We start from the raw sequence: 72089 nt of genomic DNA on the forward strand, positions 1-72089 counted from the left end.
AAATGCCTACCTTCAAGCAGCTTACTAGGTGAAATCCTCCAGAAGGCTGATTGTGTTTTCATCAGGCAAGTTCGGAGGAGGAACGTACAGCATAACCTTGCCATCTTGGAGAGTCAAGGTCATCCCAGAAAACTTAGTGCTACCAGACAAGAGCCTCTAGAAGTGATACAGGCTCATTCAGCTAGGTCAATTTTTACATCTTTAAATTTGGGCATTTGTCTATAAAGACCTCTGCAAAGCAGCAGGCTGGTTGGCATGGTGCACTTGCCTGCAGTGCTACAGGGAAGATCCAGGGGCTTGTAAATCAAAGGACTTCAATGAAATGATGGTCTAGGCTTTCATGTCCATTGTAGTAAAGTTTGATTATACCTCACCTTGTTTAGCTCGCTATTTATTATACGTATGCTGCCATGTTGGCGTCAGGAAAATGGAAAATTGTATCAAATACTTCCAGTAATTTTCCTTTCCTGACGCCAATACATGGCAGCATACAAACCCTCCCTCTGATCTCTGTGCTTTATACGGAGAATGGGGGAGGTTGCTCTCAGTCAGACTTTTTTATAGATTTAAACAGGTCTTGTGGGTGGATATAGGGACGGAGCTTTTTCATATGTATGCTGCCGTGTATTAATGTCAGGAAAGGAAAATTACGGTAAATATTTGATACAATTTTCAATTTTCAATGCTTTTTGATGCAGAAAAAAAGCACTGCACTGCATGTGGTGTAAACTGGCTCTTAGTAAACAGTAGAGGGAAACTTTTTAAAATGGACAACAGTTACTTCGTTCACAAAATTAACACACTAGGATAAGGATTCTTACTTTTAAAAAAGTGGCAGTTGTTGAAGTGAGATATCAGTCATTAAATAAAATGAAGATCCTTATCATTGTGTTAAAGCTTTGTGAGTTGAACCTCATAGTTACATAGTTAGGTTTAAAAAAGACACAAGTCCGTATAGTTCAACCAAAAAAAAAAAAAACAACCATAGAAGACCTCAAGAGTCAAAAAACGATAATCCCTGCTTGGGGTCTGAAGTGAATATTAAAGGGAGCTCAGAGCTAAAAATAAAAATGTAGGGTTACCCCTTAATGTTTATACCAGACCCTAATCCAGGCAGGAGAGATCCTTGGTAAGGTGCCATGTCCCCATGTTGGAGAGCCTCTTCCCTGCATCTCTAGCCCAGTTGGTGGTGGAGTCTCTGGAACTTATGCCCCGTACACACGTGCAGATTATCTGAAGACTTTTGTCTGCAGACTTACCAAAACCATATAATATGAGGTCAAACCTAAACACTTTCAATTTGTATGCAATCCGGCAGGCCCTTGCACTACATAGAAAAGGTAAGTCTGCAGACAAAAGTCTTCAGATAATCTGCAGGTGTGTATGGGGCATAAGAATCTTGAACACCTCCGATAACATAAAGAGGTATTCACTACATATTCACCTTTTCCCCTATGTGAATGAGTAAGGTGTATATAGTGTGTACATGTATGTACATAGTACCCCTTGATCACAAACAATGCCAATATATATAATACATACACATTTGACAAGTCCTTTAGTAACAAAAAAATCCTTCATCAATCACATTGTCCAGTGATGTAAATCCATTTTCAATCACAATGAACGCTGACCCACCTAAATAAAAAAAAAAAACCTGTACAGTCCCGATTTACTACTGGTCATAACTGACAGATTCCAGGGTAGCTTGATTGTGACCAATGGGGCAGGGATGCTGGCTGATATCAGCCAGCATCCCCACCCCTTTTGATTACATTCAGATGCTGACTGGGAGTCTCCAGGCTGGCAAATTCAATGGATTTCTTAGCAAACAGATTTTCTGACCATTATTATTTAAACTTGTTGTTTTAATTTTATTTTGCATGTTAATTTTTTTTTTTGTGCTCTATTAAACACTGTTTAAAATAAGTACATTTAAAATATGCGCATTTACATTTTTATTAGTAATTTTAAGCAGGACAAATTGTAGAATAGAATTTATACTTTTTTTTTTTTTTTTTACAGATACACAATTTTTTTTTTCAAATTAACACTCCTCATATGGCCTTAAATGCTAGTACCTCTCAGTACAGCATTCAGCCACAAAATTAACACTACTAAATGTACCCTATCACATTGTAAATCTTCAGTTTTTGAGTTTAGCTTCTCTTCAAAATAACGTAAAGATAAACTGTAACTTATCAATGTAATACTATTATTTCATATTAATTATTGTCAGTCATTGTATACATTTCAACCTTTTTTCCCCTTGACTGTGAAACGTGAAATATGTTTGATATATTTTCCTTTTTTAACATTTTGAAACATTTTTCCCACTATCTTAACCATTATTCTCCCTTTTATGGTTTATGGTATTCTATTACTCCTCTTCATTTATCATCCCAGATGTTTCTGAAAATGTACTCTTGTATAATTTATTGACACAGAATACCATACTGCTCAGAGAAGTCTTTTTATTTTTCTAACATTTTTTGCTTTTACAAGCCTGCGTTTAAAGCTGAACTCCAGGCAGTTTTATACACAGATGAAATACATATTGTATATAAGAGCTGTTTTACATTATGTCCAAAAAAGCTCTGCCGCACAACACAGTACTCTCGGGTATGGCAGAAGCTGATATTTTTCTCTGATGCAGTTAAGTATCACTTACAGTTCTGGTCACTCCTTAAACCTGTGAATGGACAGGGAAAAAATAAGAAACACCCAAATCTGTCTGTCACTCTGCTCTCTCCTCCTAATAGAATATTCCTTCTTAACACATGAACCCTGTGGTTGGTTCCTTGTGCTGCTTCTCTCTCAGTCTGAACTCTGCTGTACAACAGTGCACTGCAAGAAGCTTATACCGAGTCAAATGAAGGTACTTGTAGATGTAAACACCAACTGAACTACATGTAGTTTGCTTCTCCACCTTTTGGCTAAGATTAAGTGTAGTATCTGTTCTTATCAGTGATCCAGTGGGGGCACTGTGCTATCATCTGACTTGACAAAGGTTGGGTGGTGGCTATGCCAACCTGCTGGAGTGATGGGGGCTTGGAAGATTAGTACTGGCTGGAACAGGGTTCCCACAGGCAGTTGGCGCACAGGAGTAATTCCCATTACCTCCTGATTTGAGTGGTCTACCTTGTCTGGCCATGGGCTGGGAATGCAGACAGTCCGCGGTGTCTGTGCCCTCTGGGAGTGGTTGCCCCAGAGGTGCTCTTAGTAACACTTGGATGTGAGACCCCAATGTGTGAACCAGCACATGGTCACAGCTCCAAACACTTTTTATGCACTGCGCCTTTTAGGGCTGAGCCTTTTTGCTAAAGTCTGGGGCAATTTTTGTTACCAGGCCTCAGGGCCCGGCCAGTACATCGACATGCACGCCCACTTATTTATTTATTTTCTCTCCCATGTTTTGTCACTTTCACTTATATGTGTGTTTTCTTCTCACTAAGATGGAGGGTGTGAGTCCTTAGGCTTGTCCTGAAGTCTAGGGGAGGATGTGTGGCCCTCATGCTCCTTCCTCCTTCGTTCGAGGGGGAGGGGGAGGGCTCTCCATGGGACAGTGCCTTGACCAAGTATTCAGGTTTGACTGGCCCAGAAGAATGGGGTCTGCCAGGCCTTCTGGCTAGGTGGACTATTGCAAACCCTTGGTCCCTGTCAGGAGCCTTGTGCCCCAGGGGATCAGGGTAGAGGTCCTACCCTTCGGGGGGTGGACAAAGCACACTCCTGTGTGTTTTCACATGCACCTTTTTTGTGTTTGCTTACGGGTTTATTGGTTTTAGGTTTTTGCACCACTGTGGATTTGAAAAAAACATGTTGTTTGCGAAAGTGCAGTGTACCATAAACATCTGACATTTTTAATTAAAATACTTGTTTTGCCATTTTTATTCTTAGTTAAAACTCAGTCCTGTTTATCTCATGCAGTGCCTTTACAGCCATTTCCTGTCTACATAAAATTACTGCAGTGACATATAATGTGTGATGAAATGGCCATTTGTAGCCTCCATTGGTGTGGTGTGACAGGGTGAAAACATAGTACAGCTGTGTGCCTGGATGTGCCCAAACAAGGACATTCATGCAGAGGTGGCTCCAGGCATTTTTTGGAGGTGCTGTACTGGTGCTGGGAGTGTATTTGAGGGTGCTAATGTGGCACCCTGTGCGCTGCACACTTGCGGACCTACCCAAAAAAGGCATAGTGACTATAATGGGTGCTTCACTGTGAATGGCTTGTAGTCTGATCCCTTTCTCCTATTATTTAGACAAAACAGGGCCTGCAGATACACTGAAAATAGTTTGGGAGCAAATTAAATTGGCTTATTCAATAAACAGTGCATTCTATGAGGTGCAAAATGCAATGCTTCTAAACGTTTTTCAAGGAACACTTCCAAACAGTCTGTTTAAATGTTAGGTAAATCAGCCCAGTAATGGAGTATTGTGTACCTTATGAGATTGGTGGTCATTTTGGATGGCCTGGGTATAATAGGCTTGAGGGCACCTTTGGGCACCCTAAGTGAAGCAGTAATCCGGCTTGCATAGCACCCTGCAGCTTACACTGGGTGTAGCCGAGTTGCCGGGAACAGTGAATGGGGTAAAGGGGTATGGTTCAATAAATCAAAAACCTTTGTGATCTCATAAAATATGCTTTGATTGCTGTGCTACAAGAGTCTCACAGATATGCATAAACATCAGCACAATCATTTTTAAAAATGAAATGCTTTCAATACATATGATTTTATGTAAATTTAAAACAAATTTATTTAAAATAAGCAAACAGCTAACTCTTTTTGTCTGAGCCTACCATAACACCTTCCTGCCTTGCCTATAGTACAATGATGGCTGGGTGGGAGCACAGTTGTTCTGGGAGGACGTCATATGACTTCATGCTGCGCAGTGACATGAGTCACCGGCACGATCTGTCACACAGCTGATGACTGATCACTGTGCCAGCCCACTGCTAGTTCTATGTGATCGCTGTGACCAATCACAGCAGATCACATTACAATTGTAAACAATGGATGGCTTTGTTTCATGCCTCCCATTGTATACAATTGTGTTGCTAGCTGTGATTGGTCACAATGATCACATAGTACAGACAGGGCCAATCACAGCCCATCTGTACAATGTGATTAGCTTTGACCAATCACAACTAATCACAACAAAAGACATTGAATGAACCAGTTTCATTCAGTAAAAATGGTTTCTTATACCTATGACAGTCTTTGGTATAAGCAATCATAATGTTTTAAAAAAAAAAAAAAAATCCTGATCACTTCCCCAGAGTAGTATTGATCTGGTACAAAAATCGTAAAAAAAAAAGAGAAAAAATGTTTCTTTTTTACATACTGTCACTGTTGTATGATAATGCTATACTGCAGTGGTGACAGTATATTAAAAAAAAAAGTTTTTTTTTTCTTTAATTTCTTCATTTTCCAAAAAAATTGTGACAAAAAGATCACAACTTCAACTAAATTGCCATGCCTCTTATTAAATACCTTGGACTGTCTACTTTCCAAAGATGGATCATTTGGGGTTTTTTGTACTGTTGGCAATTTTGGGCCTCAAGAAATTAGATGGAGTGTCAGTAAATCAGGATTAATCAATTTTCAGCTATACTGTATATACAATAGTTTGTGGACTCTCCTACAGACTAAAAATTAAACACAGATTTGGGTTATTTTTACCAAAGAAATGTAGCAGAATACACTTTGACCTAAATTTATGAAGAAGGATTATTTATTTGCAAAATTTTACAACCGAAATGAAGACGCATTTTCCGTCCTTTTTTTGTTTATTTGGCAAAAAACAAAAAAACCCAGTGGTTTTTAAACACCACCAAAAGGAAAGCTCTATTTGTGTGAAAGAAAATTATAAAAATTCTTATGGTTACAGTTTTATCTGACCATAAAATAGTCAAGGACTGATAAGCAACCACCAACTGTGGAGACAATGACCACTTATGCCAGAATTATCTAATGTTCAATATAGTGTGTATAGTGCAGGATTCTTAAAGTGGTTGTAAACCCACCTTGAGAACTTTTACCTATAGCTAAGCCTTTAATAAGGCTTATCTATAGGTACTGTAAATATCTACCAAACTTGCACCGTTTAGGAGATATTTACATTGAATACAGCTGATGACGTAGTCGGCGCATGCGCTCTGAAGAAACGGCCGCCCTGTGCTGTGACCGGCAGCTCCCGCGCGCATGAGTGGGAGTGACGTCACACGGCTTCAGCCAGTAATACAGCCGGAGTTTGCAGAGTCAGTAGGAAGATGAGCGAAGATGGATGTGGCCGCCAGCGGAGACAACGCAGGCTTCGTTTGCAGGCAAGTGTCACATAATGTGCTAGTATGCGATGCATACTAGCACATTATGCATTTACTTTGCAGGAAAGAAAAAAACTGAAAAAAAAAAAACTAGGAAGAGTTTGCTTCCTCTTTAAGCTGGCCATATAGTTATTTTGCGTTCAGGTGGGCTGAATGGAAAAAAATCCAAGAAAATGAAGTAGATGGAGGAATCTCCCTGTTGGGACATTGGATTCTGACAACAGCACTAGACACTGTCCGAATATGCTGCAGGTCCCCTATATTCTGTTCAAGCAAGGCCCCCCCCCCCCCCCCCCCGACAGTAGCCACCCACAAGGCTGTGTCATTTATTTACAGACTCCCTGGAAAAAGTGTGCATTTATTATTTTTTTTCCAAAAGTTGAACTTATCTTTTAATTCCTAATCATTCCACTATATACTGTACATACAACTATAAAAAATAAACCCAATGGGCTCCATTAACAAAGCCGTATCTTACCACATCCAAAGATCCGGTAAGATACCACACAGCATTTTTCTAAAAGTTTTTTTTGCATTCACTAGAATACAGTAACAGTTTTTTCTTAAGTCATGCTGTATTTCAGTAGTGAAATCCTGTGGTAAATTAACGCCAGTGATAGCCGGCACCCTAACACAGGCTTTAAAAAGCTAGTTGTTAAGGAGCCGGCGGCCGCCGGCATCCTTAACAACCAGTAACTGTCATTGTTGTTAAGGAGCCCACAGCCGCCGTGTCCTTAACAAGTGATGAGTCATCAGTTGTCAGCAGGATTTTCCCACTGACAGTTGAATGTAAAAAAAAAATGCAAGCAATAAAAAATTAGGAAAAAAAAAACAAGGTGGGGTCCCCCCCAATCCATACCAGGCCCTTATCTGAGCATGCGGCTCAGCAAGTCTGGAAAGGGGGAGGACATGCAAGCCCCCCCCAATCCTAAACCATACCAGGCCACATGCCCTCAACATGAAGGAGGTGCTTAAATAAAATAAAAAATGTCCCCTAGTGTAGATCCATCATCATTCACGATGCCCACTGCCACTGCCTTAAAAAGAAAAAAAAACGCTCCGTTCCCAATGAAGGCTCCCACTCACCAGCCGGCTCCGCCATATAACTAAATAACTAAGGGGGGGTGCCACCTGGTGACCTCACAATGGGGCACCACCCCCTTCTGATGTCATCGATCCAGCATGCCCAAGTCGGTGATGTCACAAGGGGGGTGGTGCTACCCAGTGATGCCACTGGGTGACACTGCTCCTTAGTTAAGAACTGTCAGATGGTGGAGCGGGCAGATGGAAGGAGCCTCCGTCAGGAGCAGATCGTTTTGATTTTTCCAGGTCAGGCATCGTGATTGACTATGGATCTAAACAGGGGGAATTTATTTTTGTGTTTTAAATAAAGGTCTTGTCAAAAACTGCCTACTGTCATTTTTTACACTACACTCTACCCCATACTCAATGACATAGGGGAGGGGCAGGATCTAGGAACCCCCTTGGTAAAGGGGGTTTCGATATTCCAATAAGCCCCAGACCCACAGACCCCCCCACAACCACCAGTCAGGGCCTGGTATGGATGGGGGGACCCCACGCTGTTTTGTTTTGTTTTTTTTTTTTCTTCTTAATTTTTCATTACCTGAATTTTTTTTTTTTTACATTCAGCTGTCAACAGGAACAGCTGATGACTCATTGGTTGTTAAGGACATTGGCGGCCGCCTTCTCCTTAACAACCATGTCGTTTACTAGTTGTTAAGGATGCCCGCAGCTGCCGGTTCCTTAAATATCGCATGCCGGGACCACTACTTATTTATTAGATTTTTTTTTTAATTTTTTTTTATTTTGTGTATTGACTTTCACTCCTGTTTTATGAGGTGTTTATCAAGCTTTTTTTTGCTTTATTTGGTAAATACCAGATGGGTTCGCAGAACGCAGTGAGAACTGTGAATTCGGACAGGAATCAGATCGCATGGGTTTTCACACCTATGCAATCTGATTTCAGCACAGGAAAAAAAAGGTTCCTGCAGCATTTTCACTGGAATGCAATGCGAGTTCAGCCTGGGTTCACATTATTGCGAATACAGACATCGCATGTGATTTGCACCGCATTGCATGGCTGATCTCTCATTGCATTTGCATGAAAATGCTGCAGAAAATGTTTTTTCCCCGCACTGGAGTCAGATCGCATGGGTGTTCACACCTGTGCGATCTGATTCCTGTCCAAATTCACAGTTCGCACTGCAATCTGCGAACTGATCTGTGAGTGTCATTACCTTTGTATTGACACCCGCAGCGGTTCACAGAGGGAAGTGTGAACTGCCTGCAAGGGAAATGCAATGCTGGAACCTGCACTGGAATTGCGCGGGTTCCCGAATTGCAATAGTGTGAACCCAGGCTCAGCTGTACAAACTGTATAGCTGAATTCGCATCGCACAGACCTCACATGTGATCTGCACAGCAATGCAGTGTGAATCACATGCAATGCCTGTGTTCGCAATAGTGGGAATCCTGGCTTAATTTGCAAAAATATATGCCAAAAGATGCCAAAGAGACCGCCCAATCCAGCAAAGAAACATCCACATATCACAAAGAGATCGCCAAATCCAGCAAAGAGACAGCCCAATCCAAAGAAACAGCCCAATCCAGCAAAGAGACCTCCCCATATAGTAAAGAGACATCCTCATATAGCAAAGAGTCACCCAAATCCAGTAGTGTGACAGATACTGGGGAGGGCCAGTGTGACAGGTGCTGGGGTGGGCCAGTGTGATAGGTGCTGGGGTGGGCCAATGTGATAGGTGCGGGGGGGCCAGTGTGACAGGTGGGAGGACTTTACCCACACAGAACTTTACCCACACAGTTGGCTGCTTGTGCCAGCATCTCAGGGCTACCCTTAAAGCATAATAGGAAGGAGAGAGCTGAGGCAGGCACATTGCAAGGAATCCTAAGTCAGCAAAAGGGGCCTGTCAGAGCAGGCAATCACGGATTTGTGCGCTTGTTGTCCCGCAGCCAATCAATAGCAGGGGTGGGAGATCTGTGTGGTGGTGGGTGGGGCCAATAATAAACAAAACCTGGTAAGTAAAGGTAGACTGGGAACAGAGCAGAGCACCCATGAACACCCCACTCTGTGTGTGTTTGTGTGTGAGCGAAGCTGAGGCGGGCGACAGTGGTAGTGCGCTGTGCGCCCCTCCTCACCCCAGACTATGGAGAAGGAGGCACTGACGAATCGAGCTCCCAAGGGAAAGCAGGGAAACCAGTGGTCGTGGCTTTGCCCTAGGCAGGAGTGCACCCAAGGCTGCCTAGTTCATCTAGTAGCAGCATATATATTTAGACTGGTAATGGGCAGCCAGTTTCTCTCCTCCCCTCCCCTTTCTCTCCTCCCCTCCCCTCTCTTCCTGCCCAGAAACACTTACAGCTCCTTTCCAATAGATTGGTCTGCCAGAGTGAGCAGTCCTGAGATGCCACCGGTAGCCAGAACTAGAAGCAAAGCATTGGAAAACAGCGACCGGGAAATTCTGTATCCCTCCACAGAAAGAAAATGTCTATTGCCACTAGTGCTGTTTGCCTCAAGTCATTTACAAATATGTGAAGACAGGTGAAATTCTGATACTTGTTGTGAATGCTAGATTCTGATTATGCTTTTATGGGGGTGCTGGAAGAATTTTTGATGGTTCTTCAGCACATCCAAGCACCCACCTAACCAGTGGCAAAGCTAGACATTCGTTCACCTGGGGCTAGGACTCAGTTCGGCAACCCACTGCTTTTGTGCGCTCTTCTTCCTTCCCATCAACGCCCCTCGTAATCCGTGAGCCTGGTGAGGCTTGAAACTATAGAACACTATAGGAATGTAAAAGATGTGGGACACCTTTGGATGACCCGAGGAGAGTAGTAATGAGGCACACGTAGCGCGTCGAGGTAAACAGTAGGTGTGGCTAATTTGCGTTACCAGTGGGAGGGGCTTAAAGGGGGATGGTAAAATAATACACAAGCATTCTTGTACTCATAAAATATGCTTAGATTAATAAAACAAATGTCACTGTAAAAAATATTATCTTGGCCCGCCTTGAAAATGGACTGCAGGCCCTGTGCTGCGCTGCAGGGCCAGTGCAAGGATTTTTTCCTACACTGGTCAGGTAAAAGCATAATTTGCAATCTGCAGTATGCGCCACAAGTTACAGTTGTCCCACCACAAATATTACAGTTGCTCCACTACAAATATTTCAGTGGCTCCATCACAAATATTACAGTTGCACCACTAACAATTGCTTCACCACAAATTTTACACTTGTACCAATAACAATTGCTCCACCACAAGCATGAAAGTTGCTCCACCACAAACACTGCAGTATGCTCCACAAATATACAGTTGCTCCACTGATATTACAGTTGCTCCACCACAAATATTAAAATATGCTCTACAAATATTAGTTACTCCACCACAAATATTAAAGTTGCTCCATTGACATTACAGTTGCTCCACTACAAACTTTACAGTACGCACCACAAATATTACAGTTGTTCCACTAAGAGCTGCTCCACTACAAACATTACAGCATTGTCCATAAATATTACAGTTGCTCCACCGCAAAAATTATAGTTGCTCCACCAAAAAATACTGCAGTATGTTTCACAAAGATTATAGTTACTCCACCACAAATATTACAGTATGTTTCACAGATAAGCACAGGGTATCTCCATATCCTCCAGCACACTTCCGTATTCCCCAGCACATTTATGCACCTCCAGAATAGCCCATACCCCTCAGCATACCTCCAACCCCCCCAAGCACATATTTGTACCCCTAGCATGCCTCTGTGGCCCCTCAGCACATCTTTGTAGCCCCAAAACACATCCTTACCTCCAGAACACCTCTGTACCCCTAAGCACGCCCCCATACTCCTCAGCGCATCTCTGTACCCCCAGCACACGTCTGTACCTCTTTGCACATCTCTGCATCCTCCAGAATGCCTCCAAACCACTTAGTATGCCTTCGTGCCCCCCAGCACATCTCCATACCCCCAGTATATCTCTGTACCCCCCAGGAGACCTCCGTACCACCTTGCAAATCTCTGCACCCCATTTCACACCTTCATAGCCCTCAGCACACTTCCATACCTCTATACCCATCAAAATACTCTGTATCCCCAAGTACACCTCCATACTCCCAGCAAACCTTTCTACCTCCATCACACCTTTGCACCCTCCCACAATCCTCTGAACCCTCCCACACACCTCTACACATCCAGCATGCCTTCATATTCTCTAGTATGCCTTTGATAACCCCAGCAGGCCTCTGCACCCCCAGCACACTTCCGTACCCCTTGTATGCCTTTGCACCCCCCCTCCCCCAGAATCCTCTCTATCCTTAAAGATGTTAGAGTTCATATAAGTGTTTTGTGACTGGGATTAATTCCCTTTTTATTGTTTCAAAATTCTGTATGTACAGTGGGTACGGAAAGTATTCAGACCCCCTTAAATGTTTCACTCTTTGTTATATTGCAGCCATTTGCTAAAATCATTTAGGTTCATTCTTCTTCCTCGTGAATGTACACATAGCACCCCATACTGACAGAAAAACACAGAATTGTTGACATTGTTGCAGATTTATTAAAAAAGAAAAACTGAAATATCACATGGTCCTAAGTATTCAGACCCTTTGCTGTGACACTCATATATTTAACTCAGGTGCTTTCCATTTCTTCTGATCATCCTTGAGATGGTTCTACACCTTCATTTGAGTCCAGCTGTGTTTGATTATACTGATTGGACTTGATTAGGAAAGCCACACACCTGTCTATATAAGACCTTCCAGATCACAATGCATGTCAGAGCAAATGAGAATCATGAGGTCAAAGGAACTGCCTGAAGAGCTCAGAGACAGATTTGTGGCAAGGCACAGATCTGGCCAAGGTTACAAAAAGATTTCTGCTGCACTTAAGGTTCCTAAGAGCACAGTGGCCTCCATAATCCTCAAAGGGAAGACGTTTGGGACGACCAGAACCCTTCCTAGAGCTGGCCGTCCGGCCAAACTGAGCTATCGGGGGAGAAGAGCCTTGGTGAGAGAGGTAAGGAAGAACCCAAAGATCACTGTGGCTGAGCTCCAGAGATGCAGTCAGGAGATGGGAGAAAGTTGTAGAAAGTCAACCATCACTGCAGCCCTCCACCAGTCGGGGCTTTATGGCAGAGTGGCCCGACGGAAGCCTCTCCTCAGTGTAAGACACATGAAAGCCCGCATAGAGTTTGCTAAAAAACACCTGAAGGACTCCAAGATGGTGAGAAATAAGATTCTCTGGTCTGATGAGACCAAAATAGAACTTTTTGGCCTTAATTCTAAGCGGTATGTGTGGAGAAAACCAGGCACTGCTCATCACCTGTCCAATACAGTGCCAGCAGTGAAGCATGGTGGTGGCAGCATCATGCTGTGGGGGTGTTTTTCAGCTGCAGGGACAGGACGACTGGTTGCAATCGAGGGAAAGATGAATGCGGCCAAGTACAGGGATATCCTGGACAAAAACCTTCTCCAGAGTGCTCTGGACCTCAGACTGGGCCGAAGGTTTACCTTCCAACAAGACAATGACCCTAAGCACACAGCTAAAATAACAAAGGAGTGGCTTCACAACCACTCTGTGACTGTTCTTGAATGGCCCAGCCAGAGCCCTGACTTAAACCCATTTGAGCATCTCTGGAGAGACCTAAAAATGGCTGTCCACCAACGTTTACCATCCAACCTGACAGAACTGGAGAGGATCTGCAAGGAGGAATGGCAGAGGATCCCCAAATCCAGGTGTGAAAGACTTGTTGCATCTTTCCCAAAAAGACTCCTGGCTGTATTAGATCAAAAGGGGGCTTCTACTAAATACCGAGCAAAGGGTCTGAATACTTAGGACCATGTGATATTTCAGTTTTTCTTTTTTAATAAATCTGCAACAATGTCAACAATTCTGTGTTTTTCTGTCAGTATGGGGTGCTATGTGTACATTCATGAGGAAGAAGAATGAACCTAAATGATTTTAGCAAATGGCTGCAATATAACAAAGAGTGAAAAATTTAAGGGGGTCTGAATACTTTCCGTACCCACTGTATACTATATATTCTAACCTTTGGTATTACATGCCCAGTTAATGATGACATTTAGACTATTTAATTATTAAAAGTTACAAAAGACATAAAAAAACTAATGCAGAATCTTGCCTTTTTGATAGAATACTACTAGTTATTAGCAGCTGAATGCCCTCTGAGGAAATGCTTGAAATTGTATTCCCCCCTAAAAGAATGGAATTACATGTCCAGTAGGTCTGAGGGTAGTTCTGAAAATAAAATTACTATGACATTCTAAGAGGTCTGTCATTTTAATCATGAACCAAAACACTGTATGGAGATACCATGCAAAAATATTGTGTATCATGAATGTCCATGTTGCTGTCATGAGATAAAAGCTGTGAATGGCATGTGAGTGTGATTTACCTTCCCTAATTAGGAATCAGCAGATAAAGATAAGTCAACCCTATTATTACATTCTTTATTGAAAACACTTAATGATACCACAGGAGATAAGCATGGTTTATAAATGTATAAGTTCCATTAGATTAATCTCTTCTCCAATGACTCCGGATGTAACAGCAGAAGAATGATTAATTATGTAGGCATAGTGATAAATCTCTTTGAATCATTCTGGTAATGCACCTTTAGATTATAAAAATGGTATGTAAAAAGTGCACAATCCAGGGTGTAGGATAAAAGTCATTTAAAAAGATATTTTTACATGGAGTTGCAACAATGATGTGAATATTTTCTGAAACGTGGAAGTGCATATATCATCATGTCCAAAAAACAGCCTTCAGTTCTGTAAATCTTTGAGGCATTAATAAACTCAGGTTTAGTTTTAATCTTTTGACTGAGAAAATGTTTATCTATGACTTTAGGAGTGATACAAAACAAAGTCACCAAGGATTAGTCATAGATAGTAAATGATAGTGAAGTCATTCATATGGTATAATCAAAACCATCTTCTCAAAGGATAGAAGTCTTCTGTCACCTTTTTGTAATAAGAGGTAATACATTATTTTATAGTTTTTATCAAGCAAAATGTCTATTTCCAAGATGACCTTATATAAGAATATTGAACTAAAAGAAGTATGTAAAGTTTGCAGTCCAGATCAATCCTTCACCATTTAATATCCAGCACTCTCCTAGGTATCCAAATATCTCCAAACAATAGATTATTTCCTACTTTCAGTTTTCTTCAGTAAGTGATTATTCACAAATGTCCTAATTTGGGATAAGGTTTGGTGCTAACACAGGTTTGTGAGGAATACTGGGGGTTTGCATTTATTAAACCTAGCAAAATAAAGCAGAAATTTACCCTAGTAATTATAGCACATTGCCTGGCCTTTGAATTGATGTCAACTAGGTTAAAAGGCCCATAAAGGGGGTATTTGGGTAGGCCAATCCTCATTTGCAAAGGGTGGCTTCATAGCATGAAAATGGTAAATTTTAAAATTAATTTTAAAATTAATTTTAAAATGAAAATGGTATTTGCTTGTCTAAGACCGGGATGGCCTTATATGGGAACAAAAATAAAATACAATAATAAATATAATAAAATATTATAATGGGATAAACAATGTCAATGTGGGGGGAATTGGAGGAAGGAGGCTATGGGGTTGATTTACTAAAGCTGGTGCACCCAGAATCTGGTGTAGTTGTGCCTGGTAGCCAATCAGCTTCTAACTTTAGCTTATTTAATTAAACTTTGACAATAAAACCTAGAAGCTGATTGGTTACTATGCACAGCTGCATCTGATTCTGGGTGTATCAGTTTTAGTAAATCTCCCGCTGTATTCTCTAGTCTTTTACCATGTGTGATTCAGTAAGCACTTTTCTCCCCATATAACCCTAAAACCCCTAGAGCCTCTCCTCATGCCATGATCGCACAAAAGAAGGAGGTGGAGGAGGAAGGGGTGGAGGTGATCTTGAAGGAGGGGGAGGAAGAGGTAAAAGCAGAAGGGGAGGAGGAGTAGAGGAAGAAGGAGGTGAAGGAGAGGGAGATGAAGGAAGATGTCACATTTTCAAAGCTTACCACCTAATACCCCACGTGGTACAACCTCTACCTCTCCTTTTAGACTTGCCTGTTATTTTCTTTTTATTTATTTATTTTTTTTCCAGCTGTTTGCCCTTCACCTCTTGGTCTTAGATATAGACTCAAAGGAATAGTCAGCACAGTGGCTTAGTATTGTAGTGCTGGGGTTCTCAATTCAATTTCCAGCCAGGACACTATCTGCAGGACACTTGTGTGAGATAGGAACCTTAAATAGTAAATTCCTTGAAGTAAGAACTGATGTAAATATACAGTTTGTAAAGAGCTGCATAAGAACTTGATAAATGCCTGTAATAAATAAATAAGAGGACTGAAAGGAGTTAAGATAAGTCTCCCACCAAATGTGGTGGCCCCAAAAAATCCAGTTGTGTCCCTCCCCTTGCAGAATCCTTTCCACTCGCCAATATTTTAATGCAGTTTGCATTATCAACTTTTGTGATAGACTTGCAGCAGTTCTTTGTCAGGTATGATTCAGGGGTGCAATTTGCTCTTCATGTCACTGTACCCTGAGCTGCTATAGTCTATGTATCATTATGAGGGTATTTCTCAAAAACTCATGAGATACAAAAGACTACAAGTGCAACATGCTACAAACAGAACACAACCTCCATTCTATTACAGTAGATGTCTGCCTCTCTCATATGTCGCAGTGTTAAAGGAAGATTTAAGGAAGTGAAGAAGACTAAAAATGATCAACATGAGGATGGACTACAGATTGGCCCTGGTAGCATAAGTATGGCATCAAATCACAGGATGAAATAAAGAAGAAAATGGGAATGGTGGAGTAGGAGAAGGAAAAGATGGAGGTGGGGAAGGGTTTGAAGGAGGAGAAGGTGATGGATATGAATGAGGAATAAGAAGGTGGATGAGCAACACTCACTACTTGTTATTCCCACATGGAGCAGCCCTACGGGTCCTTTTAAATCTGTCATTCATTTTTTTCCCTTCATTTTTGATTTGAGGAAAGTCAGGCAGCCTATGGCCATGTCATTCTATGCTTACTTTTTACTGCTACATGTCTTTCCCCTTAAATGCATAAAAAATTATTAAATTCATTTAAAAAATCTAAATTGTGATTTCCTAGGAGGGCGAAGACTACATTGGCAAAGTCCAAGATCTGGAAACATGCCTCTGCTGAGTGCATTAAAATAAATCTTTTTGACAATGCTCATTCAGGATATAAGTGATTTGCAGTATAACTATAAATTTGCTGTATCCTGGTAAAATCCTTAAATTAAATTTATTTTCTTTTTTTTATATATATAGAGATATATATTTTAGATGGAGATTAGGAAGAGATAGAAAACCAAAGACGAGCTATGCATCGCTATTATCTTCCCTACAGCCTTACCCAGAAATAGCCAGGAAGAGTGCTGAAACAATTATACCAACTCTAGTCATAGCCAGTTTTAAAGCCTAGTACACACCTCAAGTTTTTCAAGTGAACAGAAAAAAAACGGACAGCTCAGGTCGGAGAAGCTGTACTCACAATTAGAGATGTATAGAACTGTTCGCCGGCGAACAGTTCCCGGCGAACTTAGCATGTTCGCGTTCGCCGCTGCCGGCGAACATATGCGATGTTCGGTCCGCCCCCCATAAGACATCATTGAGGCAAACTTTGACCCTGAACTTTACAGTCAGCAGACACATTTCCAGCCAATCAGCATACCTCCCTCCCACACCCTCCCACCTCCTATAAATAAGCAAGGGCAGCATCCATCTTAGATCATTCTGAAGCAGTGTGTGTAGTGAGAGTAGGGAGAGAGCTGCTGCTGCTGCTGCTGCTGCTGCTGTTAAGCTAGGGACAGTTAGTCAGTGTTCCTGGTCTTGCAGTGTTCTTGGTCCACTACTGCTGTAATATCAGCACCCCAAAAAGCCCTTCTAAGGGCTGGTATTTGTGTTTTTTTTTTTTTTATATATATATATATATATATATATATATATACCTAGCGTCCCCAAAAGCCCTTTTAAGGGCTGGTAATTGAGTTGTTTCTTCTTATATATATATATATATCTATATCTATCTAGTGTCCCCAAAAGCCCTTTTAAGGGCTGGTAATTGAGGATTTTTTTTATTTATATATATACATATATATATATATATAGTGTCCCCAAAAGCCCTTTTAAGGGCTGGTAAGGTAATAGAGTTTTTTCTTTATATATATATCTATATATATCTATTGTACACTGCAGTTGCCTGCCCGCTGTGTGTGAGAGGCCACAGACCTACCACAGACTGTACTGTGTGCACACCACACTCATTTCGGGTGGCACAGGCACAGTACCTTGCATTTTAAAAAATATTTTTTTTTTCCTCTGTCATAATTGCAGTGAGTGCTGTGTCAGGTCCACAGAGTGCACTGTACCCACTGCAGTGCACTGCCCACCACTGATATATATACGGTGGCACAGCATCTTGTTGCAATAAATTGAAAAAAAAAAATATTTTTTATTATTGCAGTTGCCTGGGCTGCCAGTTACTGTCAGGTCCACAGAGTGTACTGTGCCCACTGCAGTGCCACTGTGTGCCCACCCACCACTGATATATAAGGTGGCACAGCAGCTTGCAAAGTAAAAAAATATATATATATTTTTTAATTGCAGTTGCCTGGGTGCCAGTGACTGCTGTCAGGTCCACAGAGAGTGTACTGTGCCACTGCCCACCCACCACTGATATATAAGGTGGCACAGCAGCTTGCAAAGTAAAATAAAATATATTTTTTTAAAATTGCAGTTGCCTGGGTGCCAGTGACTGCTGTCAGGTCCACAGAGAGTGTACTGTGCCACTGCCCACCCACCACTGATATATAAGGTGGCACAGCAGCTTGCAAAGTAAAATAAAATATATATTTTTTAAAATTGCAGTTGCCTGGGTGCCAGTGACTGCTGTCAGGTCCACAGAGAGTGTACTGTGCCACTGCCCACCCACCACTGATATATAAGGTGGCACAGCAGCTTGCAAAGTAAAAAAATATATATATTTTTTTAAATTGCAGTTGCCTGGGTGCCAGTGACTGCTGTCAGGTCCACAGAGAGTGTACTGTGCCACTGCCCACCCACCACTGATATATAAAGTGGCACAGCAGCTTGCAAAGTAAAAAAATATATATATATTTTAAATTGCAGTTGCCTGGGTGCCAGTGACTGCTGTCAGGTCCACAGAGAGTGTACTGTGCCACTGCCCACCCACCACTGATATATAAAGTGGCACAGCAGCTTGAAAAGTAAAAAAAATATATATATATTTTTTAAATTGCAGTTGCCTGGGTGCCAGTGACTGCTGTCAGGTCCACAGAGAGTGTACTGTGCCACTGCCCACCCACCACTGATATATATGCCTGCAAGAGAAAAAGCCAGCCGCAGAGAAGCCGTATTCCTGAAAATATAAGAAAAATGCTGTTTTTTAGGGGTTCTGGACATGCTACAGAGCTGAAACTTGACAGGTACACTTTTTAGACCCCCCAGACACTAAATACAAAAAATGACATGCCTGCCTAAAAAAATGCCCGCTAAATGCCTGCAAGAAAAAAAGCCAGCCGCAGAGAAGCCGTATTCCTGAAAATATAAGAAAAATGCTGTTTTTTAGGGGTTCTGGACATGCTACAGAGCTGAAACTTGACAGGTACACTTTTTAGACCCCCCAGACACTAAATACAAAAAATGACATGCCTGCCTAAAAAAATGCCCGCTAAATGCCTGCAAGAGAAAAAGCCAGCCGCAGAGAAGCCGTATTCCTGAAAATATAAGAAAAATGCTGTTTTTTAGGGGTTCTGGACATGCTACAGAGCTGAAACTTGACAGGTACACTTTTTAGACCCCCCAGACACTGAATACAAAAAATGACATGCCTGCCTAAAAAAATGCCCGCTAAATGCCTGCAAGAAAAAAAGCCAGCCGCAGAGAAGCCGTATTCCTGAAAATATAAGAAAAATGCTGTTTTTTAGGGGTTCTGGACATGCTACAGAGCTGAAACTTGACAGGTACACTTTTTAGACCCCCCAGACACTAAATACAAAAAATGACATGCCTGCCTAAAAAAATGCCCGCTAAATGCCTGCAAGAGAAAAAGCCAGCCGCAGAGAAGCCGTATTCCTGAAAATATAAGAAAAATGCTGTTTTTTAGGGGTTCTGGACATGCTACAGAGCTGAAACTTGACAGGTACACTTTTTAGACCCCCCAGACACTAAATACAAAAAATGACATGCCTGCCTAAAAAAATGCCCGCTAAATGCCTGCAAGAGAAAAAGCCAGCCGCAGAGAAGCCGTATTCCTGAAAATATAAGAAAAATGCTGTTTTTTAGGGGTTCTGGACATGCTACAGAGCTGAAACTTGACAGGTACACTGTTTAGACCCCCCAGACACTAAATACAAAAAATGACATGCCTGCCTAAAAAAATGCCCGCTAAATGCCTGCAAGAGAAAAAGCCAGCCGCAGAGAAGCCGTATTCCTGAAAATATAAGAAAAATGCTGTTTTTTAGGAGTTCTGGACATGCTACAGAGCTGAAACTTGACAGGTACACTTTTTAGACCCCCCAGACACTAAATACAAAAAATGACATGCCTGCCTTAAAAAATGCCCGATAAATGCCTGCAAGAGAAAAAGCCAGCCGCAGAGAAGCCGTATTACTGAAAATATAATAAAAATGCTGTTTTTTAGGGGTTCTGGACATGCTACAGAGCTGAAACTTGACAGGTACACTTTTTAGACCCCCCAGACACTAAATACAAAAAATGACATGCCTGCCTAAAAAAATGCCCGCTAAATGCCTGCAAGAGAAAAAGCCAGCCGCAGAGAAGCCATATTCCTGAAAATATAAGAAAAATGCTGTTTTTTAGGGGTTCTGGACATGCTACAGAGCTGAAACTTGACAGGTACACTTTTTAGACCCCCCAGACACTAAATACAAAAAATGACATGCCTGCCTAAAAAAAATGCCCGATAAATGCCTGCAAGAGAAAAAGCCAGCCGCAGAGAAGCCATATTCCTGAAAATATAAGACAAATGCTGTTTTTTAGGGGTTCTGGACATGCTACAGAGCTGAAACTTCACAGGTACACTTTTTAGACCCCCCAGATGCTAAATCCAAAGAAATTTTTTATTTTTATTTTTTTTTAATTTTTCCAATAATTGGCTCTCTATCAAAAAATTATAATTTTTAAGAACTTTTTTTTGCGTGATCCCTCTCCGGCATGCCACAGTCCAGGTGTTAGTCCCCTTGAAACAACTTTTCCATCACTATTGTGGCCAGAAAGAGTCCCTGTGTGTTTTAAAATTCGCCTGCCTATTGAAGTCTATGGCGGTTCGCCCGGTTCGCCGGTTCGCGAACATTTGCCGATGTTCGCGTTCGCCGTTCGCGAACGGCGAATTTTAGGTTCGCGACATCACTACTCACAATCCGATGTTAGCACAGTGATTACCCCTGCTGTTTTATTGTTTACTGACAGGGGGTGGCCCCCCTGCTAGAACACTCCGGTCAGCCCTCTCAGCCATTGTCTTGGTGCTCTGAGCGGGAGCTGGTGGGCAGACCTTTTTCGATCACGAGCCTTCGACAGAAGCCGCCCAAACAGCTGACTTCTGTCGGACCATCTGCCATACACACAGGCCGAATGTCGGCCGATTTCTATTGAATCGGCCAATGCCAGCCAACATTCGGCCTGTGTGTACCAAGTTTTTTTTTTTTTTCATTTTGGATAGAGTTAGGGAGGGTTATAACCCCTGTCAGATTTTTTTTTTTGCCATCTGTTTCTCATTGTAGAGATTTTCCTTCACCTCTTGTCCCATAGTCAAACAGGAAGTTTGAGGAAGTCTCTGCAAATTAAGGACATTTTTTGGGGACCCCCTGATCCCCAGAACTAGTGTCCCCATTGAAAGATTTTCCCTCTATTACTTTTCTAGGGGACAACTCAAAATTTGGGATTTTCTTTTACTTTCACTTTCAATGATAATGGTAAACAAGACTCATAGGGAGGGTGACTCTCCCTAATGTTGGCATAGATAGCATCAAAAACCTGACAAGGATTCTAATTCCTCTCCACTCTGTCCAACACTAAAAAAAGTTTTGCCTTTAGTTATACTTTAAGGGTTCTAACTGGATTAGGGGAGGAAGATGAATGGTCAGGTCAAGCCACCTGAAACAGCCTTTCTTTATACTGATGTCAATCAAATTAAAGTAGATTGGAGTGCTGCTGCTGCTGTATGTAAAACTGGTCATAGATAGAATATAATTTCAAACAAAAATTCTAACAAAAAGTCTTACACAAATTTGTATGGAAATTTTTAGAACATTTGTTTGTCATTTGAAGATTTTGTTTTGTTTTAATATTTGATCTTGGAATGAATGGACTTTATTGAATGAAAACCACATACACTGTTAGAAATTAGTTTATTTGATAAACATTTTCTATTCTGCTCCTTTGAATTTTCTCATCACAGTAGTTGAAAATGAACCTCGGTTTGACCCACTAATTATTAGAAAAACAACGATTTTCCTAAAGACCTCTTTTTGCAAGAATTTTCATTTGAAATGCTACCCATCCATGGCCAGCTCAGCCAAATCCCTCAGGCAAAAATAATCTGCCAAACAACACTGTAACTGTAATTTCCCTTGACCTTCTCACTGCCAGAGCCATTTTGCATTTTTTGCAGACATGTTAAAGTGCACATTTAGGCCTGAAGATTAGTTAAAACCTCTAAACATTAAATATTTTCTAAAAGCAGGTACCCTGGAAAATATAACAGTAGTAGTTGCAACTTTTTTTATGTCACATGATATTTAAAAGTTTCCCTTTGGGATCATTAAAGTATTCTGATCAGCGCAACTGTTTATAAAATGTATATTTTTAGTAAAAAATACACTTAGCCTCGGTTCACACTAAATGGGGTGCGAATTCACAGCAAATTAGCTGCGGATTCCACACAGCATCAAAAGCACAACCCGTTCATGCAAACCCATTTGCGGAGTGTATGCTAAGTTAACAATACCCAGAAATTGGTTTGCAAAATGAAGTGCGATTTGCAGAATCGGATCTGGACCGACTCTGGTGTGGACAAAAAGAGGGTCCTGCACAAGTTTGGTGTGAATGCGGTGCAATTTGAGTCATACAAATCCATCCCCAGGCATGTATTTCCCACAGGAATGTGCTGCAATTCCTGTGCAAATTACATGCGATGTCCTGCACATGACAGTGTGCACCCAGGCTAAAGTTTATTTTAGGGATATTTTTGGTAAAATATTAAAGATGAGGTTGTGCTGAGTCAATAGATACCCAACATGTCAAGCCTTTAAGATGCACATGCCTGTAAACTGGTGACTTACTTTGGCTCCCATTCGCAATTATCCATAGGCAACCATTTAAAAGCCTATACAGGTCTTCGGTTTAGAGATAACTTTTAATGATGATGCTGTGTAGCTCATCATCAGTTTCGTACTTAGCACCACCTACATTTTCAAAGAATATCGTTGGTGACAGGTGCTCTTTAAGGAGACAACACAGGTTTATTAGACCCCTAATTCCACCCATGCAGCCCAATAAAGCTGATCAAGTACAGATTGTGCTTTATCAACTTTCCCCAGCCACAGCAGCCAGGGAATGACAGCTCTGAACCAGAATTGATGTAATACACAATGCTTCTGGTTTGTACACTGAAGGGAGAATCAACGAACAGATGTTTTGTGATCTCCCTCCACCCTACCAAGTGACACTAACCATGCCATCCTGGACCTGCAGGTGAGCTACAGAGCCTGGAATACATGGTGAGGGTCACAAGGGGGGTGGTTGCAAGTTCTGGTGGACAGGCAGACTGTCAATTCCACCAGAAAACAGACAGTTGGGGGGGACCACCAGAAAACAGACAGTTGGGGGAGACAAGCATACATCTTAAAGCATTCAGAAATGTAAATGTAAATACCTCTGCTGCTGTTGACATATGACTTGCACTAGAGGCAGCAAAAGGGTTAAAACCATGCTTCTTAAGAAATACAATGTACAGCTTTAAGTACATCCTGCAAGCCTGCTATTAAAAGCCCCCACTCAAAGTCTTCAGGACCCTGTTAGGACTCCTTGGATGGAAGTGTCCACGTCATCAGGCAGTGACATAGGCACTAGAAGTAGGACCCTCCCACAACATAGACCAGAAAATTACCTGGCACCTAGTCGGTCATGTGACTGCAATTTCAGGTAAGAATTTGGGGCATTTAAAAAAAAGTATAGATTAGTTAAAAGGGGTGGTGTGGGAGAGGGTTTTTTCTACTCTGGAGATCAGCTTTAAAAATAAAAATGTGATATACTGTAGTTATTTGGCAACAAAAAAGAAAGAAAAAGGGAGACTGATTCCCCACCTATCATGTCTCCACAAAAAACGGAGGGGACAAAGACGGGACCTTGTAGGTACTTTAGACATCCAAAAATATACGATAGATATATAATATAATTTTTATTGACACATCTAAAATTTAACCACAGAGCATATCTGTCCCGTAATTAATTTGTTTTAACTAAAGTACACATAAATAGTGTGGCATTTCATCTATTTACAGAAGATAAAAGCATATTTACACATTCAAGGAGTATACCAATGTATAGCTTTCCATGATACATGAATTATTTCACAATCCCCAACATGTTTCGCAGGTCAGAGTCTGCTTCTTCAGGGGGGTGATAGTAGTAATCACTCAAGGGGAATGTATCAGTGTTCACTGCGATTGGAAGATCCCGCCGAAAAGGCATTCCCCCTGTGGACACGGGGGAAAAGAAAAACCCTTGACAAAGGTAAAGCGTTGTATATATGAACCAGGGTGAATCTTGAAGTCAGGTATTGGGACTCTATCCAGGGCAGGTAGTGGAACATTATAGTTGAGAAAGTTGAAAGGATACACAGCACGTTCCAATAAGGGATGGCTGATGGAAAACCACTCTATACATTGGTATACCAATGGAACCAAACACCACTGCTAAGGAGTGTCTCCCTGTGAAGCACCAGCCTGGCTCAAGAGATAGTAGCACCATTTGGGATGTTGGTGCCAGTATATATATATCCTATCCAAGAGGCTTTCTCTTAATTCATATACTGTAGTTAGGTATTCTTTAAATAGTTTAATTGTATTTTAAATGTGGAGTAAGTACCTGAATTTGATTTGTAGCAGTCTCCTTTACTCCCATGATCACTGTCACAAAAAATATTGGAAGTCCCACTTTATTGTGATAAAAAAAACTGTTAAAATGTTTCTAGTGAGTGAAATATTACAAAAATTAAACATCGCTGCAGTAGCTGTGAAGTGGAAAAGTACATTGTGCAATTGGGCTGGTTATGTTTATATCTACAGAGCCAGGCAGGAAAGTATAGCAGTTTCTTTGAAATTTAGTAACCATAGCTCATTCTAACACTGCTAGATATATATTCTGATATAGACAGCTTTGCCCAAGCTTTCTGTACTGCGAATATTAAACAGAACTGTCTTCAGCAGAACATGGTGGAAATAAACAGAAAGAAAAAAGGAATACAAAGCAATCAAAAATACAGTTTAGAATTATTTCTTCTATTCTGTTGGTTATGTTTGTCTGTTTATCAGCGCTGAGCGGTTACTGTTTGGGATCATAATTATTAGAAGAGAAACATCAAAAAAATAGAATTATCACATAGCAGCATGCCTCTCAATGTTTAAAGATGGGAATGATGGGCTTTTAGCACAAAGTTGGACAGCAAAACCATGCTCCCTTTTTTGAGACCCATAAAGAATCTGTGAGCATAAAATGATTGTTTAAAGGCAAAGTATAGCCGGGTGTGCTGCCAGTTGCATGTGCCTTACTCCATTCACTTCCTTCTCCCCATTGTCACTGTACTTTGCAGCAGCTGCCTCTCACCCCAAGCTTCCCTGCTGTGGCTACACTTTCCAAACTGCTTCTTTGTGAAATCCCCCCACTTGCTCCTTCACCCCCTCCTTCCTGGTAACAGTGTGTTTGAGCCAATCAGGGGGAAGGAGGAACTTGCAATACAGATGCCAGGGATAATGGGAACTGTAGTTCTTAAAGGAGCACCGCACAGTACAAGTCTATGGGAGCTAGTGAAGCTGCAGACTTCAATACCCAGGATCCTCTGCACTTCAGGGGAGGAGAGAGATAGAACCTGTCCCAGGCATATTAGAAGAGAAGAGAGACAGAACACGGGAGAGCTGAGCCAGAGCCACTGAGGACCGTATAAGGACTGGGTTCCCAAGTGCTAAGCTGGAGCAGTGCAGATTGTGGAGCTGTGTGTGTCTACATCAGGACAGAGAGACTAAGCCATAAAGTGTTGCTATCTCCTGTGCCCGAGCTGGGAGACCTTGTGCCTTGTGTTTACAGCCAGTGAAGACCTGAGCTTCCTGGGAATATCAACTGCCAAGTGTATGGGACTGGATCTGTTGCATATCAGGAGAGGTGAGAGGGACAACCTAGTCTAATTCCTTACTGCCTATAGTTATTGCACATAGAGATTGCCCTTACCTAACAGCCCATCAGCTATCTCTTGTCTCTTATAGGGACAGCTACATGTGCACCACCATAGGCGTGCGCAGGGAGTGTGCCAGCTGTGCCTGGGTACACCCTAATCACTATATGCGGTGCCTATGTGCAGTACAGTGCCTACTGCCCAGGCTTTCCCCTCCTTGTTGGCCCCCTCACCCCGCAGTGCTCTTGGCTTCCCTCCTCTCCCCCTGGCTGCTGCGGAGAATGTTTCAGGATGGAGAGTGGGGGAATGGGCTAGTAAATTTGAAACTTACCCGCACCTTCCTTTTCTAAATAAATACAGTAAACACGCCACTCACTGTGTTCATTCATAACTGAAGCATAGTAAACCATATTTACTATGATTCAGTTTGTGGTGAAAAGGAAGCCACTCAGCAGGGAGCAATTCCCATTCATTTATTGTCTAGTGCAGCTGAGGTTGCAGAGAAAGGCATGTGTGTTTGAGCTTTGGGATGCACACCCTAAAGCAATAGGCTGCACACACCTATGTGCACCACCTACAGAAGGGCCCCAACAAAAGCCGTCCAACACTAACAATTAGGAGCCAGGTACTTTTCAGTTACCTCCCTTTGTTAGAATGTGTATACTCACCCATTAAAAGGCTGTATGTGCAAAGTGCATTCAGGGACACTTTTTGAATAGTCATTGTCAAGGGGTTATGATGAGACTTTTTTTTGTTTCATTCATGCTTTTATGGTTGATACTATTCTTACTTATGCTGTGCATACTAGTTTAGTGGGGTTTAGCCTTATTACGGTATAGATCAATGGACATAGGTGAGGCTAATATTCCCATCAGTTAATCTAATGTATTTGTTGATCTGTTTATTGGTATGTGTATGGTGTTTATTCTACTTTGCCATATAATACTTACTTCATCCATCATTAATTGCCTGTGGCCTATTTGCTGTGTGCTGTTGTAGTTGTAATCTACTAATTTAAGTTGCACAGGTCTGAGTGGACTTCAGTCTATAACCAGGTGTGTCAGCAGTTTAAGAAGTCGTGGCAGAACAGAGGACCCATCAAACCAAATGACTTCTACAAAGGTAGTGCCCACACTAGTTTCCATAATATTTGCTTTTCAATAGAAAAATGCAATAAATTGGAGGTGGGGGTGAATGTTTTTTTGTAGTATACCTTGATTGATAGTTATACTAATATTTAAAGAAGTAAAAATGGGGATGAGAACTGGGGAGGATAGAGGGACGGAAGGATTTGGTTCCAAAAGAGGGACAGTCCCTACAAAGGATAGGTAGTTGGGGGCTATGGAGCAGTATTGTGCTACAACATGTATGTGTATCAGTAAAATGTATTTGTTATTCATAGCCTTGCTTTTTTTTTCTTTTAACTTCCTGCTCTTTTTTTTCTTTATTTGTGAGTATGTTTTTGTCTTCTAAATGCAGCAAGCTTATTTATTAAAGTTTTTCCTGGCTCCACTTCTTTTAAGATCTAAGAGGTTTTTCACTCAGAATATGTGGATCTGATCTGCAGATATTCTATAGCTTTTCTCAACCCTATCCTAGAAAGCGCTGGTAATCAGTGATTTGTAGATACAGTATATTTGATAAATAAAATTTTCATCTCTAAGTTGAACCCCACCCTCCCTCTTGTCCTGTAGTGTGTGTGTGTGTGTGTGTGTGTGTGTGTGTACTATATTGTCAAAACTCTTCTGGGAAAGCTGTCCACAAGGTCAGTCAAGTTCCTCCACCCAAAACTCACCCATCCATGTCTTTATAAACCTTGGTTTGTGCACTGGTCCAAATTATTGGTGGAGGGGGGATAATGGAGTGGGGTTGTTTTTTCAGGGGTTGGGCTTGGCCCTTTCCAGTGAAGGAAAATCTTTAAGATTCAGCATACCAAGACATTTTGGACGATTTCATGCTCCCAACTTCGTGGAAACAGTTTGGTGATAGTCCCTTCCTGTTTCAACATGACTACGCACCAGTGCACAAAGCAAGGTCCATAAAGAAATGGATGAGCGAGTTTGGGGTGGAGGAACTTGACTTGCCTGCACGGTGTCCTGACCTCAACCCACTAGAACTCCTTTGGGATGAATTAGAGTGGAAACTGCGAGCCAGACCTTCTTGTCCAACATCAGTCCCTGACCTCACAAATGTGCTTTTGGAAGAATGGTTAAACATTCCCATAGACACGCTCCTAAACCTTGTGGTCAGCCTTCCCAGAAGAGTTGAAGCTGTTATAGCTGCAAAGGGTGGGCCAGCTCAACATTGAACTAAGGCTGGAATGCCATTAAAGTTCATGTGCATGTAAAGGCAGGTGCCCCAATATGTTTGACAATAACGTGTATATATACTGTATATAGTAACATAAAAAATCCACAAAAAAGTTTCCAGCACTGGAACTATAAAAGTACAGTTGAAGGTATATCAATTCACTGCAAAGGTAGCCAGCACTAGAACTCTGAAAGCACCTTCAAACAGTTATCAACCCAATGCTGTGGTAGCCAGCAGTGGACTTCTTCTGAAACCTAGGGTACTGTGGAAGGTCAACTTTGCTGGGTTCTTACCATACCACAGAGCATGAAGCATGACTTATATTGAATTTAATGGTACACTGTTTTGCAGATAGGTTGCAGTGAAAGATGTTTCCCTCTCCAAATATGTATGGAACTTTATTCAATGTCGATGCTTTATTTTACATTCACCAAATGTGGTTATTTATTTTTTGCAACTTCCAATTTATTTATTTATTTCAGGTACTTATATAGCGCTGTCAATTTACAATCTATTATTATCTAGTATATAACCTGGGCTTTAAAATGAACCTTTTACACTTTTAAAAATAAAAGCCTTCATGCACCATGTTAAAGCTATAAACTTTGTAGACATGCCAATAATCATGGTTTAACCATGGTCAAGCAGGACCCAACTTTCCTAGCTTTTGCTTGTTGCTTGAACTTTAAAAATTACATCAAAGATGCTAACAAGGCATTTTCTAATGCACTACATACACCCAGATTGCACCAAAAACATAAAGGTGTGTGCAGGTGCATAGAGTGTCTGAGTCTAGAGTGTCTGAGTTGCCAATTAAGGTGCTCTCCCTGGAGAGGGGGCAGATGATGGATAAGACTTAGCTATGACTTTGAAAGGGGTACAATCCAATCCTTAGTAATAAAAACTAAAACTAGGGTACAAGAACTGCACAAATGAGGCTTTTCTGGATAATAGATTATAGTAGACACCAATCATGTGCAAATGAAATAAGTACCGTACGTAAGCTGAAGTTGTAGAATCTCAACCCCTTTAGTAAATCAGCCTATCATCTGCTATTCATTGGAATATAGGTTCCATATGGAATCTTCTTGGGCATCTTTGTTCATATTCTTCTCTATTAACAATTTGTAATATTTTAGACTTTTACTAGCATGTTACCTCACTCATGCTGAGTTTTTACTTTAGGATTTAAAACATAGAGCTTCTATGTATCTAAATACTCATCTGTAAAAGAGACAAATGACTTTGAACAGGAGTTTCTAATCTTAAAGCTGTTTGCTCTGCTCTTCTTGCTGTAGATTCCCGTATTGCTGTGGATCTATTGCAGCAGCCATCACCAAGAGTTTGCACAAGGAAGAAGGGAGACCATATTCTTCTTTATTGGTTCATTTGCCTAATCTGGATAATTGTGTCCTAGTCTCCTGTGCTATAAATAAATCCATATCTGATGGGGATATTGAATGGCTAGTGTAACTTTGCTGCCTTCATTATTGAGCTCATTTGAAAAACTGGAGCCCCCAAAGCAAGGTTTTAGAATCAGTTTAAATTATACCAGCTTTTCCTTTAAAATATACCCTATAGACTTAATCCACATTAAATAAATAATAAGGATCTTTATCTTTGCTATCCGATGCAACTTTACAATCTCATGGGACTCAACTTAAAATACAGCTGCAAGAAAAAAGTATGTGAACCCTTTGGAATGATATGGATTTCTGCACAAATTGGTCATAAAATGTGATCTGATCATCATCTGCTCATCATCATCATCATCTAAGAATCTGAGGATTCTTCTTCACCTCATTGAGCAGTCTGTGCTCTTGCAGTCATCTTTACAGGATGGCCACTCCTAGGGAGAGTAGCAGCAGTGCTGAACTTTCTCCATTTATAGACAATTTGTCTTACCGTGGACTGAGGAACAGCAAGGCTTTTGGAGATACTTTTATAACCCTTTCCAGCTTTATGCAAATCAACAATTCTTAATCGTAGGTCTTCTGAGAGCTCTTTTGTGCGAGGCATCATTCTCATTAGGCAATGCTCCTTGTGAAAAGCAAACCCAGAACTAGTGTGTGTTTTTTATAGGGCAGGGCAGCTGTAACCAACACCTCCAATCTCATCTCATTGATTGGACTCCAGTTGGCTGACATCTCACTCCAATTAGCTCTTGGAGATGTCATTAGTCTAGGGGATCACATACTTTTTCCACCTGCACTGTGAATGTTTACATGGTGTGCTCAATAAAAACATGGCAACATTTCATTATTTGTGTGTTATTAGTTTAAGCAGACTCTGATTGTCTATCGTTGTGACATAGCTGATGATGAATTTGTGCAGAAATCCATATCATTCCAAAGGGTTCACATACTTTTTCTTGCAGCTTTAATTTTTACTTTTTTGTAAATAAGGATCCCTTTCCTGGTGCATTGGCTTTATGAATTTAAACCACTGGAAAATAAATGTATGCATATATGGCATGGGGGGGGGGGGATGGGTTGGTCCTAGTTTACTTTACTGTTTCCTACTAACGGTATTTACACTGACAGCGAGTAGAATGCAGAATTTTAAGAATATAAATATGATATAAAATATACAGTGTAATATTTTGTCTTCTTTAAAGTCCCAGTTTTTGGAAATGGATGGAAAACAAGTGCATTTTACCTTGTAAGGTATAAATGATCCTTTCCATTAACATGACAGTATTCATTTGTTTCATTACTAAGGACATTTGAACAACTGAAGATTTCTCTTGACCATTGCCGAGATGTTTCTACACCTTGATTGGAGTGCGACTGTGGTAAAATAGGTTGATTGAACATGATTTGGAAAGGCACACACCTCTCTATAAAAGGCCTCAGAGCTAACAATGCATACTGTATCAAAGAAAAAGCCATTAAGTCAAAGGAACTGCCTGCAGAGCTCAGAGACAGGATTATTGCAAGGCTGCAAAAATCTTTCTGCTGCACTGAAGGTTCCCAAGACCACAGTGGCCTCCATAATTCTCAAATGGAAAGTTTGGCACAACTAGGACTCTTCCAAGAGCTGGTCGCCCGGCCAAACTGAGTGATTGGGGGAGAAAGGCATTAGTAAGAGAAGTGACCAAGAACCCAATAGCCACTATGACGGAGCTCCAGAGATTCTGTGTGGAGATGGGACAAAGTTCCAGAAGGGCAACCATCACTGTGGCCCTCCACCAATCTGTACTTTATGGCAGAGTAGCTAGACAGAAGCCTCTCCTTAGTGCAAAACACATAAAAGCCTATTTGGAGTTTGCACAAAAGCACCTGAAGGACTCTCAGACTGTAAGGAACAAGATTCTCTGGTCTTATGAAACCAAGATTAAATGCTTTGGCCTCAATTCTGAAAGTTATGTCTGTAGGAAAGCATGCACTGCTCATCCCTGCCCAATACCATCCCAACATTAAAGCATGGTAGTGTCAGAATCATGCTGTGGGGGTGTTTTTCAGCAGCAGGGACTTGGAGACTGGTCAGGGTTTAGGGAAAGCTGAATGCAAAGTACAGAGATATCCTCAATGAAAACCATTTCCACTGTGCTAAGAACCTAAGACTGCGCTGAAGGTTCACCTTCCAATGTGACAGGAAATATAAGACTACAGCCAAGACAACATAGGAGGGGCTTAGGGACAACTCTGTGACTGTCCTAGAGTGGCCCAGCCAGAGCCCTGACTTGACCCCTACTGAACATCTCTGGGGAGACATGAAAATGGCTGTCCACTGGCCATCCCCATCCAACCTGACTAAGCTTGAGAAGATTTGCAAAGAAAAATGGCAGAAAATCCACCAATCTAGATGTCCAAAGCTTGTTGCATCATACCCAAAAAGACTCAAGGCTGTAATTGCTGCCAAACGTGATTCAACAAAGTACTGGGTAAAGGGTCTGAATATTTAAATACATGTGACATTTCAGTTTTCTCTTTGTAATAAATTCACAGACATTTCTAAAATTCTGTTTTCACATTGTCATTATGGGGTACTGAGTGTATATTAAAAGATAAAAAAAACGAATTCAAACAACTGTAATAGGCTGCAACATAACAAAATTGAAGTGGGTCTGAATACTTTCTGAATGCACTGTATGTGTGTGTGTGGGGGGGGGGGGGGGCGTCTTGGAAGCTTTGACTTAATATTTGCATATAGATGGCTTATTTTAAAAATGTGTACACATTTCAGAATTGGGTCTTTGATTACAGACTCAATATTCAGGAAAACTCTCAAGGAACTACTTCAAAAAACAGTTTTCTACTTTTTTTTCAAGCTTTCAGAAAATTGAAAGTTTCATATTTTAACATAATTTGAAGGTAATAAAACTAAAGTTGATTTTTAGCTTTGAAAGGAAATATTATACTGTATATTGTTCTAGTGAGTAACATTGCAGCATTGTTATCTTGGAAGATGAGGTTTGCCTTCTGCTTGCTTATCATTAGATACAATTTATGTTCCAATGGAGACATTCTATTTGTAATTTCCTTCGCAGCATTCATTAGTTTGACTTCGGAAGTAAAACAGTGTCTTTTTATTTTGTTTTGCTCATACTATAGTGTATTGTATAGTATTATACTTTAAAAATATTTATTTATCTTTAGGTAACAGGCCCCAGCCCACAGAATGTATCCTTTCCCCTCTAGTTAATTGCCAAGTTAAATGAAAAAAAGACTAAACCGAATGCAACATATTCTTACCTGAATCTGAATTAGCATAACAATCTGGATCTCTTTTTCCTATTAGCTTCATTGTGGGCAGACCCTATTTTGAGTACCCATGTTGTACCCGGATGATGTGTCACTTCTTATTGGTAACAAGAACAGTCCGTCAGTGGAGCCCTCACAAGAGACTTCCAAGTAGCATCATCATGTCATTACAGAGTGAGGGGTGGCCACAAAAAAGTATACTATTGTTTTCTTTTTCTTGGGGGGGGGGGGGGCATTTTGTGTTTGACTGAGACCACTGGTCTGAGTGGAAGTCTGATATTGCCAAATGAGGGGGTTTAGTTTTTTTCTGAAAGAGATTGTGACAGCTCCAGATAAAAACTAGTGCACAAATATAAAACGGGAGTCTGGGAAGTTTTGATCATTCAAACAACATTAAAAATGAGACATATATGGCTAGAGCAGTGTAATTACTGTGTTTCAGAATATATGAATGGTGGTACAAAGCATCTGTAGCACACCCTCTTTTGGCTCTGCCACCCCTGCTGACACTGATGCCATCTGCTTGTACCCTTCAGCCCTGACAGAAGAACCATTAAAGATTTACCTGCAATTTTACTGTTGTATTATATGTGCTGCTAAAAGCCTAATGGCACTAGTGTTACACGCAAAGCTCCCACCAGATATTCTACACATTCTATAGATTAATACCATACATAGAAAATTGTTATGGTGGATTTATCTCTGTGGATGAATAAACATTTCCCACCTACTTTCCATTGTTGGCTTTAACCCCAGTTGTAAGAGATGTCCAAAGGTAGCCAGACAAGGAAAAAAATTGCATTGTAACATTCAGTCTTCTCCTAGGACATTGGAGGCATACAAGTGCATGATGCCCATTAGCACCGGGTTGGCATTTTAAGTTGGGGATTGTTTTGTTCCATCTTTAACCACCCCCCCAATCACACACACACATCCTTTTGAAACACACTCAAACAACACAATCTCAAAAGAATAATGCTATCTATTTGAGGTCTATATGCTTGTCTCATACTGGTGGTAAACAATAGTCTATTGGACAACCACTTTCACCCAGACAAGCATTAAGTTTTCAGAAACAGAAGTGCTTCAAGGTGAGCAGGCTAGTGAGCAGTTTAATTGGGAGTGCCTAATTGTCAGCAATATCTGTACTCACTGCATGAACAGTTAAAGTGATTGTAAAGTCTCATTTTTTTTTCAATAAAAATATCTCAAACCTGTTATACTTACCTGCTCTGTGCAGTTGGTTTTGCACAGAGCAGCCTGGATCCTCCTCTTCTCTGGTCCCTCTTCGTCTCTCCTGGCCCCTCCCTCCCTTTGAGTGCCCTCACAGCAAGCAGCTTGCTATGGGGTCACCAGTGCTGAGGCAAAGCCCCATGCATCCATTCAGACATGGAGCTGCAGCTCGGAGGCACCCCCTCTCTCTCCTCATTGGCTAACTGACTTTGATTGACAGCAGCAGTAACCAATGGTGCTTCTGTTGTGTCTTAGCCAATGAGGAGGGGAGTCCCAGACAGGTGAGACAGTGGTGGACATCGCTGGATCCAGGGGGGCTCAGGTAAGCATGAGGGGGGCTGCTGCACACAGAAGGCATTAACCACTTGCCGACCGCCGCACGACTATCTACGGCGGCGGTCAGCCCCTCACAGGCAAAGTGACGTAGGGCTACGTCACTAGCTTGTGAGGGTCGAGGGAGCGAGCGCGCGCCGCCGGAGGCGCGCTCCCACGTTGTCACAGACCCCCCCGCGCGTGTGACCGGTGGACCCGATGTCCGCCGGCCACTCTGCGATTGGCGGGGGAGAGGGAGAAAGTCAGGCAGCTTGTGTAAACAAGCTGCCTGTCATTCTCCCCTCTGTATGAGAGATGATCATATGGATCTACTATGTAGATCCGTTGATCACTCTGCATACAGCTGAAGCCACAGCCAATCACAGTTAGAATCACGCCCCTAGGGACACACACAGCCCCTCTCTCTCAAATAAAGTTAACCCCTTCACTACCAGTGTATTTTTACAGTAACAGTGCATATATATAGCACTGATTACTGTAGAAATGTCACTGGTAACCCCAAAAGTGTCAAAAATGTCAGTCAAGGGTCCGATCTGTCCGCCGCAATGTCGCAGTACCGCAAAAAAAATCGCAGATCGCCGCCATTACGCGTTAAAAAAAAAACAACAAAAATGACAAAAATCTTTCCCTTAGTTAGTAAACGCAATAACTTTTGCGCAAACCAATCAAAATACACTTTTTGCGATTTTTTTTACCAAACATAGGTAGCATAAAACAAATTGGCCGAAAATGTTAAAAAATTTTGATTTTTAAAATTTTTTTGGGGGGAATTTCATATAAAAAAAAGGGAAAAATATTGCTATTTTTGCAAAATTTACGCTCTTTTTTTGTTTATAGCGCGTGATCAAAAAATCACACAGGTGATCAAATACCGCCAAAAGAAAGCTCTGTTTGTGGGAAAAAAAGGACGCCAAATTCGTTTAGGTACAGCGTCGCACGTCCGCGCAATTGTCCGTTAAAGTCACGCAGTGCCGAATCGCATTATACCCCTTGGTCAGGAAGGGGGTAAAATCTTCCGGGGCTTAAGTGGTTAAGATAAAAAAACTTCTGACTTTACAACCCATTTAAATAGAAGTCAAACTGAACTGAATGCAGAAGACAACCAGATAGACTAACCTGTTCCTTAACTGTCCAGCAATCATCCTAAGCATTCCTAATTCGGGAAGTTGTGCAGTACAGAGACCGCATGGAGATGGCAAAGATGTAAGGTTGACCATTACACCAAATTCCTGTATATACTGTTAAAGAACAACTTCAGGCAGATATTTACCCATATCCAGGATCCCTGTCCTTTCCTTACTAATTACAGCTTAATTTATGCAGAGAAATGGGTAAATCATTCCCAAAATACAAGGCATTCTGTGAATTAACAAGTATGGCTTCTGTGTATGAGACCTAAAAATAAAGTGATGCTGCACTGCTGTTGTGCATAATTTAACTATAAGGTGAATAAAATGATATAAGATCCTAATACAAACAATAACATGTGCTACGATATGCACAAGATCTTTGTGAAAAAACTTCCCAACACCTGTAAAAAACTATAATTTTTGTTCTAAATGCAGACACCCCTGTGTCACCACTGTGCTCACAGGACTCTCACCTCCAGTTCACTTGCAAGATAGCATGTAAGGATGAGCTCTGAGTTTGAGTTGAACGTAACATCGGGCGTTCGTGTGTTCGCTGAACATACGAACAAATGGGGCGCTCGGCGGGAAGTTCGCCCGCCAATGAGCGCCCCATAATGCAGTGCGCTGGTGCAGTGAATAAATTACTGATTGTCTGATGATTGGCCAAAGCATGCACATGACCTTCCATGTGTTCTTTGCTATGAAGGCCAGTTATAGGTGGGGGCAGAGGCCATTTTCTTTGTTGTATATGTGTACTGGTGAGTGGACATACTGGGTGCCTTTGCTGTAATACTATCAGTTGGGCTTCCATTATGCCCCCAATTACCTTTCAGGAGGGATGGGCCACCTCCAGGCTCACCTGCCCCCTATCTATCCATTAGCTTGCATGTGCTCCCACTGTGGAGACTCTTTAAAATTCATTAGAGTTAGGACTGCAGGTAACAGGGAGCCTTGATGTGGCCCTGCAGCTTTCACATGCGTTTGCAAATGTGTGCTAACTAAACCCCTGTATTGACGCAAACTGTTAGACAGGCCAATTTGGTTGGTAAGCAGACTGGTTGGCAAATTGAACTGGGAATTTTATCTTTGTTTGTTTCATGCACATGACCTGTATGCTTTGACCAATCACAGCACAATGTCCATGACTGGCCAAAGGCAGGGTGCCTTTAGCCAATCATGGGTCAGGGGCTAAGTCCACGCCCCACACCATATAAAGCTGCTGCTTATACCGCAGCAGTGTATAGTGTGTTAGGTGAGATAGGAGTGAGATTAGGCAGGTAGTTAGTGGATTGTGCATTGTATCTAGTAATAGATCAGGTCAATATCAATATCAGTTATTGCTGGATATATATCAAGCAGTGCAGTGTAGTTTAGGTCAGAGTCTTATGACATTTAAACTTTCTCGCGGCTGTAGTGTATTGTCAGCTCCCGGCAATACAGATAAAAAAACATGAAAAAAATGGCGTGGGGTCCCCCCCCCCAGGCCATACCAGGCACTTCGGGTCTGGTCATGGGCATCCATTTCGGGGGGGGGAGCGTAATTTTAAGGTCGCCCATGCTCCGCCCCTTTTTGACAATGTCATGAAGGGGAGGGAATTAGTCATTATCACGTAACGCACAGGCTTTCAAAGGTTTGAAAAGCCTGATGCAAAAGCTTAATAGAAGAATCAAGCTGCCATAATCTGTTTTTATGTTCACGCTATTGACACTATTGAATGCACGCTGAATGTTCACTGATCTCCCTTCCCTCCATCTGTTGGTACCTGCCATACCAGTCCCAGGTCTGCCAATGGGTGCATGGAGCCCAGGAAACATGGCTGAGGTGTGTGTATCTGTGTGTGTGTGGGGGGGAGGTGGTCGGCACTATTGGGGTTGTGTGGAAGTAATCTGGTGGCTACACTGCTAATGGATTGTTTCCATATGACAAGCAACACTTGGCTTGTCAGGTTTATACACAGTAAGTTAGATGCTTTCTTTTAGGCCTTGTTTTCATTTACGTTTTCAGTTTTTGCATGACTGAGCCACGTTTTCCAAAACTCAATCACTCCCCCTTATGCTACAAAGGCACTGCCACCATAGTATGTAGTACGGCAGGGGCAGCTGAGGGTTTTACACACTCCCAGTGGATAAAGCCATTGGGCGTGTGTGTGTGTGTAAAATCCCCTGGCACCACTGTTGTACTATGTATAAACCTGACAAGCCTGTCATATGGAAACAATCCATTAGCAGTGTAGCCACCAGATAACTTCCACACACCCCCCGTTAGTGCCGGCCACCCCCCCCCCCCACACACACACACACACACACACGCACCAGTCCTCAGCCATGTTTCCTGGGCTCCATGCACCCATTGGCAGACCTGGGACTGGCATGGCAGGTTCCAACAGGTGGAGGGAAGGGAGATCAGCGAATGCTTACTGATCTCCCCTTACTGTTTGATGACAAATCGCCAAAAGTAGTACAGAAACTACTTTTGGGAATCAGGGCGGCACTGCAAAAGTCGGTGTCGCACCGATTCGGCCGATTCCATTGCTGGCAATTGGCTCCAAATTGACATGCGATTCGACATGTCCTGGTCACGTGGACCTCTCACCAAATTTTTTATGTCTTCAGAGCCTCAGCAACAGCAACATCAGGAGCATTTCGTCACACATGCTCATGATGGGATCCATAGTAAAAACACAAAAAATAAGACCGCTATCTACAAGCTGCTCTCTCATCTCTCACAGAATGGCTAAATTAGTTAATAATGTACTTGGTTTTCATGCATTGTGGGAATTTGGGAGGGTCTCTTGAGGTTATCTTTAAAAAACGCTTCCAAACTTAAATGCTTATAACTGCTGCTAAAGTCATATAAACTTGATATGTAAAAACTGTAAAATGAATGTTTTTCACCATTGGTTTTCAGCTGTCAAGTTTCCAGCACTCAGAAGAGGTTTTCAACTGCCTTGTGTACATGGGCCCTTAGGTGCATGCAGTAGCTATCACATAATTATTGATTGGAAAACAATGGAAATATGTCCCCAGGGGTTTTTTTAGCAGCAGATAAAATATTAGACAAGATTGAAATGTATGAAATATATTTTATTTTACATATGTTAAAAAAATCACAATGTGTTAAAATAGGAGTTGGTTTACAAATGACCCATCAGACAACATTTGTGGTGTAGGCAAGTATGCTCCAATAGTACAATAATCCTGCCCCAAAGATGTGTCCCAACGTGTTTCGTCCAAAAGAGTTGTGGTAATCTTCAGGGAGACTATGTTGCCTAAATATAACAATACATCAGGATATTAGAAGTACATCATATCACAATATTTATAGAAATGTCCATATGGACACATCCGGTATGGTTACCTCTAAACTTGATATTATCATACATTTCAATCATGTCTAATATTTTATCGGCTGCTAAAAAAAAAAACCCTGGGGGATCTTTCTATTGTTTTCCACTTAACTGGAGTGTGCAGCCTCTCCAACCACATATGTTTTTCTATAAAATTATTGATCTTTTTATATATACACCATACACGTATCAGTGGTAGCGTGGGAGCATTCTTTAACTTCTGGGTATGAAAGCCACAGCTAGCCAGAGGTATAGTGAGAGCTATATTTCCCAGCATGAATGAAACTGTAAAAAGTAAGGGAACCAATCCTGGAGCGGGCATACACATCATAGGTAACTGTCTATTAAAATATTTGTCTGAAGTTCACTTTGAAATGAACATTTTAATCATAAAAAGTAAACTTAGAGCAAATACATAAAACAACCCTTTACGTTAAATCATTCATGTAACATTTATTAGAAGCTCATTATTAATTATGTAATTAGATCTCACAGAAATGGACCACAGCGTTTTATAAGTACAGCTCCATGTGCCTTCATTGTAAATTCAAAGATTATTGCAAACACTATAGGTCCCATTTATGAAATATTACCTTAAACTTTCAGATGTGGGAAGGCTATTCACAAATCCCAAAGTTTAAGGTACTTTTTCACAAAAAACAAATAAAATAAATTAGAGCACTTTTTTTTTTTTTTTTTTTGGGGGGGGGGGGATTTTTTTTTTGGGGGGGGGGGATTTATGGTAGTTTATTCGATTTATTGTCCTTTGTATTTGATAGTCATCTGTGTTCTGTCGCTTTTTTATTTTGGTTTCTTGAAAAAAGTAAAATAATGAGGCTATTTAGGATCTGTTTTTTTTTTTGCCACAAAAACACATCTAGGATAGTTGAAAGGAGCTTCTCTAACCCTATGGAGCCTTTTGCAGCCCAGTGCATCCTTAAAGTTGACCTTGTCAAAAAATTAAAGGTCTGCTTGTTATTTCATGGTCCTTTTAATGTATAAACAAATGCAGAGTTTTGTCCATTCGGACTTTAGATGAAGTGCCACACAGCCAGTAACAAAAACATAGTACAGCTTTAATAAGTATATGCCAGCAATAGAACTGGGAAAAGGTGTCATAATGTCAAACAGTTGTCCCAAATATATAAAACTATTGCACAGTTACATACAGTAATCAAGTAGTCCATGGTTCTGTTTGCCTGTTTTTCCATCTGTCGTGTTTTGCACTGCTGTCCCATTTTGGATCCTTTACCCACAGCTCCTGGGTCAGATGTCTCCAGTGGCTGCTGGTGGGACTTTGGCATGCAGCATCCTGCATTTTTGTGAGTATGAATCCCTTAGTCTGATTCTCACATTTCAATCTACCTGATACATTTCCATGTTCATTACTATGTTATATTTTTTAATCATTTGACTTAATAGATTATGTTTATGCATCAATCCCTGAAGAGTGAGACTTAACTCACAAAACATGTTGGGTCACCATAGATGCTATGACACATTTACCATGGACTATTCGATTCCTGTATGTAACCGTGTAATGGATTTGTATATTTAGGACAACTGTTTGGCCTTATGACACCTTTTCCCAGTTCGATTGCTGGCATATACTCAATAAACCTGTACTATGTTTTTATTAGGTGCTGTGTGGTGCTTCATCCAAAGTCCCAATGGGCAAAACTCTGCATTTGTATGTACAATGGGGATGGAGGCACCTCATAGGGTACTACAACCTTATTTTGTTTCTCTTCATTTATAAAATCTCTTGTTTATATGGCCAAAATGTACCTGTAAGGCAAAAAGTGAATTCTTACCTAATCCTAAGCTTCCACATGCAGGATATGGAATTAATACTCAAAATCTTAAAAAAAAACACGCTTGTCCACTGCAAGATGGCCTTTTCACTATATTTGGGATTCTCATCATTCTCAGGATTTCACCAGAAGTATCAAAATGACTCCCATAATGACTCTATCATACTGACTCGCACCTCAGGAGAAAGACAAAGCATGTATATATTTTCACCTGTTTCCTTACAGGTACATATTTACCTATATAAACTATAATGATTTTTACAGGGGGTAGGAGACTTGCATTTTACTGTATGGGACCATTTTAAATAAACAAAACCAAAAAAATAGAACATTGACGACAATGCATTTTTCTGAAATAGCAAAACTTCCCCAAAATCTTATGATTGTCACTGAAACTTCAGAGAAATGCAAACATTCAATGTTGCTCCTAATTATTCACTTTTACTACTTGCTCAAAATCATAAGTGCATGACCTCTTTCCTAAGTGGCAGAATCAGACTAGCTGGGCTATTTATTAGTGCAATTGTATAGATGTATCATAACAATTCCCATCCCAATTTACATATTAAAAGTTATTCTGATGATTTTGATGGTTACAGTAGAGAAGTTGTCTTGCACATCAGATGGCGATATTTCATCTGTGCGCACTCAAGTGAATCAGAATATGCTAAATTGCTGAAGTGAATGTGTCAGTTTGTAGGGGCAGTGATGTGTTTGGAATAGTTGATTACTGGAAGTGACAAACCTTATGAATAAGTAAAAACATCATGAAAATGTCTTCTCCACCAGACTGAAAACATCATCTTCATTAGTTAACACATCTACTTGATATTTTTTTTTTTCGTTTTAATGTATAAATCATATTGGATGTAGCATACATATGTCAAAAATAAGTTCACTTTTACATAAAAACTAGATCTGGACTGCAATTACCAGAATTTCTTCTGTCACTAAAACACTTAAAGGAGAATTACCCACAGACTTAAAGGGAAACTAAAACAGTTTTAGGTCAATGTTTTTTTATACCTTTTTAAATTTTTTTTTTTTTTTTTTAATTTATTTACATTTAGATATAATAATTTTGAAATTCACACTTAGCACAGGATACAGTAAAGACAACAGATTCCAAGAGTTTTTATCCTCCATGCTTTTGATTGAAACATTGGACCAAACCACTGAGAAAAACAAGGGGAAATGTGAGGGCAGGTACTGCTTTGACTCATTTATATACTGTATTATAGTTGCCAACATTTCAAAATAACAAGGAGAGAAACCTTGAAGAGTCAGAGAAGGGATATGTGGCTCACCAAACACAAAGATTGTCCGCTACAACTTATTTCACTATCCAGTCACAGGCAGGGGGAAGGAGGGGACCCGTGCATGTTATTAAACTGCAACAAAGAACAACCTGGTCTCCTTTCCTACCAGACGGAGTCATGTCAAGTGGCAGAGCTGTGTGAATGTCAGGACTAGATGAGCAAAAATACATGTAGCACTGCCCCCTGGAGGACTGCTGAGAATTGCACTTTCTGGATTCCCCTGGGTTACCCTTAGCAACTGATAGCAGACAAATAGCATTAAAAGTCCTTGGCTCAGTCAATAATCAATTCAGGGGATGGTGGTTTTTGTGTTTTTATTTAGAACTGGGTAGTGATGAGCCAAACCCCCCCCCCCCCCCGGTTCGGTTTGCACCGGAACACCGCGAACAGAGGAAAAGTTAATTCCAACAAACAAACCCCATTGAAGTTTATGGGGCTCGAACCTCGAAAATCAAATGGGCTCATTTTGAAGGCTTAAATGCAAGTTATTGCCCCCAAAAAAGTGTATGGGGGTCCAGGTACTGACCTGGGGAACATCTAGCAATGAAAAAAAAGTTTTTGAAAACTATTGTTTTTAAATGAGCAGTGATTTACTGATTTTAATGAGGCTTAAAGTGAAACTATAAAAATGAAAAATTTCTTCAAATATAGTGCCTGTTGGGTCCCCTGAATGTACCTGTAAAGTAGTGCATTTCTATGATGTATGTAGCCTGCTGCAGCAATACTGATATTTCTAAAGCAAAAAATGTCATATACAAATATAAATACAAATTTCAAATCAAATGTACTTGTAATACGGGTGCATGTATTATACAGGTGCCAAAAATTGGGCCTTTGCTGTTGGTGGTGTCTGAACACCGTAACCAAGCCCTCGCAGTTACTCTGGTTGTGGTGTTTGTCTCTATGTGAGAAGTGATCTCAAAGTGAGTGTGAAAGAGGACATAGTTGATGGAGAGCGTGCTGAGTCTGAAGCAGTATGGGTTCAATTGTATATGGGTGTGCGTAAAACAAAGATTATCATTGGAGTTTGTTATAGACCTCCCAGTATTAATGAGGAGGTGGAGACTCAGCTCCTGGCACAGATAGAAAGGGCTGCAAGGGCTGGGACAGTGTTAATAACGGAGTATTTTAACTACCCAGACATTGACTGGAGTAATGGCACTGCTGGAACAGTTAAAGGGCAAAAATGTATAAACCTATTACAAGACAATTTTATGGTGCAGTTTATTGAAGCCCCCACTAGAAATGATGCTCTGTTGGACCTGGTAATCTCAAACTATGCAGAGCTTATTATTAACAATGTTCATATAAAAGAACATCTGGGTATCAGTGACCATAACATGATTTCATTTAATGTTAGCAAATTTTCCAAGGATGAGGGCTGCTCTCCAGGATTTAGACTGGGAGGGAATATTGGCATCGATGAGCACAGAACATAAATGGGAATTTTTCAAAAAGACTTTATGCAAATTCACTGCAAAGTATATTCCCATGGGTAATACGTTTAAAAGGCTAAAAATAAAACCTATGTGGCTCACAGCCAAAGTTAAAATAGCTATAGATAAAAAAGAAAAGAGCTTTTAAAAAATATAAAAATTAGAGAACACTATCATTGTTTAATTGTTACAAAGAATATAATAGAATATGTAAAAAGGAAATCAGGGACGCAAAAATTCAAAATGAACGACAGATTGCAAAAGATAGTAGGACACACCCCAAAAAATTCTTCAAATATATTAACAGTAAAAAGGTTAGGTCTGAGCATGTAGGCCCTTTACAAAATAATCAGGAGTGGGTGACTGGGGACAAAGAGAAGGCAAATTTATTAAATACTTTCTTCAGCTCTGTATATACAAAGGAGCATGGGGGAGCTCATGACCATAATGAGGACGGTATTGACACAGCCCCAAATGATCCACAATGGCTCAAAAGTGATATGGTCCAGAAATATTTAGACAGAATAAGGGTGGATAAAGCACCTGGACCAGATGGCATCCACCCACGCATCCTAAAAGAATTGAGCGCTGTAATTTCAAAGCCTTTGTTTTTAATTTTTAAGGACTCGTTGACTGGAATAGTACCACTGGATTGGCGTAGGGCCAATGTGGTGCCTATATTTAAAAAGGGATCAAAGTCTTTGCCAAGTAACTACTATAGACCTGTTCGTTTAACTTCTATAGTCGGGAAGATATTGGAGAGTTTAATAAAAGACCACATAGATGAGTTCTTGCTGGAAAAAAATATTTTAAGCAACAGACAGCATGGATTCATGAAAGGCAGAAGTTGTCAAACAAACCTGATTTCTTTTTATAAGGAGGTAAGTAAAACCTTGGACAGAGGGGTGGCTGTGGACATAGTATACTTGGATTTTGCAAAAGCATTTGACACAGTTCCCCACACACGGCTAATGTGTAAGGTAAAGTCTACTTGCTTGGAAAGATCAGTTTGTAATTGGATAGAAAATTGGCTAAAAGATAGAATTCAGAGAGTAGTGGTTAATGATTCTTACTCTGAATGGTCTAAGGTTATCAGTGGTGTACCCCAAGGTTCAGTGTTGGACCCTTACTTTTTAATATTTTTATAAATGATATAGGGTCTGGGATTAAAAGTACCATTTCAATCTTTGCAGATGACATCAAGCTTTGCAGTGGAATAACTTCTTTACAGGATGTCTCCAACTTACAAGCTGACCTCAATGCACTGTTTCATTGGGCAACTATGTGGCAAATGAGGTTTAATGTTGATAAATGTAAAGTTATGCAATTGGGGGCTAAGAATATGCATGGTGGAGTAGAACTGGGGGAATCCATAGCGGAGAAGGATCTGGGTGTTCTGGTAGATCATAAGCTTAATAATAGCATGCAATGCCAAGCTGCTGTTTCCAAAGCAAGCAAAGTCATTTGTTGTATTAACAGAGGCATGGACTCCAGCGAGAGGGATATCATTTTACCCCTGTACAGATCATTAGTAAGACCTCATCTGGAATATGCAGTTCAGTTTTGGGCACCAGTTCTTAAAAAGGATATCAGGGAACTGAAGAAAGTGCAGAGAAGGGCAACCAAACTGATAAGAGGCATGGAGGACCTCAGCTATGAGAAAAGATTAGAGGAACTGAATTTATTCTCTCTTGAGAAGAGAAGATTAAGGGGGGATATGATCAACATGTATAAATACATAAGGGCCCATAGTGAACTTGGTGTTGAGTTGTTCACTTTAAGGTCAACACAGAGGACAAGGGGGCACTCTTTACGTCTAGAGGAAAACAGATTTCGTCTCCAAATACGGTAAGGTTTCTTCACCGTAAGAGCTGTGAAAATGTGGAATAGACTCCCTCCAGAGGTGGTTCTGTCTAGCTCACTAGATTTCTTTAAAAAAGGCCTGGATTCTTTCCTAGGTGTACATAATATAAATGGGTACTAAAAATTTTTTAGATAAAGTTGATCCAGGAAATATCCGATTGCCTCTCGGGGGATCAGGGAGGAATTTTTTTCCCCTGCTGTAGCAAATTGGATCATGCTTTGCTGGGGTTTTCTTTTTCGCCTTCCTCTGAATCAACTACGGTTATAGGATTGTGTATGTGGGATTGTATGGTTGGGTTTTTAATACTGTTTTTTTTTTGTTTGTTTTTTTGGTTGAACCAGATGGACTTGTGTCTTTTTTCAACCTGACTAACTACGTAACTCTTACTGGGTGCAGGAACGGGACCTGCTGGGAAGAATTCCCTACAAATTTAAAATTGCATGTACTATACAGGTGACAAAAATTGGGCCTTTGCTGTTGGTGGTGCCAGAACACCGCACCCAAGCCCTCGCAGTTACTCTTGCTGAGTGCAGGAACGGGACCTGCTGATAAGAATTCCATACAAATTTGAAATTGCATGTACTTGTCATACAGGTGCAAAAATATTGGGCTTTTGGTGTTAATGGTGCCTGAACACCATAACCCCTCACAGTTAGCAGGGCACAGGGACAGGGCCTGCTGTTAAAAATGACATACAACATTTAAATTGTATGCTCCTGTCATACAAGTGCAGAGAAATTAGGCTTTGAGGGTTGGTAGTGACCTAAACCAAAAACATTGTTGGGAGCTAGCAGAATCAAGGTAGAGGAATAGGATAGGCAGCATATGCAGTGTTCATGGGATGACAGACCCCTTGCAAATTCAATCAGTTACATCAGCATCAGGGGCTTGATAGCTCTTGTTGATCCAGAACTGGTTCATTTTGATAAAAGTCAGCTGGTCAACAGAGTCTGTGGACAGACGCACTCTTTTATCCGTCACAAAACCTCCAGCAGCATTGAACGTTCATTCGGAAAGCACGCTGGAAGCAGGACAGGCCAGTAGCTCCATTGCATATTGAGCAAGTTCTGGCCAGTGGTCCATCCTCAAGACCCAGTAATCCAGTTGATGCTCAGCTGGAAAGGTCTCCAAGTCTGCTCTTGTGCCTAGATAATCATGCACCATATGATGTTGACCTCCCAGTGTCTGGAAAGGTGATACACACATTTTCTTTTCAAGGCCTCCTCCTGATATTTGCATAAAGGGGGCCTTGTGAGGAAAGGAAGTCTTCCTCTTCCTCCCGCTGTTCTGCCTCAAGTGCCCTATCCTAGATTCCACATAGCGTGTGCTCCAGCAGGTAGACTAGAGGGATAGTGTCCCTGATGCATGCATCGTCCCGGCTCACCATCCTTGTGGCCTCCTCAAATGGTGACAAGACGATGCATGCATCCTTAATCAAAAGCCACTGGCATGACAAAAATAAGCCAAGCTCCCCTGACCCTGTCCTTGTGCCATACTCACACAGGTACTCATTAATGGCCCTCTGCTGTGTGCACAGCTGATGCAGCATTGCCAACATTAAATTCAACCTGGTGGGCATGTCACAAATGAGGCAGTTGGTGGGCAGGTTGAATTCCAGTTGAATGTCAGATAAGCGAGCACTGGCATTGTACGAACGGCAGAAATGGCCACAGACTTTTCTGGCCTGTCTCAGGTGATCTTGGAAGCCTGGGTATCTGCCCAAGAAATGCTGCACCACCAGATTCAGAACATGTGCCAAGCATGGAACATATGGCAAGTGTCCCTGTCGGAGGACGGAGAGAAGGTTGGTGCCATTGTCGCATACAACCATTCCTGGCTCAAGCTGTCAAGGCGTCAACTATCTCTGAGCCTGCCCCTGCAGAGCTGACAGATTCTCTGCACCGGTGTGACTCCTATCCCCTAGACAGACCAACTGAAGCATGGCATGGCATCTTTTAGCCTGACTGCTTGCATAGCCCCTTGAATGCTTAGGGAGCACTGCTGCTTCAGAGGACAATTGAGCATAAGAGGACATGGAGGAGGAGGAGGATGTGGTGGAGTAGCCAGATGTGGCAGAACCAGTACCAGGTTTTTGGAGGCCGGGTGGCAAAACAAGTTGCAACACCGAACCCTGTCCTGCATCCTTCCCAGCTGCCAGCAGAGTTACCCAGTGCGCCGTGAACAAAATGTAACGTCCCTGTCCATGCCTGCTGGACCAAGAGTCAGCAGTAATGTGCCCCATTGTGCTGACTGCTCTGTCCAACAAGGCCAAAACACTACCTTCCACATGAAGGTAGAGAGCTGGAATGGCCTTACGCTAAAAGAAATGCCTTTTTGGGACCTGCCACTGTGTTACAGCACATTCCACAAATTTGCAAAAGGGAGCAGAGTCTACCAAATGAAAAGGCAGCAATTTGGCCAAGCTAGCAATAAGACGCTAAGCATGTGGATGGCTAGGAAAGTATTTCTTTCTACGGTTCAGCAACTGGGGTAGTGAAATTTGCCTGGTGCTCAAATGAAGCGGTGGTGTACTGCTAGCAGATTGGGTGCAAGTCTCTGTGCCACTCATTGCTATACCATCATCCCTCTCAATGCTGGTATTTGAGAAGGCATGAGGTATAGTAGGGTTAGAGATCACAGATGAGGAGCAAGGTGATGTATGCTTGTTTTGATCTGGTGCCTCTTTCAGGTGATGTTGCCAATGGACTGCATGGCAGGTCGTCATATGCCTTGTCAAGCATGTGGTGCCCAAGCGGCTGGTGTTCTGGCCACGCTTGATCCGCTTCAGACAGATGTTGCAAACAGCAATGCTGTGGTCTACTGCACATGTGCTGAAAAAAGCCCACACTAATGAACTTTTGGGAGTCCGCAGGGAGTTTGCAGCACCCTGCACCTGTGGAGCTCTGTGCTGTGACGCAATAGGTTGGCTACTGCTATGGCGGCCCCTGGAGCACATCCTGCCTTGTTGGAGTTGTGCGTCCTCCTCCTTCCCCCTCTCCTCCTACTCCCCCATTGTGTCAGGCACCCAAGTACAGTCAGTGACCTCATCATCCTCTCCCTCCTCATCACTGGAGCAAATTTGGCAATATGCTTCAGCTGTGGCAACATGACTGCTGGTTTCTTGTCCATCATTGTCACCCCCCTCTCTCTAGGCTCACGTTATTCCCTTTATCAACCTGGGAATGAACATCAAGCCTTTCAAATTGCTGCGCATCCTCCAGCAGCATGTCACTGACACTATGATCGAATAGTTTAGGTGACTCCTCCGTGCATGATGGTGAGGCGACAGAAGGAGTAGCTGTGGAAAAGGAGCCTGTGGAACGGGACACTTTGGCAGCTGTGGTGGAAGGCAAACTACTATGAGTGTGGGTGTCAGAGGATGAGGAGGATGAGGACGGCTTATGGATCCACTCCACCAACTCTTCCACATGTTGTGGCTGAATAACACGGGCAGCACCGGAAATAAAGGACAGGCGTGCCCCGCCTGCAGAGGATGCACTATGTCGACTGTGACTACCACTTTTCACAATGGACACAGGGCCTGCTTACCCTCTTTTCATTGCCTGTGAGCGTCTGCCTCTCCTTGTTGGCCTTTCAGGACATGATGTTGATAGAGATCAATATAGGATATACGCAACTGACCGATAGATACTCAATGACCTGATATGATGTGTTCAATAGCCCTATACATAGATAGAGATGTGATGGGAATAAGGTATACGCAAGTGACCAATTAAAATACTCTAACTATCACCTGATATGATGTAATCAATAGCCCTATATATAGATAAAGATGTGGTGGGGTATACAGTATACACAATGGCCTGATATGATGTAATTGATAGCCCTATATATAAAGTATCTCACAAAAGTAAGTACACACCTCACATTTTTGTAAATATTTTATTATATCTTTTCATGTGAGAACACTGAAGAAATGACACTTTGCTACAAAGTAGTGTGTGTACAGCTTGTATAACAGTGTACATTTGCTGTCCCCTCAAAATAACTCAACACACAGGCATTAATCTCTAAACCGCTGGCAACAAAAGTGAGTACACCCCTAAGTGGAAATGTCCAAATTGGACCCAAAGTGTCAATATTTGGGGTGGCCACCATTATTTTCCAGCACTGCCTTAACCCTCTTGGGCATGGAGTTCACCAGAGCTTCAAAGGTTGCCACTGGAGTCCTCTTCCACTCCTCCATGACGACATCATGGAGCTGGTGGTTGTTGGAGACCTTGCACTCCTCCACCTTCCATAGGAGGATGCCCCACAGATGCTCAATAAGGTTTAGGTCTGGAGTCATGCTTTGTCAGTCCATTACCTTTACCTTCAGCTTCTTTAGCAAAGCAGCGGTCATCTTGGAGGTGTGTTTGGGGTTGTTATCATGTTGGAATACTGCCCTGCAGCCCAGTTCCTGAAGGGAGGGGATCATGCTCTGCTTCAGTATGTCACAGTACATGTTAGCATTCATGGTTCCCTCAATGAACTGTAGTTCCCCAGTGCCGGCAGCACTTATGCAGCCCCAGACCATGGCACTCCCACCACCATGCTTGACTGTAGGCAAGACACACTTGTCTTTGTACACCTCACCTGGTTGCTGCCACACACACTTGACACCATCTGAACCAAATAAGTTTATCTTGGTCTCATCAGACCACAGGACATGGTTCCAGTAATCCAAGTGCTTAGTCTGCTTGTCTTCAGAAAACTGTTTGTGGGCTTTCATGTGCATCATCTTTAGAAGAGGCTTCCTTCTGGGACGACAGCCATGCAGACCAATTTGATGCAGTGTGCGGTGTATGATCTGAGCGCTGACAGGCTGACCCCCCACCCCTTCAACCTCTGCAGCAATGCTGGCAGCACTCATACGTCTATTTCTCAAAGACAACATCTGGATATAACGCTGAACACGTGCACTCAACTTCTTTGGTTGACCATGGCAAAGCCTGTTCTGAGTGGAACCTGTCCTGTTAAACCTCTGTATGGTCTTGGCCACCGTGCTGCTGCTCAGTTTCAGGGTCTTGGCAATCTTCTTATACCCTAGGCCATCTTCATGTAGAGCAACAATTCTTTTTTTCAGATCCTCAGAGAGTTCTTTGCCATGAGGTGCCATGTTGAACTTCCAGTGACCAGTATGAGAGAGTGAGAGTAATAACCCCAAATTAAACCCACCTGCTCCCCATTCACACCTAAAACCTTGTAACACTAGCGAGTCACATGACACCGGGGGGAGGGAAAATGGCTAATTGGGCCCAATTTAGACATTTTCACTTAGGAGTGTACTCCATTTTGTTGCCAGCGGTTTAGACATTAATGCCTGTGTGTTGAGTTATTTTGAGGGGACAGCAAATTTACACTGTTATACAAGCTGTGCACTCACTACTTTACATTTTAGCAATTTCTTCAGCATTGTCACATGAAAAGATATAAATAAAATATTTACAAAAATGTGAGGGGTGTATTCACTTTTGTGAGATTCTGTAGATAGGGATCTATGTATGGTATATGGTCTTTGGTATGCACTACTGAATATACTTTTCACTATCTTTTCTCTGAACTTGTAAAAAGCACAAATCTCTCTCCCTACCTACACTGCTAGGAATGTATCACTGCACTGTCTGACAAACTGCAAAAAAGCTATTCTTGCCCTGCCTCAAACGCGTTCCTCTCCCTGTCTTCTCACCCGCACAATCACACTACACGCTGTGGCTGCGCGAGAAGCCTTTATGTAGTGTGGGGCGTGTACTTGGCCCCTGAGCCATGATTGGCTAAAGGCAGCCTGCCTTTTGTCCAATCATGGCAGAGATCATTTGATTGGCCAAAGCATGAGGTCAGGGTGCATGCTTTGGCCAATCACAGAACGTGCTGCACGCGCTGCGCGTGCAGTGCATTATGGGATCTTGAATTTCCCGCACATTTGAATTTTAAGCACATTTGTTCATCATTCAACGAACTATCGAACTTAGCTTTGACTCGAACTGGAAGCTCATCCCTAGAACTGGGATAGGAGAAGGGATGAGTGGGATGCTCCAACCATGAACTATGCACAATCTTGAGGACAACTAGCTGTAGTGTGCAGCAAGGCTGCTGCTTCACCCTTCCACAGAAGTGAAGATAGATAATGTGATCTTGTTTGTTATTCTTCAGGGTCCTAACTTGGTACCCCCTTTCTCACTTGCTGTGTGCACTGACACCTGTCCATTGACTCTCCACTGGAGCAGTCCCCTTTCCTGGCAGACCCCTGCCAAGCTTCCCGGTACTCACAGACACTGTTTTTCCCAAGGTTGCATTGCCTCCAACTCCACTTGTCAGCTTTCTGGACCTCCTGGCTCAGCACCACACTCTTGGCTCACTAGGCCGACTGCCTGTGACCACCTTCCATAACAGACAGGAGGAGAGACAGCCATCATCCTCCTCCTGAGACCTGGGTTTCCGCCCAAAGACACCCTGTCACGTGTGCCCTTGGCTTTTATAACATATCCCAGGATGCACCACTGTTTGTGCCAACCCACTGGGATAGTCATAAAAGCCTGTGTATCACTGGCTGGGTTTCCTCCACTGTCCAACAGGCTCCCCTATTGGATACAGTGTGGACACTCCCTCAGCCCTGATGAATCACACCCTGAGCACAGGTAACAGGCCTAACTACTGATCAGGCTCCCCTGATAATCAGATGGAGCAGACTATGATTTACCTTCTACTCCCCTGTTAAGCAGGCAGAGCAAACTATTCTCCCTTCCTAATACCTACCTAGGAGGGTGCTACATACACATACTTTGGTTTGTGGAGCAACACCCTTATTTGTATTTCATCTATGTAACTTAACTATTTGCCCAGAGTTTAGTTTTAGGACACATTTATACAATATATTTATGCATGTTTGCTGAGGTGTGGCGCATTATGTCGCACATTAACGTTCCATTAAGGCAGCCAGTTCATTTGAATGGACTACTGCATAGTAATGCAGTGCAATGTTTTACAATGTGCTTTCATGTGTATTGAGGCTCCATTAAAAATGGTACTGCAACCGTTTTTTTTTTTTTTTTTGGAAAGAGGTTCGTACAGTATTTCAAAAATGTACCTATTATGTGGTTCTTTTTTCCTCCTGCATGACTTCAATATACCTGCCAAAGTATATAAAAAATTTATACTCCGTTACCTCCTTAACAGCGCTAATCTTGTATTCCCCTTACCTAGAAAAGTATGTGACTTCTGTCCATCAGACTCTGGTTCCTGAAAGTTGAAGATTTAAATCAAATGGAGAACTTGGTCCTTACCTCCAAAACTTGAAACCTGTGGAATATGTTCATCTATTCTGAGGGGGGTAAAGCCCTCTTTGAGATTGGCCCTGCTGAGTGAGAGGATACCTTGCACCCTTCCTTGGATCGAGCCGACAATACCCCTCTTTCTTTTTTCCCTTCCCTTCTCCCCCTCCACACCTCCTGGTCCCTTTTTGACTATTCTCTCTTACTTTTCCAATTCTTGCTTCTTGGTTTTAACTTTGCAAAAATGTTTGGGGCAATACCCCTCTTCCCAGCAAGGGAACTATCGCAGAATGTTTTATTGATGTCATGCTAAGCTGTTTCTGAGAATAATGTAACTACTCAGAGATGGCTCTGGATTTGGTTCTCATTGCTTTTCAAGTTAACAAATGTTATTGTCTTGTACCACCTGCCATGTTCAGGCCTTTAGCATGATTGTTCTTTGATGTTATCTTTACCCAGTCAATGGATTGGTATCTCCCTTTGTACCTGCTACATTTTATTTTGTCCATTGTGGATACTGCCTTGCTGTGATAAAATAACATTTGATAAAAAAAAGTGGTACTGCAACACACTTCTGCATGTAACGTGTGTTATCAGTGTTCTCATTGGTCCACCTGCTGGCTGCCAGTGAAAATACAAAATATCTTTAAGCAATGTTTCACATTTACTCAATCAGAGAAAAAATCTTTCTAACTTTTTTTTTTTTTGTTCTGGGAATGTATGCAAACCAAGTATACATTCACTTTAAAGCGGCAATAGAAATAAGATAATTATTGCCTGTTTTTTTTTTTTTTTATACCTGACAGGCAATAATCTCATTTCTACAGGACACCCTGCCAGACAGTCCTAGCCAACTAGATTGGGAAAAAAAAAAAAGTAGTAACTCGCTTTGTTGGGTGTTTTAGATGGTCACTATAAGGCTATATAGATATGTAAACAGGAAAGACTCGTTTTGATGTTGTAATATTAACTCTTCTGGCATATAGGTTAGGTGGCATAACTTACCACTAAGGAAGTGTATCACATATCCAATTGATTGGGGAGAGATGGGTGAATAATAAGAACATCTCTGTCATTACTAGAACAGGTTGCATTCTGTGAAACAATACAAGGACTTCGCCAGAACCTCTCCCAAAGTTTATTTAAAGGCAAGCATGCATGCAAGCAGGGCCGGTGCTAGACTATTTTACGCCCTAGGCAAGACCAGCTACTTGCGCCCCCGCCCCCAAAAAAATAAAATAAAAAGGGAAGGGGTTAAAAACTCCTCTGTCATACCCAGTGACCCTGATCTGATGGCTCCTCTATGTTATGCTGTCATACCCAGTGACCCCCATATTCCTCCATGTCACCCCTTGGGACCCTAATGTCCCTCTATGCCACACCAAGGGACCCCGATGATCCTCCATGTCACACCAGGGGCACATGATGTTCCTCCATGTCATACCCAGAGACCCTGTTGTTTTTCCATGTCACACCTGGGGACCCTGATGTTCCTCCATGTCACACCGGGGGACCTCAATCCCCCATGGCACACCCAGGCACCCCAATTCCTCATGGCACACCTGGTGACCCTGAAACCCTCTTACACCCGGGGACCCCTATCCCCCATGGCACACCTGGTGACCCTGATTCCCTTTCACACCAGGGAACCTCCATGTCACACCCAGGGACCCTGATCCCCTGTTCTGGGGACACTCACTGGGCGGTATGAAGAGAGTGGCCCGCACTCTGCCCTCCTTCACCGTGATCCTGCTGATTCCTTCTCCTAGGATGCTCCTCTTCTGGACCACAGTGCTCACTACAGCTCCAACCGGCTCCTGGTGAAGGGAGAAGCAGCAGCCAGAGAACTCTGTGGGTCCCTAATCCCCAACCTCCTCAGACCATTCCGGTGCCTCGTCGTTTCTGCTCCAGTAAAGGTGCCGCCCTCCAGTGCCAAGCTTGGGGTCAGGTTCAGCTCTCCTCCGCTCCCTGCTTAATACCGACCCAGGGAAATTAACGGCTGCCCACCAGCTCAGTGCAGAGAGTCACTTCCTGCCCAGGGTTTACACCACTCAGCTCCAGCCAAAGAGGATCATCATGCAGGTAGCACTTCTGTGGGCTCCCTTCCTGCCTCTTGCCCCCCCCAACAGTGGTGGAAAGCCAGGGCCTGGTAGTTCAGTCACTGCCCCAGACACCTGGCATCTTCCTCTGTCCATTCTTCCTCCCCCGCCCCTGCCCTCAGCTCACAAGGACCATTCATGATGAACCTAGAGTGCCGACTCATGTCTGCGCCCCTAGGTTGCAATGCGCCCTAGGCGGCTGCCTAGTTTGCCTAGTGGAAGCACCGGCCCTGTATGCAAGTAGGTTGGCTCAGAGGAAGAAATGCTTTAACAGACTTGCATCTTCTACTATTTGCTGTAGAGATTTAAGAATTGAACTGATCATTTATCCAGTCTCTGAAGATGGTAAGAGTCTCTACATCCAGGATTAGATGATATGCCAGTAGATTTATTCGTTTGTGAGTGTTTATTCAACTTTTATATTTTATTGGTGTCAGTAGGTTGCTCTGGGCCAGTGCACTCTCTATTTTTTATGATGTTGACATTGTACAGCTCAATAAATTTAAAACATTAACTCGAAAATCTTTGCTGCATCAGTAGCTTTTTTAGAAATTCAACTGATTACGCCTTGTATCCATTTTTCAATCATTTACCTAAAACTTTTCAATGATAGCTTTGCTAACCAATGTCTTTTTTTTTTGTTTCTTTTTTTGGTTAGAGACATGGGATTTATCTATTACTTAGCAACAGTAAAGCCTAGTATATACTCTCAGTTTTTTTCATTCAAACCAGAGGACTAAATGAAAAAAAAAACTGAAGAGCTGGGTGGGAGAGCCTGTACAAACAATCCAATGTTAGTACAGTGATCTCCCCGCTGAACTATTGTGTGCTGACAGGGGCAGGTGCAGCCCCCCCCCCCCCCGCCAGAACACACTGCTTAGCACTCTAAACCATTGGCTAACAGCGCTGATCGGATGCCGATTGGCAGATGATTTTCACTCATTCCCCTTCGACAGAAGCAGAACGTTCGAGCAGTTTCTATTTGATAATCGGCCAATGTGCATAGGGCTTTAGAATCAACTATGCAGAGAGTACCCCATATCGTAAACCTTAACAGAATGACATTAAGCTTGCTAAAGGGCTGTGTCTCATAAAAAATATATATATATACTGTATATATATATTTTTTTAATAAAAATGTATTGTTTTAATATTTTTTTATCCTCTGTTGCATCATTTCAGTGCAGCTAGTCTACTGCAGTCTTTTTGTGCCCACTGCCTGTCCTCATGTCATGCCTGTGAAATGTGTGTTAAAAAGGACATTTGAAGTCTACTTCAGATGCCTATGTCACAACATAAACATGAGAGGCAGGGGCAGATTCTTTTTACTCTGTAGCAGGAAATACTTGAACACAGACCAGCATCACCAAGCATACTTTTGCACTAATATACATTTATTAGCAGTGGATCAGTGGCCCTTTGTTTATCCAGTGCCATTTAGGAATGGCTGGGTACACATAGACACTGTACCCAGCCGATCCAAGCAGTCACATGGTATTGTTAATTGTGTTGATCCCCTTTATAAAGGGAAAGGAGAGAGATCAAGCATCTGTGAATAGGCATAGAATGGATGGATTTGCAGCTGTAGCTGCTGATCCTTTCATTCTGTTGCAGTAAAACGTAGTTTTTTTCCCCTTTTCTGTCCCCTCCTCTCTTACACATACTTGTTATAATGCTGTTTCCATGTGACCTGTATATCAACCCCTCAACTCCCTTATCCTGCCTATCTGAACATTACCTCCTTCATTTCCATCCTGCCACTGTATGTGAATAGCACATTAACCCCTAAACTGCCTTCTCCTCTGTGTATGACCTGCACATTATTGTATCCAGTGCACCATTCTCACGCTCTGTGTTTAATCCCCCAGTACCGGCATGTTTCTACATTTCCCAAAAATTGTGTCAAAAAATTAGATTTCCAAAATAAGGGAATATTTATTTATTTTTTGGGAGGGGGGGTCTTACTATTCTGGTACTTTTTTTTAACACAAAGCAAAGTAAACTTTTTTTTTTTTTTTTTTCTGAGGTGATTGTAGCTGTATTAGTACACTTGCAACAGAGTACTGTCCGTGATACTTTTTTTATTTGCACTAACATACAATTTTTCAGGACAAGCTTTCGGGGTATGTTCCCTTCATCAAGATCCAAGCAGTACTGATTCACAAAATGTTTAGCAGAATGGTAAAAAACACACAGTATGTGACGGACGCAGGTATCAGATCCCTGCCCTCACTAACTCGTGACAAAGAGCCAATCTCACACCCTTGTGCATATGTGGGGATTTTTCCTGCGCACATTAAATAGGTGGCCACTTTATATATATTATAAGTGTCTACTGCGTATGCTTCGGTTCAGCTCTGCTTCTACAATAATACGTGGATATTGAGCGAATCGATGCTAGACACTATCAAGTTAGGCTGCAGTGGATACTAACTGTGTTTTATAATGTTAGTTCTCACAATAATAATGTGACACAGCAGTGGTGGGTGTTGCCTAGCATCCGAGCTGCTTAAGCGGCGGCTGTGTTGTGGGCGGCTTCCGTCATCAGTGACTTTAAAAACGGGTTTGCTGGGCTGTATGGTCATTCCCCTTCGAGAAAGTCGGAAATTACGAAACATATCAGGGCGTGACCATACGGCAACCGGAAGTACATTGTGGTGACTAACGGACATCCCTGCGGTTTACTCCTTTAGCGCGGAGAGGTCGTGAGTACCCGGGATGGCTGCGGGAGTCATCCAGCCTGATGTGATTGATGTACTTGGTTTGATGAGCTTTAATCAAGCATGTGTTTTGTGAGTGCCCAAAAAGACTGATTTCATTTATAAACGGTATCACACTAGTGGGGTTGTTATGGGATTGGCAGGCAGGATGCTTTCCTTTAGTAAATTAGTAAAACCATTTTTAATAAATTAAATTAAATAAATAACATAACATATACCCCATTCCTTATTTATTATTACTGTAAAAATTTTTTTTTTTTTTTTTTTTTATCTAAAAAAGAATAGACCACACAATATTGGCTTGGACATAAAAAGGCCGCGGCTTGTTTTATTATTAGCTTTACATAAAAAAATACTTTGAACTGTATTTACAACTTAAAAAATCGACTTACATCAACAACCCAGCCAGACGGCTCAGGTTGACAAAATATCACTATAACTTTTACCAACAACATCCACCAGACAGGCGGAAACATTCCGCCTGTCCCCACCATCCCAGCACGCGGCCAACTCAATACTAGTACCAAGATTATTGTTCAAAATGTCCAAGCCAATATCAGAAAGATGAATACCATCTTTCCAATATAGCCCCACCAGACCCCCTTCCAACTCAAAATGCCTATATGCCAAAATTCCTAGCCCCCCCAACAATTTGGACAACCCTCTATTTAAACGTTTACGCATCCGTTCGATGGGTTTAAGTCCGTGATAACGGAAAGATACCAGCCGTGGTATCACTTCCGAAAAAACCAAACGCAACCTAGGAAAAAGGGATTGAAGAAAAACTAGATCGTCCCGAATGGTGAAAAGCAAATCTAAAGTTTTAACCCGCCCAATGTCGTTTCCGCCTAGGTGTATTACTAAAATCTCAGGAGGGGGGGGCGATCGTGTAAGCTTTAACACTTTTGGAACAAGCTCCGCCCACACCATACCACGTTTGCCAAACCAAAATACTTGAAACTTGCTCCTGTCCAAACCTAAGTTCTCGGAGTAGACTCTTTTCCTTGCTCGTTGATACGCCCAGTGAACATAGGAATGGCCCAGGATCCAAACTGTAATCTTGCTCCCTGAAATTAAATAAAAGCGTTAGGGCGTACATAAGATTTATAGCAATCAGAAGCCCATCTACCAATCCTTTTCACCGATTCCACACCCAGGCCCAACCTGACCGCCTCCGTTGCAGCCCCGATGCGGAAAGAGTGAGATGTTATTTTCGACTCGCTTAAATTTAAACTTTTTAGGCACATGCGCAAAACCGCCGAAAACTGGTAACGGGAAAGGGGCTTACCTGAAAGGTGAATGAATAAAACGTCGCTAATATTGGGTCTCAGCAAAACGAAATCCTTTAAAAGAGAAACCGGGCAAATGGAAGAATTTCTAAACTCATAAAGCGTTATTTGCTTGCCGACTCCCATTTGGTCTGTTTTGGAGTGAGCCAAAAAAATAACGACACGATTTGGATGAAAAGAAATATCTTGAATTCTTAATCCTGTAAAACCTAACTTTCTATCTGGAATCAATTCCGAGATCCTGAGCGCCGCGAAAAACATCACGACGAAAGCAGTTCTAAATAACGTCGCCTCATAACTGGAAAAACAAACCTTATCGAGGGCTGCACAAAGGTCGTATAGTAATTCTAAAGAAATTGGTTTCCTGTCATCGACTTTAAAATGAGATTTCTTGTAGCCCTTCACCGCCTGCCTTATAGAAAAATAAGAAAAGCAAGCTGGCCTGTTGAGAAGCTTATTAAAAAAGGATATTCCTGCCAATATCTTGTGTACGTGTGACCAAGAAAATTCGTTATTAAAGAGTGAATTCAAAAAGGACAGGAGCAAAAATTCGGAGAAAGCATCAGATGGTACATCAGAGGATTGAAGATGCTGTAGCCACAGCAACCAAGCCGATCGATATCCGGCGAGCGTTGAAGGGGCTAGAGATAATTCAATATTTTCAAAGACCCTGTCTAGATTAGCTCCCATAGGTGTACCGGGCAGGAGTGTCCAACCAAATCTGCCGTCGGAAGCAGATGAAAGAAACGCTGCATCTGAAAACGGGACAGACAGTCTGCCAAATTGTTATCTTTACCCGGTACAAAAGATGCTTTTAACCAAATGTTAAATTTCAAACATTGTGCTACTAAATATCTCAACATTATGGTAACAGGTGGCGATTTTGAAGACAGGCAATTTATTGCGAACAACACGCCCTTGTTGTCTGTTCTTACCATAATTCTTCTGTTCCGAAAATACTGGCCCCATAATTCTAGGGCCACTATAATCGGAAACAGTTCCAGCAGAACAACGTTGCGAGTAAGACCTCGACTTTTCCATCTGGGGCACCATGGTGCGGCGCACCAATGATCGCGCCAGATGGCGGCAAAACCTTTAGACCCGGCCGAGTCCGTAAAGAGCAAAAAATCTTTGTCAACAATAAAAGGTTCTTGCCAAACAGTTGAGCCATTGAAAAATAATAAAAATTGTAACCACACTAAAAAGTCCTCCTTCATCTCACCCGAAATTCTCACGTGAGACGAAGGAGACTTCAGACCAGAGGTTGCTGCATAAATTCGTCTGGAGAAAATTTTACCAACCGGTATCACCCTGGAGGCAAACGCTAACAGCCCCAACAGGGACTGCAGCTCTTTGAGACAAACCTTTTTTCTTCTGACCATCTGCAATAATGCAACTCGGAGTTTCTCGACCTTTTCCTCCGGCAATCTGAACTCCATCCTGTCAGCGTCGATAGTGATACCTAAAAACACTAGGCAATTGCAAGGAAGAAAAGTTTTTTCAGGGGCAAGTGGAACCCCAAAATGGTTGCAAACTTGTAAAAAAGTGTCCAATAAAATTTTACAGGTGTTAGAGGAAGGAGGTCCCATAAAAAGGAAATCGTCTAGATAGTGTACTATGAGGTGCGACCCTGATACCTGACTTACCACCCATTCAAGGAAAGTGGAGAAACTCTCGAAATAAAAGCAAGACAATGCACAACCCATTGGGAGGCACTTATCAAAATAAAAATAATCTTGAAAGTGGAAACCCAATGAGTTGAAACTGTCAGGGTGAATGGGCAGTAAGCGAAAGGCGGATTTGATATCCGCCTTAGCTAAAAGAGCCCCCTTTCCTGCAAACCTGAGTCTCTCCAAGGCGTCCTCAAAAGTAGAGTATTGAACCGACGCCAAATCACCACTAATCTCATCATTAAGTGAGTCATCTTTAGGGTAAGATAGATGGTGGATCAACCTATACGAATTTGGTTCCTTCTTTTGAACTATGCCTAATGGAGAGACCCTAAAATCCAGGAAAGGAGGCTCAGCAAAAGGACCCGCAAACCTTCCTTCCTTCAATTCTGCCGCAATTTTATCGGCCACAATGCTTTGCAGGCCCATCACTGACTTTAGGTTCCTATGAATGGTACAACCCTTGCCCTTAAAGGAAGGTAAAATAAATCCCAACGCAAATCCCTCAATTAACAGATCCGCTTTCTCCCGATCTGGGTAGCTGAGCAGCCAGGGGAGCATTTCTGGCAATCTCACTGGGGAGTTGGCCTTTTTGAACGCCTGGTTGCTGTGCAGTTGACATTCGTTTAAAACATTTAAAAACGGGATGCGGCCCGGCGCAAAACGCACATTCGTGCTTAAACTTGCAAGAGCCGGGCCATTTGCATTGTGCTTCGTTGAAGTTGAAGCAAAGGCCTTTTTTAAAGGACTGCAAACTTGACTGTTGTGGGGTAACTGTTGGCTTAGGGGGAAAGGACCGCTGAGGAACAAAAAGGTCCAACCACAGACCCACGTCCTTAACTCCCCATTTTAAGGACGGCTGTACTGACAATTTTTGCCGGAACGCTACGTCGTAGCTGAACCAAGCAAAGCCTCCAAAGTTTTTGTAAGCCTCTAATACTATTTCCATGTGCTGAAATAAACCTAAACTTCTAGTAGGAAACCTTTCACAAAGCACGCTGGAAAAGATTAAAAAAGCTTGCAACCAATTATTAAATGACTTTGTAACTGGTCTTTTCCTTTCTTCCTCCTCCTTTTTGTTAGATACGAAATCCTTAGCTGATGGCAACAAGGATAACAGATCAATATAGGCACCTTGCCAGATCTTCTCTTTCATTGCTTCAGAAAGGTGGAAACCGAGTGGGGAAATTTCACAAGTCAGAGGCTCCCTTAAACAGACTTCTGGTAAGTTTTGACTCTGAGCAAGGTCAAAAGATGAAGCCGGCTGACTTACTGCACTTTCCCCACTAGGTGGCGCTAACCATACCGCACTAGCATTACTAGGCACCTCCTGATTACTTTTAAAATGCTCTGTAAAATTCCTAAATTCAGATAGTAGTTGGGACATCAGAGATGTCATAGACACAGGGGGAGCAGACTCACCCGCGGTAGGCGAAGCCGACGCTCTTGCCTGGGATGAAGGTCCATCTTCACTGCTGGCAGAAGGGGGGGCCCCCCCCGGAGTAGCAGGCACCGTTCTGTCTTCGGACGCCCTGCGCCCAGGGGTCCGCTGCTTCCTGGATGTCCCGACCGATGCCGGTGGGTTCTGGCGCTGTCCTCGACTTCCGGGTGGGGAACTCCTTCTTGACGGACCGGCGACGTCCCTTCCGGTCGGCGGTGAGTAGCTCTTCCGGGGCAGTCTCCGTCTCTTTGAAGGCCCCGCTTCCGCTCCGTAAATGGCTGACGATGCACTACTGCGCATGCTCGCGGTTCCGGACGCCATTCTCCCGACCTCCTCCGTGCGCGATGCATCCTCCGCTGCCTGCTCTTCCACCAGAGCTCCGCTGCCACTGGCGATGGGAGCGTAGCTGACGGCCGACGCTGAAGCAGTCGAGGCAGGCTGCGCTGAAGATAAGGGTAGCTCCAAACAGCGGCGGATCCATTCTTCACTGCCCTGTTCGCCGGCCTTCTCCAGAAGCTTCCTCACTAGGCTCATGGTGAAAAGGTAGGAGCGCAGGAACACCTCAGTTGGATCCTGACAGGGTGAAGTGACCCGGAGTCCCGCGGCCGCCTCTTAAATAGCCCACCTGAGAACCAGTTTGAGCTGGAGCGGCTGAGTAAGCTTGAAGCATACAAGCGGGAAACACAGCCCCCTGCTCAGATCTGCCTAGTGATAGCCCCCCATTGGTGGGAGAGCTGAATCCCAGCTAAACTTTGCCCAGATACTGCCCGTAGAGCGGGAAAAAACAAACTAAGCTTTGACCTGAGGTCAAAAGTTCACTTACTGACTGACTAAGAGAAAACCAATAGCTGTATATTGATTATTACTCCCCTGCCGCCATCCCATAAAGAAAGGGGGCTATAAAAGCACCCCTTATCTTTTTATTCTATTTACATATGCCCATGTGGGTGACGGTGTGGTACTGAGGAGAAGGAGGACGTATATCCTGTTGGGAAGGACGTAATTTGAATGCAGAGGATTTGTCTGACCCAGAATAAAGAGCCATTTTAATAAGCGAGCAAGCCCTGTCCATGAGAGTGCGGGGAGGAAGATATCTTTGGTGAGTGTCCAATTCCCTTGGGGTGACCAGCACTCTGGTGGAGGCTTAGAAGGTGTTCCCTTTTTATAGAACTGCACAAGTGGGGCTTTTGGACTTTTTCTCCCTCACCTTCAATTTGGAGTTGATCCAGATATGGACTCTGCTTTGTGATGGCACTTTTGTGATACACTGTTTCCTCCACATTACTTTGTCCTGTGTGCAATGACTTGCTTATGGGCCATTGTATTTAAAAATGACACTATATGTTTCTATAACCATAATGTGCTTGCGTACTCTTTTTTTTTTTCAAAATTTTTAGTCTTAAAAAAAAAAAAAAAAACCCAGCTATTATTAAATGCCACCAAGCGAAAGCTGTATCTGTCTCAAAAAATGTAATAAAACTCAATGCACTGCATGGTGGAGTAATTGTTGGTCCCAGAGCTGATAACTAAAAAAATAGCCTGGTAATAAAGGAGTATTACAGGCTGATGATCCAGCGGTTAATGAAAACTGCAGATATAACATTTTTCCGATTAATTTCAAATAACATTAACATGTTAAAGTTTATGACAGATTTTAGTGATTAGGGTTACATATACCTTGAAAACCAAGGGTCACTGACAACTTTAATCAAGTTACTTCCTACATAATATGGACTTATTATATTTATATAATATAATCTACCTGCATGTCAGACACCTCCTTTCTAAGATACCTACTACTGCCTCTTTGCCAAGCCCCATTTAACTAAATTCTACAAACATTGGCACTATTGGCTCACAGACCTCAGATTCCTGCAAATACAGTAACTTATGTTTGCTACAATCCCCATGAACACTTTCCCCTTCGACCTTTCATATATTTCCTTCTCCCTCACCCCTGAGAGAGTCATCTGCTAGGTCCTTACGTCTTAGTATCATTTGCATAACTCTCACCTGCTAATCTACTTAACCTTTTTTCTCCCCTTACTATCTCAACTATTGACTCACTGGGCCCCCCTCAGATCCTAACTCAGACTCCAAACAACTTTTTTAATCTGACAAGGCCCTGATCGCTGTAGCCTCTATCAAATCTGCCCTATTATACTACCCAAAGTTTTATGTTACTTGCTTTCTATTGTAACGTTTTTCTTATCTTGCACTGTTACTAACAATGGAGGCGGCTGCTCCCGCCACTCTGTTCATAATATTGTAATGGTACTCTTTGCTCCTAAAACATAATAAAAACTTCGTTAAAAAAAAAAAGAAAAGAAAAAAAGGGTCACCCTAATTTTCAGTGTGTATTTTTAAACGCAAAGCCATTTTCCTATTAGTTAACCACCTAAGCCCCGGAAGATTTTACCCCCTTCCTGACCAGGGGGTATTTTGCGATTCAGCACTGCGTGACTTTAACTGACAATTGCACGGTCGTGCGACGCTGTACCTAAACGAATTTGACGTTGTTTTTTTTTCCCACAAACAGAGCTTTCTCTGTGATCCCCTGTGCGATTTTTTGATCATGCGCTATAAACAAAAAAGAGCGTCAATTTTGCAAAAATAACAATATTTTTCACATTTTTTTTATATGAAATTCCCCCCCAAAAAAATGTAAAAATCAAAATTTTTTAACATTTTCGGCCAATTTGTTTTATGCTACATATGTTTGGTAAAAAAAATCGCAAAAAGCATATTTTGATTGATTTGCGCAAAAGTTATCGCGTTTACTAACAAAGGGAAAGATTTTTGTAATTTTTGTTTTTCTGCGACATTGGGGCGGACAGATCGGACCCTTGACTAACATTTTTTACACTTTTGGGGTTACCAATGACATTACTACAGTAATCAGTGCTATACATATGCACTGTTACTGTAAAATGACACTGGTAGTGAAGGGGTTAACTTTTTTGAGAGGGAGGGGCTGTGTGTGTCCCTAGGGGTGTGATTCTTACTGTGATTGGCTGTGGCTTGAGGTGTAGGAACAATGATCAACGGTCCTACATAGAACCGTATGATCACTGTTCGTACACAGGGGAGAATGACAGGCGGCTTGTTTACACTAGCCGCCTGCCTTTCTCCCACTGTCACGGACGATTGTGAGTGAGCGGTGGACATCGGATCCGCCACTCACACGCGCGGGGGGGTCCGTGACCACGCGGGAGCGCGCCTCCGGCGGCGCGCTCGCTCCCCAGAGCCTCACAGGCTAGTGACGTACCGGTACGTCACTTTGCCTGTGAGGGGCTGACCGCCGCAGTATATGTACTTGCGGCGGTCGGCAAGTGGTTAATAAGTTAGGAATTTGTGAAAAGTTATGTGAGTAGGGGCGCTGGGAGTTCAAAACTGGCTGACTAGAATTACAGATTAGTAGGCAGGTAATCCTGTTTTCATATATGCAGCATTTAAACCATTTATTTAAATATTTCCCTTATAGTTCATATTTTATAAACATTATCCTCCACCTAACATCTCTGCTACTGCTGACTGTCGGCCATGTTTTAATGTAGCAGCAGAAGGTCCTTCATTCTTCTGTTATTGCCTCTTCCCCCTTCTCCAGGGGTCTTTTATCTATCTGTTTCTGCTTCTCTCACTGCTCAATCTTCTGAATTCCACTCTCTTTTCTTCTTTATTTTTGAGACTTTTTCTGTATCAACTTCATGCACACAAATTCTATCCATCCTCCCAGGCAAGCTCATCACATAGAGGGATTGTGACTAAGCGGTTCCCACCTAATTGGTCCTTTTGCCCATTTAAAAGTGGACTAGTTTCCACAATGTCATTGCCTTTCTCATCTGATTCCTAGTTCGCATTTTCTTTTCATCTACCCAGGCCATAGAAACAATGGAATTGATTTTTCCCATGAAGAAAAAAAAACATTTTTGACCTTTATTAATACGTTCCTGATAAGAACTGGTAATAAACACAAGTTTTGAATTAATTAAGAGTCTGTATTCTAATTTGGTGTGTGAATGTATAGCCTACCATGTAAAATTTATTTCTTGAGCTGTATCTAAAAGCATTGATTGTGTTCTCTGATGGATGATTTTATTCCCCATAGCTTCTATCTATGACAAATGATAATCAAAGTAGAGCACTCAAGAGACAAGGAAACAGAGGAATTTCTTGTTTCACCTTTTATGAAGACTTTTTAGCTGTGGTGACAGGAAATACCCTGGGAGATGGAGTGTTATTTTGGATATAGAAATATTAGTCATGAAAAGAATAATGCTTCTTTGTCAAGATGCCATACTTTTTAGATCTAAAGATATAGATTGGGGAAGGAAACAAATCATTCCCAACAAATTGGATACAAGACTACATTGTTCTGTTACCCAAGAAAACTATATTCTTCTGTTCCAGCATGCCTGAAGTGACAAAGCTCAGAAAGCTTTATGCTTGCAGTCATCCTAGTTGCTTGTTTAATATTGTCCAAGTTGGACATGTATGCTGTTATCTAAAATCATATTTTATTACTCAAAGTGTATTTTATTCATTTTATTTAGAAAGCACTGGTATATTCTGCTGAGTTTTGCAGAGAACTTGGTTGTGTAGCTCCACTTTTTTTGAAAAAAGGGACATAATACTTTACATATAATTGCTACACAAATGATGGGGTATTTTATTTAATGTTACCGTATTTTCCGGCGTATAAGATGACTGGGCGTATAAGACGACCCCCCTCATTTTCAAGTTAAAACATAGGTTTTGGGCTATACTCGCCGTATAAGACTACCCCCCTTCCGAAGCAAGGCAACACCATTGAAAAACATCAGATTTCTCATAAATCTCCAAGGTACCCTAGTACTGTAATATGTAATCTCTCATAATATCTCCAAGGTACCCTTAGTATTACCAGTAGATATAATCGCAAGACGCTGCTGTGTGGGAATCCTGTACCGGTATACCGTATGTACCGTAGCTTTGGCTACATACAGTATACCGCGCTAAGCCAATCACAGTGAGCAATGTATTCTATTATTGAATGCAAAGCCTGCTCGGATTGGCAGAGTCTTGGCAGTTACTCCGCCAATCCGAGCAGGCTTTGCATTCAATAATAGAATACATCGCTCTCCCTGATTGGCTCAGCGCGGTACACTGTATGTAGCCGAAGCTACGGTACATACGGTATACCAGTACAGGATTCCCACACAGCCAGCGTCTTGAGAGATTACATCTACCGGTAATACTTATACTCAGGTTACCTTGGAGATATTATACTCGGCGTATAAGACGACCCCCCATTTTTGGGGGATTTTTTTGAGGTTCAAAAGTAGTCTTATACGCCAGAAAATACAGTACTTAAATGGAAAATTGTATACCTATCCCATGGCAGTTTTCCTTTCCTGGTGCATAAGCATGACAGCATACACGTATGGGTATAGGATCTGCCCCCTGCCCAATCACAGGGCCAGTTATACTATATAATGAACAAATAAAGTGCAAAAAATGCCTTCTTAAAAAGCTCACATAGACTATAAAGGGACTATTAACATCAAAATATGTAAGTGCAAATGTGTAGATGTGCATATATTTTACATGTAATCAACTGATAACCATCAAACATCAGCAAGACAATATTAAAAGTCCATAAATGGTGAATTGTCCATAGGTGAAATAAATCAATCCATCTAGAAAGTGCACTGTGAAATGTAAACAGAGAAAGGGCACCAACACCAGCAACACCCTTCTAAGCATGCATCTTATCAGATATGCAAGACCATAAGTTATAATGGTCAAACACTCCAAGAAATCTAGCATGAGCAGTTGATCATCCAGGGAAGATGACGGCTGCCAGTGGAAAACTGGCCCCAATAAAGTGACTCCAAAATATTAAAGAAAAAAATACTGTCGTAGTGTGAAGTCCATCAAGTAGTTAACTGCTTTATTACAAAGTAATGGCAACTATTACCTCAAAAAAGTTTATATACAACATGAATAGTAGCGATGTGAGATCCAGAAAGCTGTTGGCTCATATGCTACCACTGGGTAGCGGCTAGGTGTGCGTGATGTCATCACCTCCAGGCCAACCCCAATGTGTTTCATCATCATTGATGTCTCTGGGAGATAGGTCAAGTCATCTGACAGTTAGATATCTGAGATCCTTCTCCCAGACAAGATAGCTGTAAGAAATACTGCTTTCAGTGTCACTGGCCATATTGAGGAAATCTCCACTAAAAGAATGGAGAGTGAGACAACATGTTTAGCACTATTTGTAATTCCAAAGAGGAAAGAACAACCTTCCTGAAGGGTGGATTGCACAGACCTTTCAGTATTGGTTTTCCAAGATATAAGACATCCACTGGATTCTAGGAAATGACCAAGACTCAACTACCACTTAATCCCATATCCAGGCTAACATGCAGAAAATTCATAATCTTTACAGCAAAGAACAGCGGATTCAATCCTTCTAAATTCTGCAAAATTTCCAATGTTCTAGTATACATGAGGTTTTTAGCAGGTGCCTTGGCTTTACCAGGGCTTTAAGCACTGAAGGTGAGTCTTCACCTCTCGGCCTCCCAGCAGCTACACGTAATTGGCTGGATTCAAATGAGGTACTTGGCCCTGCTGTACAAGGTCTGGAATCTCAGGAAGGAGAATACGAGTTTCCAGGACCATAGACTGCACTTGAGGATGCCACATCCTGCAAGGCCACAGGAAAATTACTGCCATCATCACAACTGGACGACTATCGATGATGTGGAGGATCCTGAAGCTTACTGAGTCTGCTGGATATACTATATATATATATATATATATATATATATATATATATATATATATATATATATATATATATATATATACTAATCTTCAGAGCAAGCTAAATGTCAGTACATCCACTGCTTTAATCTCTGGGAAGCTCACTCTTGTCGGAATCAACTATCATTCATGACCATAGCAGTTACTATAAGGTTGAGATCCTGATAACCTTCTTTGTTAAAGATCCACTGAACTGCTTGTTGGTTTAGAGACCATCCCTTGACGTCCAATGATTTGTATGTCACAGTGTCTGACAGGAAGCTCCAAAGCTCCAAGAAGCCAGAACACAAAGAGCAATAAGATGAGACAGGTTCTACTGTTGGCAAATCTGAATGGGAGATACCTCTTGACATAAGTGAATAACCTTGCATCCCTTCTTGACAGCAAAGATAGGACATTACAATTCATTGTCGATTGGGACATAACTGAGGTTCCCTAGGTTGTGTTGCCAAAATGCCTTCAATGCAAGGGAGCCACCGCCAACTCTGTTATTGTACACTGTGTCCTCCATTGAAACACGTCACAGACCTTGGACAAGGAGGTCAATGAGATGAATACTCAACAAAGTGAATAGATCCCAGATGTGACAATTGGTATGCCAGGAAGCTGATGACAGCTGAAAAGATTAAATGGCTTTAGCCACCAAAGAAACTGTCTCATGTGTGGGGTCAACCTGATTCTCTGGTGCAGGAAGCAAATCTTTCATTACTTTAGAAATCTTGATGATAAAGTTCTCAATCTTCCAATGAGTCCAACAGACTGCATAGATTGCTGCAGATTACTTCACTACCACTTTGAGACCAAGGGATGCAAACAGATGGGATAGAGCTATGACCTGTCCCAAGTTATATACTAGCACTATCACCTTTTCAGAGTATTACTCTACAGTGTCGTCCAGGACTGCTTCCAAGAATGTCATTATTGTAATGAGATTAGTTGGCCTTTTCCAGTTGATGACCAATCCAAATTTAATCATAGTCTAAATCAGAATTTTGCCAGAACCTGGCAAATGTTGAGCCACCAGCAGGATGTTGGTAAAATAAAGGAACACCTGTAACCTTTGCTGACACAAGATGATTACTACTGGAAGTAATGTTTTAGAAATGTCTTGGGTATGTGGAAAGGTCAAAGGCTTCTGAATTACTTGGAAGTGAAACTCTCGAACAGCCAAGCAAAGACACTTGCTGAGGCATGGATGTACAGTGTGTAAATACATATCTGCTAGATCTAGGGACAACATCTAGCTGCCTCGTTTGATGGCTTGAGTTATTGACCACAATGACTCCATATTAAGTTTTGGATCTTGATCCTTCCTTCTGCTTCATGCCTTCAGATTCATTACTGGACAGATGGCTGACTGATGAAACAACATTTGGTCACATGTGCTTAGAGCATTGATTGCTCTAAGGAATCATAGTAGGAATTAAGGGGGAGATTTACTAAAACTAGTGCACTTAGAATCTGGTGCTGCTGTGCATGGTAACCAATCAGCTTCTAACTTCAGCTTGTTCAATTAAGGTTTGGCAAGAAAACCTGGAATGTGATTGGTTTCTATGCAGAGTTGCACCAGATTTTGCACTTTCCAGCTTTAGTAAATAACCCCCAATGTGAGTTTGAGAAGGGGAAAGAAAAGTCCAATGACTTCCTTATTGCACTAATATCAGGACCCATGGACCCTGAACCTGCTCTGCCAAAATTTTCATAAGCTCCTGCCTTCCGACACCTGCTGAGCAAGTTTGTGTAAAGAACTTTGTTGCTCCTAAGGAGGAGCAGACTTGGATTTTAGCAAATGAAGAAAGATGATTATGGATTCTTTAATTCCCTTTAATAGCTCTTCTTAGGTCTAGCATGTCTCCAACTCTTTGTTTCCTCACCTGTGCCTACCCATTGAACTTTGGCAACTATCATAAGGGATTATCTCTCCATTTTAGATATCATTGACTACCATCTAGGTTGAACTGGGTGGACTGATGTCTTTTTTCAACCTCACAATCTATGTAACTATGTAACTATGTATATCTTGTAACTGAACCAATTTGACTTAGACGGAGCTTATGCAGTCCATGAGTTAGGTCATAGGGTTAGCCCATTAACTGCACAAACTATATGGCTCCAGAGGAACAGCATATTGCATCTATAGTGGCTGTACTGCATCACTGTCCACCTTAACTTCACTCAGGGATTGAAGACCACAGAGACTTTATTAATGGACAAAGTTCTGCTTCATCTTCTTTGTCAAGATCCAAATAGCCTGGCTGCTGAAGTGAGCGCCACGCAGGTCACAAAATACTATCTAGAGGTTATTAATTTTAAAATCTGTTTGTTGTTCCAAAGCATCTGCAAAAGATATTGCTTCATCTGTTAACAGGTTGGCACCTCTGGCTAGTCTAATGGAGACTCCTTGGCCAACTGCTTCTGAGGCATAGGTAGCCCTGGATGATCATTGTAGTGTAAGGTTTCTTTAAACCCACCTCCCATGGCAGTGCCTTGAATTTAGCCCATCCCCAGGGCTAAAGAGGACTTGTCATTGGCTAGGACATTAGCAGTAACACAATACAAGTGGCAATCTATGCATTCACCTGCTGAACATTAACACATAACCTGTGGAGCAATGAAGGATCAAAGCCCCATTGACAACTGTAAAAGGTGCTATCCGCAAACAACCCCAAAGACCCAAGGAGCCCCTGTGCAACCAGTAGCAAATGGTCTTCTATGCAAGTGTGAATGAGGTCTGAGGCACATCAGACAGAAGCAATTACAGGCAAGTACTGAAGGCAATGCAAGCTATGCAGACCACTGAAATTCACCCAGGCATTAGAACTGACACACAGCAGTCAAGAGTACTGAAGAGTAATATATCTCAGGCAGAGAACTAAGGGGGTTAATAGACACCAGACAATTAGCACTGGTAAGTTAATCTACAACAGGTAGAGGCAATGCAAGGGTTAATACACAGCAGCCCAAGCACTGCATCTGCAAGAAACAGCAGACACCTGCAATTTCAGTTCATGCATTAGCAGTACTGCAAACACTAGCCACAATCTTTACCTATGGGACATTGACAATACAGACAGAACTGTAGACAACAATAACAGGCCAGCAAGGATTTAAATGTGTGATGCCTGCTTCCAGCAGTGAGGAACATAACAGCATATACTTGCAGGCAACTCCCAACAAAGTATACCAGCAGCTGGTGGTGGTGCCGCACCACCTGAATGCTTCATAGCCAGCAGGAGGTCCAATGTATGCCCAAACCTGGAGTCTTAATAAAGGGGGTACTTGTGAAATCCCTAGAGACCAGCATCCTATGACTCCAGCATCCTGGACATGGTGGAGGCTTCCTTCCTTTAGGAGATTTACAGCCTGTATGGAATGAGCTTCGCCACAAGAGAGGCTGAACCTGTGCGGCTAGGCTAGATGAATTCCGCAAGCTGTGGGTAAAAACTCTGCTTTAATTAGTTCTA

This window comes from Pelophylax lessonae (assembly GCF_965119305.1).
Source record: "Pelophylax lessonae genome assembly, chromosome: 5".
NCBI lineage: Eukaryota > Metazoa > Chordata > Amphibia > Anura > Ranidae > Pelophylax > Pelophylax lessonae.